The 72089-nt window shown below is 36.6% G+C and overlaps 1 protein-coding gene across 1 annotated transcript; it reads left to right on the forward strand.

Annotated features, from left to right (window-relative positions):
- The first annotated feature begins 32624 nt into the window (after positions 1–32624).
- Positions 32625–36666, forward strand: LOC145010266 (ubiquitin-like domain-containing protein CIP73). Its single transcript, XM_078968830.1, has 16 exons — positions 32625–32914; positions 33020–33137; positions 33214–33324; positions 33488–33549; positions 33679–33753; positions 33903–33989; positions 34095–34164; positions 34238–34371; positions 34468–34635; positions 34755–34826; positions 34916–35039; positions 35191–35255; positions 35377–35538; positions 35646–36092; positions 36246–36398; positions 36494–36666. Exons 1-16 carry the CDS (start codon positions 32675–32677, stop codon positions 36551–36553), a joined length of 2148 nt encoding a protein of 715 aa, XP_078824956.1. The 5' UTR covers positions 32625–32674; the 3' UTR covers positions 36554–36666.
- The last annotated feature ends 35423 nt before the right edge of the window (positions 36667–72089 follow it).

Raw genomic sequence — 72089 nt, forward strand, 5'->3', positions numbered from 1 at the left:
CAGTGGTATCAGAGCCTAGATTGGTTTTCTACAAATTGTTGCTTGAATAACTGAAACAAACCTGCAAAATTCGATTTTTTGGTTTTTGAGTCACTGACTCGTCGAGTTCCATGGTGGACTCGTCGAGTAGGCCTGACTCGTCGAGTCCAAGCGTCAGGAAGGGCCAGATTCGGGATTTCTTTGTGTTTATCTTATCCAAACTTTCCATAAACTAATTAGATCAATATGAATCCGATTTCTTGATAAATATAAGTGTTATCTTGATCTAGTTAAAGGTAATTATCAACTAATTAAATATTTAGTTTCTTTATATGATAATTAATTAATTGTTTTGATTATTTTTGGTAATTATCCTCAAAGAAATCAAAGATAAATCAAATAAAGATAATTAAGATATTAATTGTTAATTGAAATTATTTGTTATTTGATCCTCCATGTTTTTAAATGTTTAAAACCTACCCTATAGTTTTGAAATTTAAATTTGTGATTAAAAGCTTTAATTTAGACAACTTAAATTTCAAACCCTAGATTTTGAAAAGTTTAAAATACAACCCTATATTTATATGATATTATTAGAATAATATATATATGTATAACTAAATGCTAGTCTTACCGCTAGTAGGCCTCATTCACGAATCCGATCTATAAGGTGGGTATAAGGTTGCGGCCTATAAAATGGCGCTTAATGGGTGTACACTCACACCCACCGCTTGCTTGATTGGTGGAGGGTCGTTAGCCGAACGGGTAGGATAGGGCAACCTCATCCTCTCATTAAAAGTATAATAAGAAATACGAAGTAACTAAACTTTTTTTAAAAATTTCCCAATCTTAGTTACTTTAGGAAAAGTGAATTGATGCAATCCCATGAAATTACACTTTGCACCTTGCTAAGATGTTAGTGGAGCGTGTGTGGTTTACCGGCACACTAATTGGTTCTAAGCGAAGGTGGCAAAGGGTGATTCATTGTTTATCATAGTTCGATGGAGCGTGTGTGGTTTACCGGCACATCGAATAGGTGATCGTAACAATGAAGGCACCATGTAAATTTGCATGGTAATTCACACCCGCTTTGTGATCCTCGGCATCCCAGTCACAAACAAGAGGGGCATATCGAGATTTAAACATGCCATTGAATAGTTCAATGAATCTCATCCGAACCTAGGAATTCTCAAAAACACTTAGGACTAAAAGTTTAAGTTTTGTGATGGAGAATTAGTGAATCGTCATTCACTTACCTTCAATTTATTTGCATGTTGGATTACAGCATCCCTTTTCTAGTATGTAAATGTTATTGTTGGATCCTAGCCCTAATTTTTCTTATTGGGTGATAATTAGGGATTCTTGTTCTAATCTATCTTTGTCCTTTCTATAGATGTCAAACGCAAACAACGCTGCTGCTAGTTCTTTCACGTTGATGAGCCTTTGCCAAAAGGTCACCTTCGATGGAACGAACTTTGGCAAATGGATAAGATACATTCGCACCATTGCTCGCTATGAGGATAAAGAGTATGTCCTCGACGAGAAGCTCGAGAAAATCAACCCCGAAATTGCTACTCCCGCCGAAATCACCGCCTTTGAAACCCATGAGCGAGATGCGACGAAAGTACATTGCATCATGATCGCCACCATGAACTCCGAGTTCCAAAAGTCCTACGAGGACATGTATCCATACGAGATGCATCAAGACTTGTTGGAGAGGTACCACCAAAACGCGAGACAAGAGCGTTACGAGATCTTCACTAACATGATTTCCGCTAAGATGGGTCATGGAGAATCTCTTACCGTGCACTTGCAAAAGATGCAAAGGTATGTCGACCGCCTTCGCAAGTTAAATGTTGACTTCGGCGAAGACTTGGCGATCGACATGGTGCTTCACTCTTTGCCTCCGATGTATAATCAATTTAGGATGACCTACCACATGAACAAAGAGGATGTCACTCTAAGTAAGCTCCAAGGTCTCTTGAGGGTTGCTGAGAGCAATTTCAAGGACAAGTCTGTTGCACCAACTCCCAATCCGTCTGCTGCTCCTGTCTTGGCTATTGGTCAAGGGAAGGGAAAGAAGAGGAAAGCTTCTTCGAATAACTATCGAAAGGTGAAAGCCCGAGATGGTTCCTCTTCTAGTGGGACCAAAGTTGATCCCTCTAAGCCCTTCTCTAACCCGAAGGAGGCAGAGTGCCACCACTGCCACAAGATAGGACATTGGAAGAGAAGCTGCCCGGATTACCTGCAAGCCATCAAGGAAGGAAAGATCAAGCCATCTTTCGCAGGTATATATGCAATAAAATCTAACAATTCTAATCATGCTATTTCTTGGGTTCTTGACACCGGTTGTGGTTATCACATTTGTTCTAATGTGCAGGGACTAAAAGGAAGTAGGGATGTGGAGCAAGGAAGGATCAATCTAATCATGGGGAACAGAAGATCGTCGCCTGTGACCAAGATTGGAGTGTATTCTTTGGTGCTTAAGAATAGTTTAGTTTTAGATTTGAACAATTGTTGCTATTCGCCAGAAATGGCTAGAAACATCATTTCATTTCATGGTTTATATAGACAAGGTTTTAGATTTTCTTTTAATAATGAGAATGGTTCTATTTTGGCTTATCTAAATGGTGTCTTTTATTTTGAAGCTATACCATGTAATGGAATATATGAAACTGTTATGATTGTAGATAACTTAGGAAATGATGTTTTGAATATTGATTCTTCCACTAGTATGGATAAAGCATCCTTGTGGCATTGTCGTCTTGGACATGTCAACAAGAAACGCATAGCCCAACTCCAAAAGGATGGAGTGTTGGAGTCATTCGACCTTAGGGAAGATGACACATGCGAATCTTGTTTACTTGGAAAGATGACTAAGTCACCCTTCACGAGTACTTGTGAAAGGGGTGAGGGACTATTAGACCTAATACATACCGATGTATGTGGACCTTTTAGATCAACCACGAAGGATGGGAACCGCTTCTATGTGACCTTTACCGATGATTATAGTAGATATGGGTATATCTATTTAATCAAGCAAAAGTTAGAAACCTTTGAAAAGTTCAAAGAGTTCAAGAATGAAGTGGAGAATCAATTGGGCAGGAAAATCAAGATGCTTCGATCTGATCGAGGAGGAGAGTACCTAAGTCTTGAATTCCACGATTATCTCAAGGAGTGTGGAATAGTTTCGCAATTGACGCCTCCTAGGACACCACAATTGAATGGTGTGGCAGAAAGGCGTAATCGAACCTTATTGGATATGGTTCGCTCTATGATGAGTCGTGCTTCACTACCTATCTTCTTTTGGGGGTTTGCCTTAGAGACTGCCGCCCATATCCTTAACCGAGTCCCTACCAAGAAGGTTGCCAAAACACCTCACGAGATGTGGACGGGGAAAGTTCCCTCGTTGGCACATATCAAGGTTTGCGGTTGCGAGGCTTTCGTAAGACGAGATACTCACGACAAGCTTGAACCTCGAAGTGAGCGATGTATTTTCATCGGCTACCCGCAAACTTCCTTTGGATATCTCTTCTATAGACCGAAAGATAATGTTATCTTTGTTGCAAGGAGAGGAGTTTTCCGAGAGCGAGAACTCATAAGCCAAGGAGACAGTGGGAGGCAAATCGAACTTGAAGAGATTCAAGAATCGATAGATGAAGGAACCTCTACCGCTGGCGTTCAACCCGAGGAGGAAACTCCGGTTGAACCGATTGACGAATCCTTACCTCTTAGACGTTCCGATAGATTTAGAGTTCAACCCCAGTTTTATGGTTTTCATATTACTACCGAATGGGACACGTATATTAGTGATGGTACACTAGTAAATCTTGATGAACCTAATAGCTATAAGGAAGCCATGGCAGGCCTGGAGTCTGCGAAATGGAAAGAGGCGATGGATAGCGAGATCCAATCCATGTACGATAACCAAGTTTGGAATTTGGTTGATTACGTGCCCGAACGTAAGACCGTAGGGTGCAAGTGGATCTTCAAGAAGAAGACCAACGTGGATGGGAACGTACACACATACAAAGCGCGATTGGTTGCGAAGGGCTTTACTCAAACTCCCGGAGTTGACTATGATGAGACCTTCTCACCAGTTGCGAAGATTAAATCTATTAGAGTGATGCTAGCAATTGCCGCATTTCATGATTATGAGATTTGGCAAATGGATGTCAAGACCGCTTTCCTTAACGGAAAGTTGGCTGAGGATGTTTACATGGCTCAGCCAGAGGGGTTTGTGGATCCGAAGCATCCGAATAGAGTGTGTAAGCTTGAGAAGTCCATTTATGGACTTAAGCAAGCGTCTCGCAGATGGAATCTTTGCTTCGATGAGAAAGTCAAAGAGTTTGGATTTGTACGAAGCGAAGACGAATCTTGTGTATATGTCAAAGCCAGTGGGAGTGTAGTAAGCTTCCTCGTTCTATATGTCGATGACATATTACTCATAGGAAACGACATCCCGACTCTGCAGGAGGTTAAGTCCTGGCTCGGGAAGTGCTTCGCTATGAAGGACCTTGGAGAGGCTTCTTACATTTTGGGAATAAGGATAGTAAGAGAAAGAAGTAAGAGACTAATTGGACTTAGTCAGAATACTTACTTGGAGAAGGTACTAAAACGTTTTAGTATGGAAAACTCAAAGAAGGGAGAACTACCGATACAAGGAAATGCCAAGTTGAGTAAGACTCAAAGTCCGAGTACCGAAGCCGAGATAGCAGAAATGAGCCGAGTACCATACGCTTCCGCAGTTGGCTCAATCATGTACGCTATGACTTGTACTCGCCCTGATGTAGCCTTCGCTTTGAGCATGGTTAGCAGATATCAAGGGAACCCTGGCAAAGCACATTGGATTGCGGTGAAGAACATCCTTAAGTACCTTCGGAGGACGAAAGAATGGTTCTTAGTCCTTGGAGGGAGTGATGACTTGAAGGTGCGAGGGTATAGTGACGCCAGCTTTCAAACCGACAGGGACAACTACCGTTCGCAGTCGGGCTGGTTCTTTACCCTAAATGGAGGAGCAGTGACATGGAAAAGTTCCAAGCAGGAAACCGTAGCTGATTCAACGTGCGAATCAGAGTACATCGCAGCGAGCGAAGCATCGAAGGAGGCAATATGGCTGAAGAACTTCATCGGTGATCTTGGAGTTGTGCCGGCCATAAAGGAGCCCATGGAGATTTTCTGTGATAACGAAGGTGCGGTTGCCTTGACCAAGGAACCGAGGGATCATGGTAGATCTCGACATATCGACAGAAAATACCACTTCATTAGACATCGTGTAGAAGAAGGACAACTCGTAGTGAAGAGGATATCATCAGAAGATAACCCAGCAGATCCGCTTACGAAGGGACTGAGTAGGGTTAAGCACTTACAGCATGCTAGGAGTATTGGGCTGAAGGATGATATTAGCATAGATTTGATAGTATTAGAAACGTATAATAGATAAATGTAATTAACATTTGATGATTAAATAAAGAAGTTTTATTTATGAGTAAAGTTACTATCACATGTTAGTTGTTTAACTATTGTTTCACTTTGCATGTTTTGACATCCAGAATAATTGAGTTTATTAGGAATAATCGAATTATTCAAATGGTCCACAATCGTTCATATGTTGGGAGTAGATATGAATGAAGATTGTCGTGAATTGGTGTGTAGAGTGTCTAAATGGTGTTAGACATAGCAAGAGTTGCTGCAACGTTCATGAGGGCTTATGAACTGGTTTTGAGCATTGGAATAAACCCGCGCTTGCTGGAATCACCTTATGGAATGCGATATAAAAGGTGATCGCAAGACGATAATATCATATGGTCTTAAAACCTAGATATATGGTTTATTATTTGTTAATTGATTGTGCATTGATAATGCGAAAACGCATCAGTAACTTGATGTTATAAAACGCATTGTTGTGTATAGTTTGTTAATGAATAAGTAAATGCATATAAGTCGAAGTTTATCTGTAAATTTTATCCTAAGAGGGTAGAAGAGATATCTTGGCCACTCGATGATTTGATTTGACTTATGTGCCGGGCCCGGTCAGAACTGAATTGATGTGTTCGATTAAGTTCTATGTCAAATAAATTGAAGATCGAGAAATCTAAATGCTAGACTAACCATTCCATAGGATTGTCAGCATGATATCTAACAGAGGACTGTACGATCCTTTATCTAAAGGACAAGATTGATTAGATCAGAGTTGACAGCGTCCTTGAGAGCTACGATTGCAAACCGTATTATACTTGTATAGTTACTAGACTTATCCAAGTGGGAGACTGTTGGAATAGTGTCTAAGGCTATAACTATATTCGGTGGTGCATGGTCCTTTTGGGTTGCCTTCACCATAGCAACTTGAAGGATGATTTGTTAAGAGAGAGTAAATATTATAAGGAATAATATTTAGCTATTTGATTAATATAAGTCATAAATTAATTGGTATTAATTTGGTGACTTAAAGAGATTAATTAAATAAGAGGGTATAAACTGTCAATTGTTTGATAGTTAGACTTTAGACTATAAATCCATTAGGATGGACTTTGGACGGTTTCTAAGAGCTTTAGGATAGCTCAAAATAGTCCATAAGGATATCTATGGAATGGATTTGGATAGCCTTAAGTGAAGATTATCCAATTAGGGTTTAGGGTGAAACCCTTAAGGAGTCTAAAGGTATAAATAGGCCCTTGGGGTGTGGAATTCGTGTACAACCTTTTAGAACCTAAAGCAAGGAACCTCTGGCCGAATTCCATCCCCTCTCATCTCTCCTAAATCATCTTGCTTGCTATTGGTGTTTGTAAACCATTAGAGGAGTGACAATTGTGACTCTAGAAGCTCCAAGACAAGAAGATCAACAAGGAACTCAAAGGTATGATTCTAGATCTGTTTTAATGTTGTTGTTTAACCTTATTAGCCATTAGAAGTCTTGGATTCACAAGCATGTTTATTAGAAAGCCTAGATCCAAGCATTAGGGTTTTGCATGCGCACATAGGAAAGTTCTTATGGCTAAAACCCAACAGTATTTTCATCGGCTATCCACATAAATCTTTTGGATATCTTTTCTACATACCTAGTGACCTTGTGGTCTTCGTAGCAAGGAGAGGGGTTTTCTGCGAAAGAGAAATCATATGCCAAGTGGATAGTAGGAGGAAAATTGATCTTCAAGAGCTTCAAGAGTCAAGCGATAAAGGAACATCTAACATTAGTGCTTAACCTGAGGAAGAGATTCCTATTGAATCGATTGACGAGTCATTACCTCTAAGACGTTCCTCTCGAGTTAGGATGGCACTTGAGTTTTATGGTTTTCATATTACTACGGAAGGTGATACGTCTATCAGTGATAGTACACTAGTAAATTTGGATGAGCCTACTAACTACAAGGAAGCCATGGCAGGCCTGGAGTCTGCAAAATGGAAAGAGGCAATGAACAACGAGATCCAATCCATATACGACAATCATTTTTGGAGCTTGGTTGACAATGTACTAGGTCGGAAGACAATGTACTTGGTTGACAAATGGATTCAAGAAGAAGACTGACATGGATGGAAATGTGCATACGTTCAAGGCACAACTGGTTGCGAAGAGATTTACTTAAACCCCAGGAGACCTTCTCACTAGTGGTAAAGATCAAGTCTATTAGGGTTATGTTAGCTATCATTGCGTTTCATGATTATGAAATTTGGCAAATGGATGTCAAAACTAGCTTCGTTAACGGGAAGTTGGCTGAAGATGTTTACATGTGTCAGCCAGAGGGTTTTATGGATGCTAAATATCCTGATAGGGTATGCAAGCTTGAGAAATCCATTTATGGATTAAAGCAAGCATCTCACAGATGGAATCTTTGTTTCGATGAGAAAGTCAAAGAGTTTGGATTTTCGAGAAGTGAGGATGAGTCTTGTGTGTATTTCAAGGCTAGTAGGAGTATAGTTAGCTTTATAGTTTTGTATGTTGATGAAATATTTCTCATTGGAAATGACATCCCAACATTGCAGGAGGTTAAGTTCTTTAGGAAGTGTTTCACTGTGAAAGATCTAGGAGAAGCTGCTTATATTCTGGGGATAAGGATTTTGAGAAATAGATGTATCAAACTAATAGGACTTAGTCAATGTACTTACTTGGACAAGGCGTTGAAACGTTTTAGCATGGAGAATTCCAAGAAAGGGGAACTGCCAATCCAAAGCAATACCAAGTTGAGTAAGACTCAAAGTCCGAGTACCGATGATGAGATAACGGAAATGAGTCGAGTGCTGTATGTTTCCATGGTTGGCTCGATGATGTACACTATGACATGTACTTGCCCTGATATGGCTTTTGCGTTGAGCATGGTTAGCCGATACCAAGGGAACCCGGGTAGAGCTTATTGGACATCAGTTAAGAACATTCTTAAGTACCTGCGAAGGACTAAGGACTGGGTCCTTAAGCTTGGTGGGAGTTATGACTTGAGAGTGATATTGTATAGTGACGCCAACTTTGAGAACAATAGGGATAACTTCCGCTCTTAGTGGGGCTGGGTATTTACCTTACATGCAGGAGCGGCTACACGGAAAAGTTCCAAGCAGGAGAGCGTGGCTGATTCAACATGTGAATCAGAGTACATAGCAGCGAGCAAAGCATTGAAGGAGGCAATATGGTTGAAGAACTTCATTGGAGACCTTGGAGTTGTACCAGCCATAAAGGAGCCTATGGAGATTTTCTGTGATAACGAATGAGCGGTTGCCTTAACCAAGGAACCAAGGGATCATGGTAGATCCAGAAACATCGAAAGAAAATACCACTTCATCGAACATCGGGTAGAAGTGGGACTCCTCATGGTCAAGAGGGTATCGCCAGAGGAGAATCCAGCAGATCCCCTCACAAAAGGTCTGAGCAGGGTTAAGCACTTACGACATGCGAGGAGCATTGGTCTGAAGGACGATATTAGTTTTAGTGATTAGATAGTTAGAAACTTGTAACAATTTATGAGTAAAGTTTACTATCTTTTGTCAATTGTTTATTTTGTGTTTCATTTTTCATGTTTTACTTCCTAAATAATAGAATTATTCAAATTATCCACAGTCGATCATACTTTGGAAGTAAGTAATGAGGGAAGACTATCATGAATTGGTTTGTAGATTGTCTAAGTGCTTAGACATAACAAAGTTTTGCGTTGACGTTTATGAGTACTTCTGAAATAAGATTTGAGTATTGGATTAAACCCACGGTCATGTTAATCACCTCATGGAACTTATCACAAGTGATTATCAGACGATAATATGTTAATAGTCTTTAAATAGAGATATATTAGTTGTTGTTTACGAGTTGGTTATGCATTGATAGTGCGTAAACTCATCAGTAACTTGATGTTATAAAACGTATTGTTGTGTATGATTTGATGAGTAAATACTACAATCATATAATTCAAAGTTTATCTGTTCCTTTTATCCTAAGAGGGTAAAACAAATATCATGGGCCACTCTATGATTTTGTGTTGCCTTATGTGTCGAGCTCGATCAGAACTAAATTGATATGTTCAATTAAATTCTATTTCAAACAAATCAGAAGTTGGGAAACAAATTGTTGGACATTGAGAATGATTATGTTCCATTTCTTTGTCCACACGATATGTTGCAGAACGGAGGATTATATGATCCCTTATCTAAGGGATGCGTCATTGACTAGGTCAGAGTTTGACAACGGCTTTTGAGAGCTACGGTTGCTAATCGGTTTTGAAGTCATATTTGCAGTTATAGTTATTAGACTTATCCAAGTGGGAGACTAGTGAATTAGGTGTCTAAGCCCATAACTATAATTGGTATATACTTGATCTGATAGTAGAATGGTCCTTTGGGTTGCCTTCACCATAACAATTTGATAGGATGAATTATGGAGAAAGAGGTTGATAAATGATCTATTAATATATTATAAGAATAATATATTAATTGAGAAATTATATTATTTAATTAGTATTGATCAGAAATTAATTTGGAATTAATTTAGTGATCAAAAGAGACTGAATGAAAGTAAGGGGACTGATATTGCAAATCATTGATAGTTGCAAGTTGGGCTGATGGACTCCCAAGGAAGGAGTGGACGAAATCCATGGGAAGCCCATAGAGAATTCATCCAAGGGGATTTCTAGAAGGATCCCATGGATTACTTAAGGCTTAAGCAGAGAATTAGGGTTTCCACCTAAAACCCTAGCAACTCAATTATATAGGGAACCCTTGGCTTAAGGTTTTCAGCCCTATGAATTCTTAGAGAACCCTAGCCGAATTCAAGAAGCCTACATCACCTCTCTTTTGGTCATCCTTTGATAAGTGGTGTTTGTGACTCCATTAGAGGTGCAACACTTGAGGCACTAAGCTCTTGAAGGTCAAGATCAAGCAATCAACAAGAAAGGTATTCCTCTAACCCTAATATGATTAGATGCTAGATTAGGTTTTTGCTTTGGAAAATTAATTTGCATGCATAACTTAAGAAAAACCTAGATCCAAAGAAAATAGGGTTGCATGTGCACATATGAATGTTGTAATGCTCAAAACCCATCAAGACCAGTAAGCCATAACAACATATCGATATACACATTACCGAGTTAGTTGTCTGGAAGCATAAAGCAGTACAGTCTCAACCCACCCACACCACGATGTCATATACACAACTAAACATATAACCAGTCGACAAACAGTCAGAAAGATCTTACAAATCACTAAGCATAGCATCATCCAAACTACTAGGATATCGTTCTAACAGATCATAACAACATAGCAACATCCTATCTACTAGGATACTGATCTAACATATCATAACAGCATAGCAACATCCTATCTACTAGGATACCGATCTAACAGATCATAAAAACATAAAACATGCGTAACAGGATATCAATCCAATGAGCCGGAATTGGTGCCTTCGACCCCCAAGTACAAAGAGGAAAAATCACCTTGAATACTAAAGTTCACTGCAAGAATTCTTAGTTGCTGCCCCGACAACACCTCCGATCTATCAGGTCAAAATAACACCCAATTAGCAATTGGGATCCATTCTAAGGCTCACCATCCATACATGGGGTAAACTGACTATTTTACCCCTAACCCAACATGAGCCAAAACTAAAGCCCAATTCCATTAACCAAAATATCCAAAACCAAAAGATCCACAAAGGCCCACTTGTGGCCCAATTTTCCAAATTAGGCCTAACCTTATATGTATCCTAAGCCCATAATTTCATTTAATACAATTCAGGTTACCTCAAGTACCCCATTAGGACAACTTGGTCATAGACAAAAGTCAAAAAGCCAAGGTCAACTACCCGAGTTGACACAATTCGTCGAGTTGTTCCTTCAACTCGCCATGTTTTTCCATTTAACTGCGAAGTCGGGAAATACCGATCCAACACACCGAGTTTATCAATAAACTCGCCGAGTCCGCTCAAAAACCAAACATAATAATACAGTAAGCACTTAATCCATAAGGACATGACCCCAAAACCTAGATTTGACTTCCTTGAGCTGCAAAAGCACGTAAAGTTGCAAACTTTACGTTCATGCATGTCTAAATGAAGCTCTTAATCTTAAAATGAACTTAAGAATTGACTTACTGCATGCATGACACCAAAATCCTCATAAAGCTATCAACTTTAAGCCATATGAGGCCACAAAATGGTCATATCTAAACTGAAAACCCATGAAACACTCAAATCCTTGGACAATCCATCAAAGAATCCAATAATCAAGATAAAACCCCAAAAGAAGATTCCTAATCAATTAAGAAGCAAGGTACAAGCTTTATACCTCAAAGAGAATGCAATAAGTTAGGAAGTTCTAAATCAAATGATGGGTTTTGAGCATTATATCAATCCTATCGTGCACATGCAACCCTAAAGCTTTGGATCTAGGATTTCTCTAGTTGTACATGCAATAATCATCCAAAACTATAAACCCTAATCTAGCATGCATAAATCGAAATTGATTTCTAAAAGAAAGTTAGAATCTTACCTTTCAATTGTAGCTAGCTTGATCTTCAACCTTTGAGAACTTAGTACCTCAAATGTGATGCCTCTAATAGATCACAAACACCACAAGCAATGGAAGAATATTAGAGAGAGGGGGAGGAACAAAATCGGCTAATGATCCTTCTAGGGTTTCGAGTGTCCGATTTTAAGAGTGAAATAGGGTCCTTATGTAGTTGAGCAACTAGGGTTTCAGTCAAAACCCTAATCCAGTTGTTTAGTCCTTAAGCAGCCCATATGATCCTTCCAGAAGGCCCCTTGGACGAATTATATGTGGACTCTCACATAGATTTCCTCCGTCCCTTCCTTATGGAGACTAAGCCCAACTTTGTAATTATCTTATAATTAGAGTATTAGTCCCCTTAATTTAATTAATTTCTTTTGACCACAAAATTAATTCCAAATTAATTCTTGACTAATATTAATTAAATAATATGATTTCTCTTTTAATATATTATTCTTATAGTCAAGTTGCTATGGTGAATGTGACAACCGTCAAAATTCAAGTCGGTTCTAGATTTGACTAGACATAGTTGCACATATAGGCACAACACATATTAGACTTAGTAATTAGAAGCTAAGTTATAACCTAGTAGAAACTTGGAAACAGATAGAAACAATGGATGGTGTACTTAGATTTCACATTAATATGTGAATTCTACAACTACTTAACTGTAGTGACTATCCATATTCGGGTCGCTCTTTGAATCGAACAACTTTTTATGAATCATATACACACATCATGCACTTGACCTAGTGGTATAAATTAGGTCCGAGTCTCGTAGGAACTTAAGTCAAAGTTGAAGACTAGGACTAGTATACTCGATTCCTCAATTTCGCTTGAATCTCGGAATCACTACATAGAATGCCAATAAACCGATAAAAATAAATTACAAACATTATTTATAACTATAAAAGAGTTATAATACTATAAGATAATTTAAAGTCTCAAATATTCTATTTATTTTGATATTCAAAGTTTATTAAACTCAAAAACCCTAAAAGCCCTAAAAACTCATATTTATAAACTTTAACCTTAAAAATTCTATAAAAACAATTATGAACCTTATAATATTATTTTATCATAACAATTATTATGAAATACAATTCAATGAAAAATAAAGATTTAGTTATTAACATTTACCCTTGATTTATAAGTCAAAAATCAAGAGTTTTATGCATAAAAACTAGGTTAAGGTTCACATTTTATAAAAAGTTGGATATTTTTATAAAAGATTTAAATATTTATAAAAGAAACAAGAGAGAGAGAGAGAGAGAGAGAGAGCCTCTCATCCCCTAAAATCGGATCCCTCTCTCCCCATATCTCTCTCACACTCTCATTCTCCAACACACACACACATCTCTCTTCTTTCTCTCTCTAGAAAACTCTCTCTACCTTCTCTCTACTTTTTCTCTCCAAACACCACTCCATTCTCTCATCCTCCCTCTAAGAACCATGAAATTTTCCAGAAAACAAACCCAAGAACACTCCTCAAACTCGAAATATTCATCATCTTGTGGTATTCTTGAAGGTAAAATCGATTTCTACTTCACTTTTCCTTCAAGTTTTGCTCTTTTCTTACACGTTCTCCTTCTTCATCTTCTTCAAACTTGTTTTATTTTTGTTAAAATGGTTTTTAAAACATGATGGATGTGTTTTAACACCATGCATGTATGATAAACAAGGTTTCATGTTCATGATCTTAGTGCAAAAATCGATTTTAAGGATTAAAACATCAAGCTCAAGTTAAGAGTTTTTGAGAAACAAAATTTTGTTCATAAATGCATGTATACATTTTGATAAGTTTTAATCTTTTGATCTCTGGAAACATGACTAAAATATGAGTTTATCATGATATATTTAAAATACTTGAAAAGATTTACTCAAGGAAATGATGAAAACCCACTTTTCTAACCAATCATCATGCATGCAATCTGTCAGATTTCTTTACCTGACTTTAAACTGTCATATCTCACTCATTTCTTAGCTAAAATTCATGATTATTTTTCTGAAATATAATATTTTGAGTTAGACTTTAAACCCATCTGACCTCACTGGAAAATTCTAGTATTTCGATTTTTACCAATTTTTATAAAACTGTTGCTCAAACAGCACTTTTCTTATGAACATTTGTTTTGTGTTGCATGTTCAAAGGACTTATTCATCACTAAAAATTATTCAAAAATTATTTTGAACTCTTAATATCATGTATTAATAGGAACAAAAAGATCTTGATTCAAAAGTCTTTGTAACATGTTGCAAAATTGTCAAAGTAACATCAATAATCTTTACATAAATCACAAGAACCAAGTTTCTCTATAAATTTTATTGAGCTTTTAGGCATGGTTTTCAACATCAAAAATAAGAAAAGAATTTTTCATTGTTATTAAATTGTATGAAGAGGCATTCTGGAAATTTTCAGCTCAATATATATTTTCTTTATTTTTATATGAAAATAATAAGAAAATAGAGTGTTAAATAATATAAAATACTTACACTAGTAAATAAATTCTAGGAAAAATTCTTGGATGATTATTTAAGTTAATAAACATCTCCCATGAAGTTTCAATGACTTTTGGTGCTGTTTAGTATGATTTTCCATTTTATTTTTGTTTGGGTTTAATAAATCACAAAACCACTTTAGGAAGTATGAAAATTGTATCTAGCAATTTTCGAAGCTCTTACCTGTGGTGGTAGACTCAGAAAAACAATTTCAGAACTTTTCATCATGGCTTCCTATTTTTCTCAATTTTTGGTATTTATAATGGCCTAAAAAGTAGGAAAAATGTTTCTGATCATCCAAAATTCATGAAATTTTACCAGAACATCATGTTGTAAAGTAGGAGGTTACATAAAAATTTTGATGATTTTTCTCTACTGTATACTATTTTTCTCCTATTTTCTAAGGTTAAATACACTTAAATACACATAAATACCCAAAACCAGATTATACAATATGAAAACCACTTTTGGTATTTTTCCCAGATTACTTACACTGTAAATGATGTTACAAAAATTTTTGGTAATTTATTTTAACTGTTTATTATTTATTCTTCAATTAATGATTATTTAAGGGGATAAAATAAGGAAAAATAGAAATACCTACTGAAAAATATCTTTTATATTTTTCCCAGGCTAGTTATGTATAATAACAGTTAAATAAAAAGTTTGGATAATTTTGGAAACTGTTTTCTATTTATTTCAAGTTTTATTAGAATACATGCTTAAAAATCATAAAATTGGGTTAAACAGTTTAGAAATCGATTTTTATATTTTTCCCAGCTTAATAATGTTTAATAACAGTAATAAAAAAAAGTTTGGGTAATTTTGGAAAAATTTTTCTATTTATTTCAATTTTTATTAGAATAAATGCATAAAAATCATAAAAATTGGTTAAACAGTTTAGAAACCCATTTTATATTTTTCACAGATTAAGTACGTGTAATGACATTACTATAAAGAGTTTGGGGCATTTTCTTAACTGATTTCTATTTTTCATGAATTTTTATATATTCAGAGAATTAAATATATGAAAAATGGTTATGCATATTCATAATCCATGAAAAAATATCTAGTAATCTTTCAACACATTTAGAACCAAAATCTGAAGTTTGGTAATTTTTATTAATTGTTTAGTATTTTTCATAATTTTATGGTTATTCGAGAAACTAAAGTGGTGAAAAATAGTTAGACAAAACAAAAATTCAAGAAAATTTATCTTGAGGTCTTTGACTTCAATTCAAACTAAAATGCAAATTTTGGGAAATTTTAGAACTAAATTGGTTTAGTTTTGAATATTTAATCATTGGAACACCTCTAAAATATTAAATTTTAACATTTCAATAATGGAAATTTTCCGCTTAAATTGTTATATAACAATTGATTCTTTGAAACTTAATTTTTATCAATATTTAATTGTCACCCAGTATTGGCATAATTCTATTGTACTAGTAAGTATACTAGTGTTACATTTCGATTACAGAGTCACTAGTGAATACCAATATTGTAGGAATCGGTAGTGGCACACGTGGAAACATAGGCAAGGCACCATTTGCATCATCTCAATGGATTGTGAGTATTCACGCACTCCCCTATTTTCAGTTTTTATGTTTTGGGGTGGAAAAGTATGTCCAGAAAAACTATTATTTGCATGTTGTATTTAAATTTATTTGTAACAAACATGATTGCTATTGTATTGCTATGTCTCTCTATGTATGTCTATGCAACACGGAACATGAGAACTTATGGTACTAAGGCCCTTCCCTTATCTCTAACCATTAACTCTTTGAGCCAATGGTCATTATGGATAGCGCTATTAGGAATTGACAACTCCTCACTCGCCCTATTGCTGGAGTGCATGATACCATATTCATCTATGGAACAATAAGCATAGATCTTGATAGGGCTTCAGTCATAGGTTTGGTTGAGACTCATTGTTTACTCATACACATAAAACTCGTTTCTCGTTATAGCAATAAACTTGTATTCATTAATAGCAATCAACTTTGTTTCTCATTAAACCAATGTACTTGTATTTACGCAAAGCCTTATTTCAAGCTCGATTTTATAAACTTGTGAACTCACCAACTATTTTTATAGTTGACGCTCGTTTTAGATGCTTTTTCAGGAATCATCGATTAAGTGGCACTTAGGGACACTTCACTTTTAGGAGCATTCGCATGTGTTGTATTTCAATTTACATTGTAATTTCTTTTAAAAGTTGTTCAAACCCATTGTAAAATTGTAATGATTTTTAATACTATGGTTGGTGTTGTCTTTTAAGTTTTGCTATGAAACCCTTTGTACTGCCACGCCCTGTGTTTCCGCTTTAGCGGGGTGTGATAGTGAAGGCAACCCAAAAGGACCATGCTACTATCAGGTCAAGTACATACCAAATATAGTTATGGGCTTAGACACATAATCCAACACTAAAGCCTTTCCACCAAGCTATACACCTTCACTTCAAGGCTCCTTCAAAAGAGTACCAAAAATCAACACTCAAAGCTCTCCACAAGCTCACACACTCAACTATGGAAGACGATACTTGAATTTAGTGTTTCGGGACAGAGGAGGCTGGCAAGGAGGCAAGCCAACGGACTTAAGGCATTTAAATCGGATGCAACACCCTAAAAGTTAAGGTTTCCTTCCCAGCTACCAACTCGCTGAGTTGAGGCTCCTAAACTCGCCGACTTGCTTCATTAAATCCTGCGGTGAAAACATTCCTTAACATGCCGAGTTGAGGCTACCCAACTCGCCGAGTTCAACTGGAAAATCATACAAAAGAAATTTCTTATACTTGGAAGTCGGGATGTTACAACTCTCTCCCACTTAAATTAGATTTCTTCTTCGAAATCGTTCCTTTTAAAAACTCAGATCATACCAACATCCCGAGGAACGCAATAGTAAATTCTACACATAAAACGACCTTCCCAAAACAATCAAACCAAACAGAAACTGCCAACCTGAAGAAGAACAACCCATAATCCCATGCAAAGACCCAACCTTATATATCCGAACTTGGGTATCGAATTGGTCTGACTCCCTGACAGACGTCCCAAACTGAACCAATTTCTAAAACCATGATAGTTATCCATCAAACAATCTATTCAATCCTTGATGATAAAAATTCCATAAATACATTGAGATACAAAACATAGGCTTCCTCAACTGTCAGTCCGATATACTATTGCTAAGAGCCCAAAACCTCATCACTTTTCCTTCATTCAAAAGGTGGAACCATCCTGGAGCACAGACACATAAGTTAAATTCTGAACCCTTTAACTGATGCCTTGACATATAGATTTCTTAACCCACATCTCTCTAGATACGGGCCTTGCATAGATCATTTGAACGTATGTTAGCCCCGTAAACCATTTGTATTGTTAATACCCAATGTGAGTTGTTACAACCATGCTAAAACCATAGTTGGCCTGCTGCGACGTTCTTCAGATGTCAGAATGTTAGACAATTGTCACCCAGACCTACCGGTCTAGCTGTAGCTAATAGCTTAGGTACGGGATTGCCATTCCCGTATAAATCTTTACACAAGTGTCACGCTCTCTTACCGGAATTCTGGTTGTAATTCCAGACTTTAGAGGTGTACTCTGGTAGGTATAGTGAAGACCATGTCTCACAAAATTGTATCAACATGTTTACATATAGTGTAATGAAAACCCTTTTGTAAGTGAAAATATTACGTTTCCATAGTAATTACATAGTGTAAAATAACTATACCTTTAAATAATTATTTATTCACCCCATAATGGTAAAATAGTGTTAATGACCTATAAACTACATTCATTATAGTTTATCATAAATGTTTTGTTGTGTCTCCATATATATATATATATATATATATATATATATATATATATATATATATATATATATATATATATATATATATATATATATATATATATATATATATATATAAGTTAACATGTTTAGATGTTTTAAAAGATTATATCATATCATTTACATCTAATACAAGTATAAAAATATTTAGTATGATAAAGCCAATTTTCTAGTTTTTGATTTTTTTAACGTCACTAACCAGTAAAAATTTAGGTTGTAAACCTTGTAAATTTTAGTTTTACCTTTTTGTGGATATTAAGTCAAACTAACATTATATGTTTAAAATAACATATTTTAGGTCAAATCTCACAAAAATGATATCATAACCTAGTCATGACCATTTTTGCTAGAAAAACCCTTCTTTTACATAAAAATTGTGGGTTTTTAGGTTTTCTTTTTGTAAAATCAAATCATTGGTATTTTTAACTAGTTTCATAACACATGTTCAATATAACATATTTTGATTTGTATGCCACAAAAATAATGTAATAGCTTGGTTAAAACCATTTTTCCTAGAAAAGTCATATTATGTTCATAAAACCATAATTTATATTGTTTTGTTTTTGTGACTTTTTCTCAAAAACATATAGTATGTTTATAATCATTATTCATAGATTTTTGCATTTTAAACAACATGTCACACATAAATGTTGATAATACTAGGTAATAACATTATTTCATGTAAATAATACTTTTACACAACTTGAAGACTAAAAATGCATAACAACTAGTCTTATTACACAAATATACTTATAGCCCCCCCCCCCCCCCCCCCCCAAAAAAAAAAAAAAAAAAAAAAAAAAAAACTTGGATAAAATGAAAATAAAGGGGTATGAACTCACATTGAGTGTGTTTCTTGGTGGATAAAGAGATGAGGATGAAGGTTTTCAAGCTTATAACACTTGAAGACACTTGAAGAACACTTGGAGATTGAATTATCGTATGGATATTAACACATATTAATGTGAGTAATTGCAACAAAACTAGTATATATGCATGTAGAATCACTAGATTAGTAAGGAAAAACTTACCAAAAGATGAGTAACCAACTTATGGAGAATTAACCTTGAGAGAAATAAAGTGTTCTTGAGAGAAAATGAAGGGATGAAGATGAAGTGAAAAAAAAAAGGGGGGGGGGGGGGGGGGAAGGGAAGGTGCTTTGGTAGGGGGTATGGGGGATATAGACTTGACTAGTAGTGTATTAGCTTATGCTTTATGCTTTGGTATATAAGGTGTTAGCTATGGTAGGTAACATCCTAGATTGTGGTGAATTTTATATAAAAAAAAGTCAACCGTTTATAAAAACTTGGCTTCTTTTTACAAAAATAGTGGTATTTTTATAAAGGGATATGGTATAAAGGATGTATAAATGTTTAATTTGAATTATAGAAATTCAAATTGTTATAAAAACCATTATTATCAAAAATAATAATACGTTACATGAAAGTTAGGTCGAATTTCTAAGTTCTTTTCGTTAAAAATTAGGTGTTTAGTCGGATATAGAATTCGTCGCATTTCGGTGATGAATTCATCAAAAATTTGTGTTTGTAGCGTTTGTGATGAATTTCCATGTAGTATAGGATTTATGATCTTCACTGCATTGAGTTATGAATATTATTTATACATAAATAATATGTGATTAAATTATCGAATTTTTGCTTACCAACCCAAATTGGGGTTTATTCAATAATTTTCAATAAGAGAAGTACTTTTTATTATAATTTGTCGAGAGTACATTAGAAACATTAGAGAAATTACATTTCTCCTAAAATTCTAATACAAGTTAAGTTGAGCTGGTTTGCTTTTGTTGACCAGATTTGACCCAAAATTAACTGTTGTCACACTTGTTCCACTCTTGGAACCCTTTCTCAGTCTTTTCTAGCCACATATACTCTTATTCCGGAAGGAATAATCTATGCACATTCTGTTTCTTAATATCTTTCTACCTTATTCCACTCCTGGAACCTGTTCTCAATGTTTTTTAACCACACATACTCTTATTCCCGAAGGAATCATCTATCTACATTCTCGAAGGAAACATCATATTATTCCTAAAGGAACCATCTATCCAACTCCCGTATGAATAAATTTTTTATATTCCCATAATATTTCAAGTGAATTTCATGCTCACACTATAGTCTTACACATCATGTGACATCTCCCAATTTCTCGGCCAGAAAAGACCGGTTTAGTTTATGCTTTAAAATAAATCCAGAGTAATCCCTCCAATAAAAATATGCAGAATTCATCCCAAAACAAAATATGATAAAAATTTATCAAAACATTTCTTAAAGAAATGTATTTTTCATTTCATTACAAAACTCGGGATGTCCACATCGATACAGACCAAAAGCATAAACAGTATATTATAGACATTACATCAGTTATTTACATCTACTGACCTATAATCCAAAAATCTCTCGTCGTCATCCAACTATGCTCTAGGTCCACTACCTGTAATATAAAAAGCTGAGTAGGTCAGGCTTGGGAGCCTGGTGAGCATATAGGGTTTTCAACCCACAATAAACAAATTTATTAATTTCATCAACCAATAATAAATTTAGTAATTTTATCAACCAACAATATCCCTGATTACTCATTCCTGTTATCCTCACTTTACGTCCCTAAACATCTATCATAAGGGACCTAGTCTAAGGATCTTTTTTTGGGTGATAACACTGCTTAGGGGATTCCTCAGCAATACATGTCAAATAAGGCAACTATGGGGGGGATGAAGTACATCTGGTGAACACTTAGTTCAAAAACACCTACAGGTTGCGAGCCTGCTAGCGTTCCGCTAGACCGTCTAAAATAGTATGTGGTCGTCATCTATACTCCGCTAGATGACTAGAAACATCAACAACATCGAGGCCTCTCATCATTTTAACACACATAAACTATTTCATCTACCCATGTCATACCCAACATATTTGTAGATAATACATATACAATTTAAATCATTCAAAACATGTATAAAAACTTTATTCAACATCTATCTCCAATAAACAAACAATATTTATACACATAGCACACATTTTATAGAAAATACTTCATATTTATGTATAAGATGAAAGTGAGCGCACAATCACATGATTTAACGATGATTAGACAACACTTTGTCCCTTAAAATAATCTCTTTCGATAAAATCGGGATGTTTTCTGCAAAACTGGGTTTCACGCGGACAGAGTTTTGACTCGAAAACTCTTTTTCCCGGGATTTTCAGGTGCTTCGGGACTTGATTACGACGCTAGGATGGTATTTTAGGTTTAGGGGTATTTAGTGTAACATATAGAAAAGTAGAGGGTGAGAGGATGTAAAGTTTGTAACATTTATTCGTCTGGCTTCGCTCACTATTTATAGTGGCTGATGCCTTGAGTTACGTTGGGTGTAAGTTTCCTGGTATGCGGGGCGTACTACTTTACCAACCACTACGTTGGGTGTACATCGAGTACATTGGGCGTACGGAAGTATTATCTTGGATGTGTCAAGGTTGCGAACACATGTGCACCATGAAATAGAGTAGGGGTACATGGCCAATTTTGGACCGTGAACACAATAGTACGATGGGCGTACATATCTTGTACATCGGGCGTACATATATACGCGAAGCGTACCTCTTGGTACGCTGGGCGTTCTTCCAGCTTCGAGGTTTGTGCTTGAAACTTAAAAAAATTCATATCTTTCGCATTGTTGGTCGGTTTTTGACGTTCTTTATATCCATGCGTAGGTAAATTTTGCTCTACAAATTTTGTTTAGATTCTGTCGAATAATTCTGACTTTATTTTTAAAGTTGTATTTTAATAGGCAGGGACAGGAAAAGTCCATTAAAAATTCATAACTTCTTCATCCGACGTCCGTTTCCGTCTATATTTTTACCGTTAAACTACAATCGACAAGATCTTTGATTCTTGTTTAGTTTGTGTCGGCTAAAAAATCACTCGATGTAAAATTTGAGTTTCGGGCTGCATATTGCTATACCAAGTCTTTAAAAATTCATAACATCCTCATACGAAGTCAGATTTGGACATTCTTTTTATGCACGCTCTCGGTTTAATGTGTATTACGACTTTAATTTAGATTGCTAAGTCTAAAAAGCACTTTTATCATAAAGTCACTTTTTACGTCACACAGCGTTGTGCTAGTTCTCTCCCGAAAATTCGACATGTCATAACTTCTTCGTTATAACTCGAATTTCGGTATTCTTTATATCTCCGGAATCCTTGTTTCAACCACTACAACTTTCTTCATAGATATTGGCTTTATCTGACATTTATTTTCAATGTTTATTTTTATCCTTAATTTATTAAATCATAATAATTAAGTTTAAGCGCATAATAGTCAAATAATACATCTTTATTACTTCAAAACAAGTTACAAAGTTTGACCTAGACTATTACATCATCATTAATGCCTAGCCTAGAAAAATGCACATTACAATTCTCTCCCCGTTAAGATGATTCCGTCCTCGGAATCATACATCAGCAAACAAACATGCATAGCGACTCATCATGTCACTCTTCGTTTCCCATGTGAGATTTGGCCCATTGGTATGTTTCAATCACACAAGCACTAAATCGACTATCTTGCATCACAACTTCTTAGTCTTACGGTCAACGATTGCCTCCGGTTCTTCAATTAACCTCTTACTTTCATCCAACCTTAATTCATAAATTGGAATTACGTCGGGAACTTCTCCTGTGAATTTCCTCAAATAACACATGTGGAAAGTGTTATGAATACCATCTAGTTCTTCTGGTAGTTCTAGTTGTAAGATTGCTTCCCAATCTTTTGAAGAACTTTAAACGGTCCAATAAACCTTGGACTCAACTTTCCTCTTTTACTAAATCTTATAGTCCCTTCCGCAACGAGACTTTAAGTAAAACCGAATCTCCAACTTCAAAATATTATCAGTTGTCTTTTCTTATCAGCATAGCTCTTTTGATGATCCTCAGCTGCTAACATTCTTTCCATAATCACTTTCAACTTTTCAGCAATCTGATGAACTATCTCGGGTCCCATAAACTGCTTTTCTCTAGCTTCAAGCCAACATGATGGCATTTGACACTTTTTTCAATACAAAGCTTGATAAGGTGCCATCTTGTTGCTCGAGTGGAAACTGTTATTGTAGTAAAATACTACCAGAGGTAAATGTTCATCCCAGTTACCTTGGAATTCCAGGGTACATGCTCTTAGCATACCATCCAATGTTTGAATCGTTTGTTCGCTCTAACCATCGGTTTGCGGATGGTAAGTTGTACTTAAACACAATTTCGTACCCGATTCCTCTTGTAGACTTCTCCAAAATCTTGACATGAAACAACTATCACAATCTGATACCATCGTTAAAGGAACACCGTGAAGTCTCACTATCTCCTTCATGTAAGCATTTGCAAGTTCATCCACATACCATTTTTCATTGGTTGCTATGAAGTGTGCACTTTTAGTAAACCGATCAATGACCACCCAAATCATGTCGTGACCACTTTTTGTTCTAGGCAGTTTAGTCACAAAATCCATGGTGATGTCTTCCCATTTACCCATAGGTATAGGTAAATGTTCTAAACTCCCATACGGTTTTTGATGTTGTGCCTTAATCCTCGCACATGTCACACACTCGGCCACATACTTTTCAACATCGAGCTTCATCGTCGGCCACCAGTAGTAGGGTTTCAGATCCCTATACATTTTTGTGTTGTCGGGATGAATCGAGTACATGGTCTTGTGAGCTTCCTCAATCAGAGGATCTCTTATTCCTCTCGTTTTAGGTACCCGAATCCTATCTTGGAATACCTTCAGTCCTTGACCGTTTATATCAAACACTAACATTTTGCCCAAACGTTCTTCTTTTCGGTCATTTTTCTCTAGATCTTCTATCTGAGCTTTCTTGATGCTTTCTACAATTGTTGAGACAACTTCAATTCTTAATGCTCTTGGCCTTTTCTTTTCAAGGCTCACTTTTCTGCTTAAAGCATCACCTACTACATTTGCTTTACCATGGTGGTAAAGTATTTCACAGTCATAATCTTTAAGCAACTCTAGCCAACGTCATTTTCTCATGTTCAATTGCTTCTGATTAAAGAGATACTGAAGACTCTTATGATCAGTGAAAAGTTTTCACTTTGTACCATAAAGATAATGCCTCCATATCTTTAGGGAAAATACTACCGGTGCCAACTACAGATCATGAGTGGGCTAGTTCTTTTCATGTTCTTTCAATTGTCTCGATGCATATACTATCACCTTATCTCTTTGGGTCATAACACAACCTAACCCAACTCCAGATGCATCGCTATAAACTGCAAAGTCTTTAACTCCTTTAGGTAAAGAAAGAACCGTGCTTCACATAATTTCTTCTTTAACTTCTCAAAGGCTACCTTATGCTTCTCTCTCCAAGTATAAGTAGCTCCTTTATGGGTCAAAGTTGTCAATGGAGCAGCTATCGAAGAAAAGTCTTGTATAAGTCTTCTGTAATATCCGGCTAATCCAAGAAAGCTTCGGATCTCTGTAGGACTTTTTGGTTGTTCCCACTTTATTATAGCTTCAATCTTAGGTGGGTCAATCATAATCCCTTCTTAGTTAACCACATGACCAAAAAATTGGACTTCTTGAATCCAAAAATCACATTTGGAGAACTTTGCATACAACTTCTCCTTTTTTTAGAACTTCTAACACTTCTCGCAGATGCTTATCATGCTCCTGATTGCTTTTTGAATAAATTAAAATGTCATCTATGAACACTATCACGGATTTATCGAGGAATGGTTTCCAAACCTTGTTCATCAAATCCATGAAGGCTACTGGAGCATTGGTTAGTCCAAATGACATAACAAAAAACCCATAGTGTCCATACCTTGTTCTGAATGCAGTCTACTTAATATCCTACTCTCTCACCTTTAGCTGATGATATCCTGACCTAAGATCAATCTTCGAGAAATAACTCAAACCTTGCATCTAATCGAACAGGTAATCAATCCTTGGCAACAAGTACTTGCTCTTTATTGTTTCCTTGTTCAGCTCTCTATAATCTATACACATTCTCATGCTCCCATCTTTCTTCTTTGCAAATAACACCAGAGCTCCCCAGGGTGATGAACTAGGTCTAATGAAACTGTTGTCCAAAAACTCCTAACGTTGCACCATAAGCTCCTTCATCTCTATTGGTGTTAATCGATATGGTGCTTTTTCTATTGGTGTTGTTCCTGGTAACAAGTCTATTCTAAACTCCACTTGTCTATTAGGGGGAAATCTAGAAAGATTTTTGGGAAAGACTTCCGGATAGTCACACACCACTGGTATGCTTTGCATTTCCTTCTTCTCCTTTTTGACATCGATCACGAATGCCAAGTAAGATGTGCATCCTTTAGACAAACATTTTCGGGCCTTCATCAGAGAAATGATTCCAGAATTCACTCTACGCTTGTCTCCGTACACCATAAATGACTCTTTTCCAGGCGGGTTTACCCTTACTATCTTTTTCTTACATAGTATTTCGGCATCATTGGTGCTAAATCAATCCATCCCTAGAATGTTATCGAAACCATTCAACTCAATGGGTAACAGCTCCTCATGGAATTCGTTTCCGTTCAGTTCGATGATATAATTTTTAATGCAATCGCTAACAGGTATGAATTTGCCACTAGCAACTTCTACAATTAGGGCATCATCAAGTTTTTCTATAGGAAATGCTAGTCTTCCACCAAATTTATGCGATATAAAGGAGTAATTCGCTCTAGAATCAAACAATAAGTTGGTAGGCAATCCATTTACAAGAAAGGTACCTGAAGCGACATCCGTTACATCCTTTGCGGCTTCCAATGTCATTTGGAAAGCTCTGGCTTTTGGCTTTGGTTGGAGATTGGGCCTTGTTGCCTCCTTCTTCTTCGGGAAGTCCTTAGCAATGTGCCCTTCTTCATTACATCCATAGCACACCCTTTTGTTGGATGTGTACTGATTAGCGTAGTGCCCTGGTTTTCCACATTTATAACAAGTGTCTTGTCCGTCATATTTTGCAAAGTGCTTCTTCTTGCATTTCTCACACCACTTCGCTTTGTCTCCTCCTCCAAATTTCCTCAAACTAGACTTCGAGAACTTGTTCTTCTTGTTGGAACCTGAAGTTCCTTCAAGCTTTCTATTCTCGCCAACTTCAACCTTGCTGGCGGCTCTTCCCTTGATCATATCTTCAACAGACTTGGCAACGCAGATAGCTGCCTCCAGAGTAAGTGTGTAACGCACTGGCACTGCATACTCCCATGGAAGTCCCTTTGCATACCTGTCGATTTTTGTCAGCTCATCTAGGACAATACGCAAAACAAACTCCATTTTGTATGTGAAGTTATTGGTGTATTCATCAATGGACATGCTTCCCTTTTTCAGTGTCAGAAATTGGTTTTCTAGCTCAAGTAGATTTTGGGTTGAGTAGTACTTGTCCTTGAAATGCACCAAGAACTCTGCCCAAGTTAGTTGCAGTGGATCAATAGGGCTTAGGGTCTTCCTCAGAGTATTCCACCAACGAACAACGCTACCTATGAACTGACGCACTACAAATATGGTTTGTAGCTTGCCTTTACAACCATATGTCATAAAGGATAATTCCATCTCCGAGATCCAATCCATTACTTCGATGGGATCTTCATTTCTAGTAAAAGTTGACGGTTTTCAAGTCATAAAATATTTGTACTTGCATCCATTTTTCTCAACTCTGTCCTCTTGGTTATTCCTCCTATCCATAAGCGGTTCAGTTTAACCAACCAATCTACTATAATTTCCTGCCTCTGACTGACCGTCTTTTAATTCCGGTTTTTCAACAGGCATTGAAGGTTTAGTCTTGTTGCTCAGCAACAATTGTCTCATTTCCTCCATTTGTTCAGCCATCATGGCTTAAATCATGGCTCACACTCCATTCATTGTGATTGCTTCTGGTGCAGCTTCTGCTATAGGCACCTGCTCCATCACTTGGGGTCGAGGTTGCTGATTTCTATTTGCATTTCCAGCTCTACTTCCGGTTTTCGCCATTGTGATTTATACACCAAATTAGGCGAATTTAGATCTTCATTCACGATAGATATTAAAATTCTCCTTATCACTCTGAAATGTTACATGCTAGTTCTAATATCGTAGTCATATGCTTAGAATCCTGAACACATAAGGTTTCCAGATTCGATCGACAACAGACCATAGATCTGAACAAATAATATCATATATGGCAAATATATAACATTTAGCACATAAAACCATTTTAGGCATCTTTCCTAAAATATACTAGTGCTCTAATACCCACAGTGAAATCCCCTAATTTCTCGGCCAGAAAAGACCGGTTTAGTTTATGCTTTAAAATAAATCCAGAGTAATCCCTCCAATAAAAATATGCAGAATTCATCCCAAAACAAAATATGATAAAAATTTATCAAAGCATTTCTTAAAGAAATGTATTTTTCATTTCATTACAAAACTCGGGATGTCCACATCGATACAGACCAAAAGCATAAACAGTATATTATAGACATTACATCAGTTATTTACATCTACTGACCTATAATCCAAAAATCTCTCGTCGTCATCCAACTATGCTCTAGGTCCACTACCTGTAATATAAAAAGCTGAGTAGGTCAGGCTTGGGAGCCTGGTGAGCATATAGGGTTTTCAACCCACAATAAACAAATTTATTAATTTCATCAACCAATAATAAATTTAGTAATTTTATCAACCAACAATATCCCTGATTACTCATTCCTGTTATCCTCACTTTACGTCCCTAAACACCTATCATAAGGGACCTAGTCTAAGGATTTTTTTTGGGTGATAACACTACTTAGGGGATTCCTCAGCAATACATGTCAAATAAGGCAACCATGGGGGGGATGAAGTACATCTGGTGAACACTTAGTTCAAAAACACCTACAGGTTGCGAGCCTGCTAGCGTTCCACTAGACCGTCTAAAATAGTATGTGGTCGTCATCTATACTCCGCTAGATGACTAGAAACATCAACAACATCGAGGCCTCTCATCATTTTAACACACATCAACTATTTCATCTACCCATGTCATACCCAACATATTTGTAGATAACACATATACAATTTAAATCATTCTAAACATGTATAAAAACTTTATTCAACATCTATCTCCAATAAACAAACAATATTTATACACATATCACACATTTTATAGAAAATACTTCATATCTATGTGTAAGATGAAAGTGAGCGCACAATCACATGATTTAACGATGATTAGACAACACTTCGTACCTTAAAATAATCTATTTCGATAAAATCGGGATGTTTTCTAAAAAACTGGGCTTCACGTGGATAGAGTTTCGGCTTGAAAACTCTTTTTCTTGGGATTTTCAGCTGGTTCGGGACTTGATTACGATGCTAGGATGGTATTTTAGGTTTAGGGGCATTTAGTGTAACATAAAGGAAAGTAGCGCGTGAGAGGATGTAAAGTTTGTAACATCAATTCGACTGGGTCCACTCACTATTTATAGTGGCTGATGCCTTGAGTTACGTTGGGTGTAACTTTCCTGGTATGCGGAGCGTACTACTTCACCAACCACTACAGTGGCGTACGAAGGGATTATCGACCCGTCAAGACTACGAACACGTGTGCACCACGCAATGGAGTAGGGCTACGTGGCCAATTTTGGACTGTGAACACAATAGTACGTTGGGCGTATATATCTCGTACATTGGGCGTACATATATACGCTAAGTGTACCTCTTGGTACGCTGGGCGTTCTTCCAGATTCGAAGTTTGTGTTTGAAACTTCAAAAATTCATATATTTCAGATAAATGCTCTATTTTTAATGTTTTTTATATCTACGCGTAAGTGAAATTATGCTCTACAACTTTTGTTTGGACTTCGTCGGCTAATTATGACTTTATTTTTAAAGTTATATTTTAATAGGCCGAGACAGGAAAAGTCCGTTAAAAATTCATAACTTTTTTCATCCGACGTCTGTTTCCATCTATATTTTTACCGTTAAACTACAATCGACATGATCTTCGATTCTCATTTAGGTTGTGCCGGCTAAAAATCGGTCAATCTAAAATTCGAGTTTCGAGCTGCATACTATTATTTCAAATCTTAAAAAATTCATAACTTCCTCATACGAAGTCAAATTTAAACATTCTTTTTGTGCACTCTCTCGGTTTAACATGTACTATGACTTTCATTTAGATTGCTAAGGCTAAAAATCACTTTTATCGTAAACTCACTTTTTACGTCATACAGCGTTGTGCCGGTTCTGTCGTAAAACTTCGATAGGTCATAACTTCTTTGTTATAACTTGGATTTCAGTATTATTTATATCTTCGGAATCCTTGTTTCAACCACTACAACTTTCTTCATAGATATCGGATTTATCTAACATTTATTTTTGACACTTATATTTATCCTTAATTTATTAAATCATAATAATTAAGTATAAGCACATAATACTCAAATAATACATCTTTATTACTTCAAAACAAGTTGCAAATGTTGACCTAGACTATTACATTATCATTAATGCCTAGTCTAGAAACACGGACGTTACACATCACATGTCTCATCTCAATGTATCTCATCATCTCCTCAAGAGATCTTCTACTACCACTCTAGTACTTAACTCATTAAGTACTTAATGTAAATCTTGATCTACTAACATATATGTATTTAAAAAAAATACCCTTGGCATCTAGCCATGTATCCATACTCTATCTCTATCCAATATATGATGGTTATTTGACACAATACCATCAATATCTAACCACACCCGTATACTCTATACCCAACCACACTTACATACTCTATATTCAACCACACTTACATACTCTAAACATACATACATACATACACATTTACATGATTATAAACATATAATCATAATCTATCTTCGTCTAACAACTTGTAGGTATTCAACATAATACCATCTACATCTAATCGTACCATTTACATTCTATCTATGTCTTATATATCTTGGGTATTTAAGAAAATACCACTAACATCTACTCATACACATATAATCATCCATTAGGATATAGTTCATATAATCACTCACTATCTTCATCTAACGAGTTATGGGTATTTAACAAAACACCACGAGCATATAAGCATGCATACATAATAACATAAACACATATAACATGCATAAATAATCTAGCAAGAGAGTGAATTATAACTGACCTTGTTGGTTAGTGAATACTAACTATCCTTAGCTTCCATTCTCTAACTGATGCATCTTGATCCATCTTCTTTGCTCAAGGCCTATTCATACAACATATAAAGTCCCTTAGAACTTGTCTTGGCCTATTAAGAGCTTAATCACTCTAACATTTCATCTTCTACCTCTAAATCGATTTTACCCAATGAATTAAGCATCCCATACTATCTAATTCATTACATGCTAATCCTAATGCATCAAGTCACCCCTCTCATTAGGTAAGGTTTCAAACCCTAACTTTCTGTATATGGGTTTTACCATGGAAATCACATATAAGGCTTGCTCAAAGCTTCTAAATCCTCTCAATAACATCATAATCAAAGACATAGGTTGATTAATTCAACCATTCTAGTCAATATGACATTTTCACCATTAAAGCTCAAAGTTTCATCTTAAGGTTTATGTTTTATGGCGTGAAACTCAATAAGTCAATAAGTTGTTGTTTTTTTTTTTTTTAATTATTATTATTTTTAAGTGATTGTCTTAGCTTATACATGTTTTAATGAGTATTTGACTTTTAAAATCCAAAAAATTATAAGCAATTGTGAAAAATTATAAATCTTAAGTTACAAAAATTTCAACTTAAGGGGTGTTTGGATAGGGAAAAAATAAGCTGCTTATTGCTTATTGCTTAATCACACCGTAATAAGCAAATTTAAGTGTTTGGATAGGAGTTTTTTAAAATCAGCTAATTGTAGTAGGAATAAGCCAAATAAGCTGATTTTAATAAGCAATGGGGAATGCTTATTGCTTATTATTTATTGTTTATTGGTCATTTTACTCATATAAGTTGTTTTGCTTGTCGAACACTTACAATGCTTATTGCTTATTCCCACCGCAATAATCTAATCCAAACACATTTTAAAAAAATATTTATTCTCACCGCAATAAATAAATAAGCAATAAGCTAATAAGCGAAAAACTATTTATACAAACACCTCCTTAAAAGGATCTTTCATATTGTTAAATACTTTTTTGATTTTTTAAATTACCAATAAATAAATATATTGTTTTTAAATAAAAATCTCAATCACCCTCTCCGTTTCAGCCTTTGAGACAACCAAGTTAGTTTAAAAAGGAAAAAAAAAAAAAAAAAGTTCTTGTTTTCTTAAGAGAACTTAAAACTGTGATTAGATTAATTACTCCATTTCTTGAATTTAAGCCCATGGGAAGTACGTGAGTATGGCCCATATTATCATCTTGACTTGTGTACACGTGACGTTTCAGATCCCACTAAGCATCAGGAATCGATAATCCAGAACGTTCGTCGTCCGGAATGTTTTTCCGATCAACTTCACAGGAATTTTCTTTTAGCCGATCTCCATCAACATTTTCATTTTCATTGAAATCTTGTTCATGAGGTTTGAATTCCCTCATTCTTCTTCCTCCTCTCCGACCTCGTTTCTGGTATCGAAATCTTTTTCCCCTTTCTTCACTCTCATCTTCATAATCGGTCATCACCTTCGTGAAAGCAGGATCCCAGTTCCCGATTTCCTCTGTTACCCATTTTGGATACATTTTACATTAACCCATGCAATACGATCGTAACTGATTCCTTACGCTTCAAGTCCTTGTTTCAAATTTCACATTTCGGACAACTGATTTCTTCCACTTTTGCTCACAACATCTTTAAATGATCTTTCTCCCCACATTGGTGCATAGTTTGATCATGGAATATTTGAGATGAAGTACGTCATTTCCATTTCGCCACCCTGTTGTGATTGTATTATTTTCCTAAAAATTATAACTTTATAATTTTTTGTTCAGTTTAAAATCTGATTATTTTCAACCATCAAAAGGCGTGAAGGAGACACCCTTCCATCTTCTCCAAGATACTATCAAGAAACGCAGTTGTTAAGAAATGTTCTATACCAACCTCACAAAAGGTACGTTACGTTATTTGCATAATTGCATATCACACCAAAACCCGATACGTATAAAAATTAATCCATAATCGTGATACAATTTGTAATCGATAGTATTCATTGGGTTGGGTTTATCGTATTCGAAGCGACAATGTCGAACCATTAGTTTCGTTATTTCACCTCATTTGTATTTTTTCCTCCGTTTTATCTTTCCTATCATCTCGTTTGGGGTAAACAGGTCAATTTGAAGATTGGATTATCAATTCAGTTATCCTCGTTCGACATTCTTGTTCATGGCAGATCAACATTCCGACGAACATGTGAATACATCTAGTGTTGATGTTAAAAGTTCAGAACCAAAAACTGTGGCAGATCAACGTTCTGATGAAACTTTGAAATCAAAAGCAGATAAACTTTCAGATGCTGAAGGTGCAACCACGAGTAATGTTACTGTTGAAAGTTCTGGATCAACAGTGGAGATTAATATCAAGACGCTAGATTCACAGTTACACAGCTTTCATGTCGACAGAAATGTATATCCTTCCCTTATCTATGTCTTTTTGTCAGTTTTATTACGCAATTGGTTGTTTCATTTATTTCCCTCGATTTAAATGTACAATTCTTCCGACAAAATTCAGATGCCAGTTTCATTATTCAAGGAAAAGATAGCTGGTGAAGTTGGCCTTTCAGTGGAACACCAGCGACTCATCTTTAGAGGCAAAGTGTTGAAAGATGAAGATCTTCTTTCTGAATATCGTATCCTATTATTATTTTTTCTATGTGTATGTGTGTGTGTGTGTGATTATCAAGTGAGACCCTTGACTATTTATAGACGTTGAAAGTGGACATACACTGCATCTAGTGTCTAGACAACCATCTGATATTCAAGTCTCATCTGACTTCCATGATGCAGATGACACATTTTCAACTCAAAGCAATACAGGTTTGTACGCATGCACTTCATTTTCTAATCGATTATTTCAAGAAAATCTTATGATTATGGCAAAATTGTCATACGGAATTAAAAAAGTACATCATAGTTTAAACATATAAACATCAAGTCAAAAACTAAACCAATACGATGGATTTTTTTTTCTCATGACTAGATGCTAATTCTATTGGTGGGCATGTTTCCCACAATGAAGATGGTAGTCCAGATATAACTCAGGTATGTTTCTCTTTTCTCATGGTCTTCTGTCAATGTTGTCTAAGAAGCCAATATTGATCTTTTTGCTTGTATAGTTGATGAATATTGTCAAAATCAAAGGGTAAAATGGTCATTTTCTTTCTATTCTAGGTGATTGGGGCAGTTTTGAATTCCTTTGGGGTAGGGGGTCAAACCCCTGTTGGTGTATCACAACCAAATATGCAGGTGACATTTGTTCTTTCATTTTTTTTGTTTCATTGTGTGATACTAACACCTCTTGTATTTCTATTTTTTTTTTTTTTTTTTTTTATTTTTTATTTTTTTTTTAGTTTTGATAAAAATCTTTTATAATAATTTTGTGTACTTATTTACAGTTTAGCATTCCCATGCAAGTTACCCAAGGAAATGAAAGAAACCCTAGTCCTACTCAAACCCCAGCACTCGTACCCACAATTACTACAGTAAAATATCATCTTTCAAATTTTTACTTTAATCATCAAAACCCAAAAGTTTATTTTTCTATTTTCCACACAACCTTACTTTATGCTCTTGGATTGCTTTTCTAGCCAATTCCTGATTCTTTAAACACAATTTCTGAGTTTATGAACCATATGGAACAAGCATTATCACAAAATGGTACATAATAACTCATGAATTATCTTCTTAATATCACATAAATATTCCTTGTTAATTATTTGATATTTTACAGGGAATCACACATCAGATAATCGTGCAACAGAATTGCCTTGTAATGCTAATGGCTTACCATCACCAGCAGCTTTAGCAGTTGTTATGCGACATGCACAACGTCTTCTCAGTGGACCCGCTGTTCAATCTCTATCTGTATTTATCTCTCTATTATATTTTTTTTTATATTCTTACATAAATTCTTATTATATCATATATCTTATGATTTATAAACCAAAATTGTCCTCATAGAAAACAGCAACACGACTGGAGGAAGAAGAAGGTTCTACTCATGATGTCACAGTAAGAACCCAAATCCAATCGGAAGCCATGCAGTCTGGGCTTGCCATGCAACATTTAGGTGCTCTTTTCCTAGAGCTTGGTCGTACAATGCTCACATTACATATTGGAGAATCTCCCGTATGCTTTTTTTTTTTTTTTTTTTACTTTTTCATTTTTTTTTTGGTACTACAATAGTTATATAATAAGTATTGTCATTTAGTCATGTACAATTGAACTGATTAAGGTCAACATTTCAGGCTGAATCTTATGTAAACCCTGGGCCAGCTGTTTATATATCTCCATCGGGTCCTAATCCTATAATGGTTCAGGTTTGTGGGCATACACACACTTGTAAAATTTAAAAAAAAAAAGATTTTTAAAGGGGTTAATGAATAATGAATCCACAATCTTCTTGTAGCCCTTTCCTCTACAAACCAATTCTCTATTTGATAGTCATGCAAATGCAAATGCAAATCCTGGAGCTTATACTCCTATTGGAATTGGAAGTATCCCAAGGCACATTAACATACATATTCATACTGGTGAGTTAACTCAATTTGCCTTCACATAACCTATATATATATATATATATATATATATATATATATATATATATATATATATATATATATATATATATATATATATATATATATATATATATATATGTTCTCATATTTATCGTTTTAACAGGAGTAAGGGAAACTAATGTTGAATCATCAAATCAAGCAAATGATGATCTTCCACAGGCTCCAATGGTATGCTAATATTGTTTGAGGTCAAGGCTTTGATGTCAAAGTGTCATAATCAAAATCAAATACACTTTATGTATCGTTTTTTTTTTGTTTGAATGTTGTTATGATAGTATTTTCTCAATAGGATACACAAGGTGTTGGAAATGTTGTTTCAAGTAGTACAAGAATGGAATCTTTAAGTGAAACAGAAGGTGCTTCATCATCATCATCCAGTGGGAGGAGTAGTATCCCTACAAATGCTTCTTCTATTCCTGTTGGACTTGGCTCAGGAGGTTTACAACATAAGGTGTCTACCTTTGTTCAAAATATTTTTTCTTATAATCCTTTTTTTTTTTACTTCTTTAATTCTTTTACTTAATTATTTACTAAAATTACCTTCAAATGTGATTTTAGAAGCGACATTGGCCAACAAGATCAGAGGTTGTTGGTAGTGGCCAATCAGATCCATCTGCAACAATGAATCAAGTTATGCAAGATCCTACTTTATCTGGTTTACTATCAGGACTTTCAAATCAAAACGGGAATAATTCTCAAGATTTCTTTAAGAATCTAATGAATCAAGTTTCTCAAAACCCTACAATGATGAACACCATTAATCAACTTGCTCAACAGATGGATGGTAATCAAGATCCAGGTGGCATGCGTAGTGGGCCCAGGAGTGGAAATCTTGATATATCAAGTATGGTTCAACAAATGATGCCATTTGTCTCTCAAGCTCTTAATCATGGAAGTTCAAGTTCAAATATGCTTCAACCCACTCCATCAAGGAAAGGTGCTCTTAATAGACGTTACAGCAGTGTGAAGAGTTTGAACACTAATGAAAGATCAAGTGATTTTAAGGTTTTTTTTTAACCAACTTTATCTTTTATCCATAATTGTAATGTAGTTTGATTTTACATTACCTATATTGGTTAAACGTAAATTAAAGTCTGTTGCTTTTTCATGCAATTTGCGCATTGTTATTTATTGACATTTTTGTGTTAATATTTGTAGATGAATCTAGAACATGTGGCCCAGAAAATCGTGGACCAATACCCACCTTTAGAAATCTTTTCATCATTAGTTGAAACTGCTTCTGGATTATACAACAGTGCATATGATACAGGTGCACTTGATGAGTTATGCTCAGAAGAGGAGTTGGCTCAGGTTCTTCATTTTCTTTATCTATTTTATGCTACCATTTTATTTATTTTTAATGGTTTTATACGCATATTTGATTCATTTGTATTTGGGACTTGTAGGAATTTATGGAGATGTTGAAACGTGATATTTCTAGAAGACTTCAAGGAGATAGACGATGATCATTGCTCTTTTTTTTTTTTTGGTTACTTATTTTACAATGGAAATGGTTTTTTTGGTTGCTCGTTTTTTTATTCTTTAATTTCTATTGAATTCAAGTTTTGGTTAAAGCATGTAAAGCAATCAAGAAGAGTAAAATCTCTTTTGCTTCCTCTACCATAATCTAGAACTCTTGACCTTTGACCTTTAGCTCTCTTGTTTTCTTTTCACTCACAAGTATGTTTTTCTTGACTTCACAAGTATGTTTTTCTTGACTTCAAACCCAATGTTGCTCACGTAGCCTACTTCAATAGGTGGCCCATTGGCCTTGGTTATTGTGTTTATAGGTGTAATTTTTGGATTGACAATCGTTTAGAAAATCAATAATATTATCAAATGGTGTTAGAAGTCATTCCTAATAAACTTCTTCATTTAATCGAGGAAAATCCGTACTGTTTGATCAGTTGTGTAACTTAAGCTTAATTGAAGCTCCAGTAATGTTTTGAAGCTCTAATCATGAATTAGACTTGAAATTGAGAACATTATATGAGTACTGTTTCTTTAAAAGCCTTATTTATAACATTTTATTTTTACTAGGGATTTATTAATTAATTAACAATAATATTATGATTAATTTTTCATGCTACATAACCTTTTTGAAGTAAAGGAAATAGTTTTTTTTTAAAGGGAACTTCACGAAGGTTCCGGGCCAAATTTTGCACAGCGACTAAAGAAATAGTTATGTTATTGATCTGTATATTAAGGTGAGTACTATGAGTTTAAAACACATGACCAAGGTTTTGATGAATTTTATGTTTTCTATATCTTTATGTTTTTACGTTAAAAGTGATTTGAGGAGACATTTTCATTTGTCTCATTGTCAGAATGCTCAAAAAAGTGACGGTTAAGCTTAGTTAACCCTTGCAAGGCTCACTTGTATTCGTATTATATTATTTTTCCTATTTTGTACATCTAGTATGGTACAACCGTTCTTTATGTGAATCTTTGTATTATATATTTTGAGGCAAAGCATCGCTAACCCTAACAGGTATTTTTACAATTCAACATGGCATTGAGCCACACCTTCCAAGGCCTCGATCTCTCATCTCTCTCGTTCCCTTTGGTGTGCATTTTTTTTCCGATTGATTGTCCCTGCGACTCTACCTCCATCAGTGCTTACTGTTGCCATTATTCTTGGACCAATAATTGTCAATCATTGCTTGTTGCCGTTGTGGTAACCACCGATCAAACTGCCATTAGGATTGCATCAAACTTTACCATTCCTCCCATTTTGGTTATAGTGATTTTGATCTCTACGATCCTTCTACAATATTAACGTGACATCCCCAAAATCTCGGTCAGAAAAGATCGGTTTCATTTATACTTTTTAAACATTTTCAGAGTACATCATTTTGATTTTAAAAGAGATACGGAATTTGTTTCCAAAAACAAAACATGATAAAATAGATTTTTATCAAAACATTTCATAAGGAAAATATAATTTCATTTCATAATAAAAAATCAGGATGCCATGTTCCGATACAGATCATAAAGCATAAACGATAATATTACAAGTCATTCAACAAATATATACATATATAAACTTTTAAATAAAACAACTTGATGATTCATCCATCTTATGCCCTTGCGCCACTTCCTGTAATAAAAAATCAGGATGCCATGTTCCACAGGACTATCTAGAATACTTTGTGGTCGTCATCCATACTTTGCTGAATGACTAGAATAACTCCAACAACGAGGCCTCTCATCAGTTCATTTCATTGCACACCAACTGTCTACCCATGTTCTACCCAACTTATTAGTAGATAAATATATACAAGTTTTATACATAATTTTTAAAAGAAAAATTGTATAACATGCTCTTTCAATACTCCATCCAAATAGCAAGTAACACGTAAAACACATAACAAGAAATTTCAAGGAGAATCATTTAAGTCTATGTGTTAGAAGGTAATAATAATACCCTCACACAACCCGTATTCTTAAATACGTTCAACGATTACTTGTATAATATCGTGTATTGAAAGGGACTATACACTCACTTGATCAGAAGATGATCGGGTAGCAATACGGCTTGCAGAAGTAGTATTTCTCCGTAGATCTGGAAGATCTTCACGAAAACCGGGCTCCTCGCGGGCAGGGCTTCTGCTCGGAAATCTCACTTCTCAGGATCCTTGGGGCTTCAGAACTTGCTTCGGGACTCGACAATGATACCGGGGCTTCGGGATATTATTGGCACGCAAAACGATGCAAAACTTAGAGAGAAAGGAAGAAAAATCGCAAGGAAAATGGCTGATCTCGAGTTCTATTTATAGGCTGTTGGGTCTGGGATTATGCTGGGCATAATTTCCAAGTACGCTGGGCGTAATTTGGTTATGGTGGGCGTACTTCGACGTTACTGCATGCATCATTTGGTGGCACTCGAGTATTGGTCAGGCAACTTGCACCCCTCTGAGTACGTTGGGCGTACTTAAATTACGATCGGCATAATTTGACTCGTCAAACTTCTAAATTGCGTGAATTTCTCATACGAGCTCCGTTTTCGACATTCTTTATATCCATGCGTAGGTCAGACCATACTCTACAACTTTCATTTGGAGTCTGTCGGCTAATTTTGACTTTATTTTTATTATTTATTTTTAGTAGGCCAGGACAGAAAAACTGCATTAGAAATTCATAACTTCTTCGTCTGACGTCCGTTTTCGTCTGTCTTTTCACCAATGCACTACTATCGACGAGATCTTCGATTCTCGTTTAGAAAGTTTTGGCTAAAACTGGCTCGATCTTAATTCGAACTTTTAGGCTGTGTACTGCTAAGTTGAAACTTCGAAAAATCATAACTTCCTCATACGAAGTCAGATTTAGGCGTTCTTTTTATGCACGCTCTCGGTTCAACATTATCTACGTCTTTCGTGTTGATCACAAAGGCTAAATATCACTCCTTCGTAAATTCACTATTTACGTCACGCTGTGCCACACCGGTTTTGTTGCGAAACTTCGACGGGTCATAACTTCTTCGTTATAACTCGGATTTCGTCATTCATTATATCTCCGGAATCCTTGTTTCAACCACTACATCTTAATGCAAAGATATCGGGCATATCTCACACTTTAATTTTAACGCTTATTTTATTCTTAATTCATTAAATTATAATAATTAAAAAAATAAACAAGTAATTTACATAATTCACATAATTCACAAATAATACATTCTTATTATTTGAAATTTGGGTTACAAAGGTTAACCTAGACTATTACATTGCGAAAAATGGAAAGCCAGAAACACGGGCGTTACAATTCTCCCCACCTTAGGATGATTCCGTCCTCGGAATCACACATCAACAAACAAATGTGGATAGCGACTCATCATGTCACTCTCCGTCTCCCAGGTGAGATTTGGCCCATTCTCATGTTTCCATCGGACAAGCACTAACTCAACCATCTTACATCGCAACTTCTTAGTCTTTCGGTCAACGATTGCCTCTGATTCTTCAATCAACCTTTTGTTCTCATCGATTCTTAACTCCGAAAGTGGAATCATGTCGGGAACTTCTCCCGTGAACTTCCTCAAATAACACACATGAAAAGTGTTTTGAATTCCATTCAGTTCTTCTGGTAGTTGGAGCTTGTAAGTTTAGATCCCAATTCTCTGAAGAACTTTAAACGGTCCAATAAACCTTTGACTTAATTTTCCCCTTTTTACCAAATCTTATAAGTCCCTTCCATGGCGAGACTTTAAGCAAAACCGAATCTCCAACTTCAAAAGTCATCGGTCTTCGCTTTATGTTAGCATAACTCTTTTGACGATCCTGAGCTGCTAACATTCTCTCTTTAATTATTTTCAACTTTTCAGCAGTTTGATGGACTATCTTTGGTCCCATAAACTGCTTTTCCCCAGCCTCAAGCCAACAAGACGGCGTACAACACTTCTGTCTGTATAAAGGTTGATAAGATGCCATCTTAATGCTCGAGTGGAAACTTTTATTATAGGAAAATTCTACCTATGGTAAATGTTCATCCCAGTTACCTTGGAATTCTAAGGTACATTCTCTTAGCATATCTTCAAGTGTTTGTATCGTTTGTTCGCTCTGACCATCAGTCTATGGATGGTAAGTTGTACTTAAACACAACTTGGTACCAATTTCCTCTTGTATACTTTTCCAAAACCTTGAGGTGAAACGGCTATCACGATCCAACACAATCATTACCGGTACACTGTGAAGCCTTACAATTTCCTTCACATAAGAATTCGGAAGCTTCTCCATAGACCATTTCTCGTTGGCTGCTATGAAATGCGGACTCTTAGTGAATCGATCAACGACCACCCAAATCATGTCGTGACCATTCTTTGTCCTGGGTAGTTTAGTGAAAAAATCCATCATGATGTCCTCCCAATTGCCCATAAGCACATGCAAAGGTTCTAAACTCCCATATGGTTTCTGATGTTGTGCCTTGACTCTCGCACAGGTCACACATTCCGCCACATACTTCGTAATGTCGAGCTTCATCGTCGGCCACAAGTAATAGGGTTTCAGGTCCCTATACATCTTTGTGCTACCGGGATGAATGGAGTACATGGTTTTGTGAGCTTCTTCTATCAGAAGATCTCTTATTCCTCCTGACTTAGGTATCCAAATATGATCTTGGAATACCTTCAGTCCATGACCGTTTATACCGAACACCAACGTTTTACCCAAACGTTCTTCCTTTCGATCATTCTTCTCCGAAGCTTCCTCTTGAGATTTCTTTATACTTTCCAAAATATTCGAGATAACTTCTATTCTCCACGCTCTTGGCCTTCTCTTTTCAAGATTGACTTTCCGACTGAGAGCATCAGCAACAACATTAGCTTTACCGGGGTGGTAAAGTATCTCACAGTCATAGTCCTTAAGTAACTCTAGCCAGCGTCGTTGTCTCATATTCAATTCTTTCTAACTAAAGAGATATTGGAGACTCTTATGATCAGTGAAAAGTTTGCACTTCGTGCCATAGAGGTAATGCCTCCATATTTTTAGAGCGAAAACTACCACTGCCAACTCCAAATCATGAGTCGGGTAGTTCTTTTCATGCTCTTTTAGCTGTCGAGATGCATACACGATCACCTTATCTCTTTGGGTCAAAACACAACCCAATATAACTCCAGACGCATCGCTATAAACAATGAAGTCTTTAACTCCATTGGGCAGAGAAAGAATTGGTGCCTCACATAGCTTCTTCTTTAGCAACTCGAAAGCTTCTCTGTGCTTATCATTCCAAGCATAAGTGGCTCCTTTGTGGGTCAGAGATGTTAATGGACTAGCGATCGAAGAAAATCCCTGGATAAACCTTCGGTAATATCCGGCTAATCCTAAAAATCTTCAGATCTCCGTGGGATTCTTCGGTTGCTCCCACTTTGTCATAGCTTCAATCTTCGCCGGATCAACCATTATACCCTCTCGGTTGACCACGTGACCCAAGAATTGGACTTCTCTAATCCAAAAATCACATTTGGAGAACTTAGCTTATAGCTTCTCCTTCTTCAAGACTTCTAACACTTCTCGCAAGTGTCTGCCATGCTCCTTTTGGCTTTTTGAATAAATCAAAATGTCATCTACGAACACTATAACATATTTGTCAAGGAACGGGTTACAAACTATGTTCATTAAATCCATGAATGCTACTGGAGCATTGGTCAGTCCAAACGACATAACCAAGAACTCATAGTGTCCAAATCGCATTCTGAATGGAGTCTTCTCGATATCCTGCTCTTTTACCTTTAGCTGATGATATCCTGACCTTAGGTAGATCTTTGAAAAATAACTTGAACCTTGTAGTTGATCGAACATATCATCAATCCTCAACAACGGATATCTATTCTTTATTGTTGCCTTGTTCAGCTCTCTGTAATCGATGCATATTCTCATACTTCCATCTTTCTTCTTCACGAATAACACCGGAGCTCCCCAGGGTGATGACCTAGGTCTTATGAAACCTTTGTCCAATAACTCCTGAAGTTGCATCATTAACTCCTTCATCTTCGCCGGTGCTAGTCGGTAAGGTGCTTTCGCTATTGGCGTTGTTCCTGGTAACAAGTCGATACGAAATTCTACTTTCTGATCGGGCGGTAATCGAGGAAGATCTTCGGGAAATACTTCCGGATAATCACACATGACAGGAATGCTCTACATCTCTTTTTTCCCCTTCTTAGCATCGATCACAAATGCCAAATATGATGTGCATCCTTTGGCCAAACATTTTCTGGCTTTCATTAGAGAAATTATCCCAGAACTTACTCTGCGCTTGTCCCCATACACCATAAATGACTCTTTCCCTAGCGGGTTTACTTTGACTATTTTCTTTCTGCACAATATCTCGGTGTCATTGGCGCTAAGCCAATCCATTCACAACAAGATTTCGAAACCGTTAAGTTCTATAGGCAATAATTCCTCGTGGAACTTATTCCCCTTCAAGTCAATTAAGATGTTTTTCATACGGTGGCTAATAGGTACAAACTTGCCACTAGCAACTTCGACTAATAAAGCATTATCTAGTCTATCAACAGGCAAAGCTAGTTTTCTACCAAATTTATGCGAAATAAAGGAGTAGTTGGCTCCAGAATCAAATAAAATTTGGGCAGGTAATTTGTTTACAAGAAAGGTACCTGAAGCGACATCAGCTTCATCTTTAGCAGCTTCTAGTGTCATCTGGAATGCTCTCGCCTTTGGCGGGATGTTGGGTTTTGCCGCCTCCTTCTTCTTGGGACAATCTCTTGAGATGTGCCCTTCCTCGCCATAACCATAACAAACTTTCTTGGTGAGGGTGCATTCATTGGCATAATGCCTTGGCTTTCCATATTTGAAGCACGTGACCACTTTCCCGTCACATTTCCCATGATGCTTCTTCTTACACTTGTCGCACCATTTCACCTCTACCTTTCCTCCACTTCCTCTCGAACCAGATTTCGAGAATTTACTTTTCTTGCTGGACCCTGAAGATCCATCGATTTTCCTCTTTTCACCCACCTCTGACCTTTCCAGACCTTTCTCCCTGATCTGGGTCTTAATATTTCTAGCAGCCCAGATGGCAGCTTTCAATGTGGTTGCTTGCTTAACCATTGGACCATAGTCTGCTGGTAGTCCGTGGGCAAACTTGTTGACCTTAGAGAGTTCTGTTGGTACCAAATATGGGATAAACTTCATCTTTTCTGTGAAACTAGCAGCGTATTCAGTAACGCTCAATTTCCCCTTCTTCAAATTCTGAAACTCATTACTGATTTCCAGAAGGTCCTGCTCGGAGCAGTATTGCAGTTTTAGTTGTTCCACAAAGTCTTCCCAAGACATTTTGCTTGCTTCTCCCTTGGGCATAGAGTCAGCTAACAACTTCCACCAACTTAACACACAAGATTTTAGCAGAGGGATTGCAAGAGCGGTCTTCTTCCTGTTGCTGCACTCGCAACTTTCAAACATAGTCTCTATTTCGTAGATCCAATTAATCACTTCCACTGGCGTCGGGCTTCCATATAGACATGGTGGTTTGGATGCCATGAAATCCTTGTACTTGCACCCAAGACCATCATTACCTCCATTTAGGTTGTTCTGCCTAACTATTGGTGGGTCGGCTTGACCAATAACCCCACTGTAACCCCTCCTGCTGATGGTCCTCCATTTACTTTGGGCTCTTCCACGTGAATTGACAGTTCTTCACGATTCTATTGAAGTAGATGCCTTGTTTCTTCCATTTGGCGATCCAACATAGTTTGAATCATCAATTGTACCCGAGCCATTGTTATTGGCTCTGGTGTTGCTGCTATTATAGGTACTCGCTCATTCGTTGGTGGTTAATTCCTGTTCTCATTAGCATTTCCGATGCCACTCCTTGTTCTCACCATTTTTGATCTATACACCGAATAAGGTGAAATTAGATCCTCTTTCACAATAAGATTTCAATTCATCCTTATTACTCCAAACGATTACATGTTAGTTCTAATACTATATACATATGCTTAGAATCCTAATCACATAAACCTTCAGATCCGGTTGGCAACAAACCGTAGATCCGAACAAATAATATCATATATGGCAACATATAACATTTAGCACATAAAAGCATTTTAGACAACTTCCTAAAATATACTAATGCTCGTGTCTAAAATTCAACAGACACTTAACTCAAATTTCCACTTAGCATTCAAAGTTTAAGTCTACAAATCCTACAAATTCCTAGTTCGCTTAAACTAATGCTCTGATATCAACTGTGACATCCCCAAAATCTCGGCCAGAAAAGACCGGTTTCATTTATGCTTTTTAAACATTTTCAGAGTAAATCATTTTGATTTTAAAAGAGATGCAGAATTTTTTCCCAAAAACAAAACATGATAAAATAGATTTTTATCAAAACATTTCATAAAGAACTATAATTTCATTTCATAATAAAAAATCGGGATGTCATGTTCCGATACAGATCTTAAAGCATAAACGATAACATTACAAGTCACTTAACAAATATATACATATATAGACTTGTAAACAAAACAACTTGATGATTCATCCATCTTACGCCCTTGCGTCACTTCCTGTAATACAAAGAAACTGAGTGGGTCAGGCTTGGGGGCCTGGTGAGCATATAGGGTTTTCAACCCATAATAAATAGTTATATTTAATTTCAACAATCAACAATAACCCGATTAGCCATTCCCGTTATCCTCACTTTACGTCCCTAAAAACAACATCTATTATAAGGAACCTAATTTAGGATTTTCATCGGGACGTACATTATTGCAGAGGGGCTTCCTCACAATAAGTGTCCTAAAGGCAACCATATGGGGGATAGAGTACATCGGTGAACACATCGTTCACAACACCTACAGGTTATGAGCCTGCTAGCATTCCACAGGACTATCTAGAATAGTTTGTGGTCGTCATCCATACTTTGCTGAATGACTAGAATAACTCCAACAACGAGGCCTCTCATCAATTCATTTCATTGCACACCAACTGTCTACCCATGTTCTACCCAACTTATTAGTAGATAAATATATACAAGTTTTATACATAATTTTTAAAAGAAAAATTGTATAACATGCTCTTTCAATACTCCATCCAAATAGCAAGTAACACGTAAAACACATAACAAGAAATTTCAAGGAGAGTCATATAAGTCTATGTGTTAGAAGGTAATAATAATACCCTCACACAACCTGTATTCTTAAATACGTTCAACGATTACTTGTATAATATCGCGTATTGAAAGGGACTATAAACTCACTTGATCAGAAGATGATCGGGTAGCACTACGGCTAGCAGAAGTAGTGTTTCTCCATAGATCTGGAAGATCTTCACAAAAACCGTGCTCCTCGTGGGCAGGGCTTCAGGATATTATTGGCACGCAAAACGATCAAAACTTAGGGAGAAAGGAAGAAAAATTGCAAGGAAAATGGTTGATCTCAAGTTCTATTTATAGGTTGTTGGGTCTGGGATTATGCTGGGCGTAATTTCCAAGTACGTTGGGCGTACTTAGTACACTGGGCGTAATTTGGTTACGCTGGGCGTACTTCGACATTACTGCATGCGTCATTTGATGGCACTCGAGTATTGATCAGGCAACTTGCACCCTTCTGAGTACGCTGGGCATACTTAAAATATGCTCGGCATAATTTGAATCTTCTTCTCATACAAGCTCCGTTTTCGACGTTCTTTATATCCATGCGTAGGTCAGACCATACTCTACAACTTTCATTTGGAGTCTGTCGGCTAGTTTTGACTTTATTTTTATTATTTATTTTTAGTAGGCCGGGACAGAAAAACTTCGTTAGAAATTCATAACTTCTTCGCCTGACGTCCGTTTTCATCTGTCTTTTCACCAATACACTACTATCGACGAGATCTTCGATTCTCGTTTAGAAAGTTTTGGCTAAAACTCGCTCGATCTTAATTCAAACTTTTGGGTTGTGTACTGCTAAGTTGAAACTTCGAAAATCATAACTTCCTCATACGAAGTCAGATTTAGGCATTCTTTTTATGCACGCTCTCGGTTCAACATTATCTACATCTTTCGTGTTGATCACAAAGGCTAAATATCACTCCTTCATAAATTCACTATTTACGTCACACTGTACCACACCGGTTTTGTCGTGAAACTTTGACGAGTCATAACTTCTTCGTTATAACTCGGATTTCGGTATTCATTATATCTCCAAAATCCTTGTTTCAACCACTACATCTTAATGCAAAGATATCAGACATATCTCACACTTTAATTTTGACGCTTATTTTATTCTTAGTTCATTAAATTATAATAATTAAGAAAATAAACACATAATTCACAAATAATACATTCTTATTATTTCAAATTTGGGTCACAAAGGTTAACCTAGAGTATTACATTGCTAAAAATGGCAAGCCAGAAGCACGGGCGTTGCAATTAAGCTCTTTTAGTATCTATTTATATTTTTGTTACTTTTTTCCTCTTCATTATCATGACCATACACCACTTATTCTACTGTTGTCATATCCTCCAAGCAAATAACTTTGTTTTAAAGTGACGATTGATGGATCAAAGTACAAGCTATGGTGAAAAATATTTTTAGATATGTGTATAGCTATAAATTTTACACGTCACATAAATTCTATATATATGTAACATCCATAAAATTCAAGAAAATTTAAAACATTTTCAAACATTCAAAAACCATTATTTATTACAAAATGTTTTCAAGATAGTATCATATCAGAGTATCTCATAAATCAAAATCATAAAATGTGAGGAGGTGCACGATCAAGCATTCGCCTTCCCGCAATCATTCAAAGTACCTGAAACAATATCCAAAACTGTAAGCCTGAAGCTTAGTGAGTTCCCCCAAAATACCAATGCCATATAAATCATAGCCATATCATAGAAAATAAACAACATGCATATAGAGTCTACAGTATGAGTGGATTTCCCTTATCAGGCCTGCAGTCTATCTAACCCACTCTCGGAACCTTCAGCATGCCTGGTCCGCTCACCCGGGCCTTCAACCTGTCTGGACCGTTCTTCGGGCCTTCGACCTAACTGATATGCCCTAACAGGTCTGCAGTCTATCTGGTCCGCCCTGGGTGTAACATCCCAAAATTCTAGACTAAAAATTTCATTTATGATATATCGATTCATAAAACAATTTATAGAAAACATCATCAAGCTATTTCATTTCATGAAAACCATAGATCATATGTCTCAAAAGCATGTCATAAGATAGTAACAATGTCAGAGTATAAATCCCAAAAATCTTATATGCGGAAAATCATGTGTCTGAAGCGTTGCTACCGTGTCAGCTCCTTTCCCTTCGGGGAAGAAGTACCTGAAACCAAAATTGAAAACCGTAAGCACAAAGCATAGTGAGTTCCCCCATCATACCACATAGCATACATAACACATATTTTCTAACATATCCGGGTATTAGCTACCCCTTCGGTCTCTTTTAACCCGTAACTTGCCTAGCATATCAGGGTCCTGGCCTACCCCTTCGGTCCTTTCGACCGGTAACTTGCCTAGCATATCATGGTGCTGGCCTACCCCTTCGGTCCTTTCGACCGATACCTCGCCTAGTATATCAGGGTGCTAGCCTATTCCTTCGGTTCTTTCGACCATAACCGGGGACTATTTCACCCCTACTTCTACCACATAGCATCCTAGTGCATAAGCATATAAGTCATATACTGCCTAGCTTATCCGGGTGCTGGCATACACCTTCGGCCCTATCGACTGGTATTGGGGTCTATCCTAATTCCTACCCCTCCTACCACCATCACATAACATCATAGCATACTAGCACATAATCATAACAGATAGTGACATACCAAATAATTATCACAAAGATAATCATCTCTACTATAGCTCTTACTACTGCGTTGGCATTGGTCCCTTCGAACCACTTCTACTAGAAGGTAACTTACCTTAATATGGTGAAGTAGTTGAACTGTCCTCGGCTCTGGGATCAACTCTCCTCAAACTCCTACACATAAAAATCTTTTTTAGTTACTCTTTCATACTCATAACCCCTTTAAGGGTCAACTATGGTCAAAGGTCAAAGTCAATGTCAACATCCTGGTTGACTCAACTCGCCGAGTTGGTCCATTAACTCGTCGAGTTCCTTGATCCATGAAAATCTAGAAATCTCGATCCTACTCGTCGAGTTCCTCCTCACACATAGTCGGGACATTTCGCTCACAACTCACCAAGTTCCTCCTTAAACTTGTTGAGTTCTTCAATCTTCATAACATAGTCGAGACCTTTCACTCACAACTCGCCGAGTCCTTCCTTGAACTCGTTGAATTCCTCAATCTTCATAACTCAACACCATAGCCAACTCGTTGAGTCATCTCCTAGACTCAACGAGTTTACTCAGTATCAGAAAAGGTTGGGGGACCACAACCCAACTTGCTGAGTCGTATGAACAACTCGTCAAGTCCCCCATAGTCTAAATCTATACAGTCGTTTCTAGTCAGGCTTAATGCATCCAAATCATAGATCTGGTTCCCTAGGGTCGATATATCACGTAAAGTTTCTAACTTTACGTTCATGCATGGGTTATCTAGCTCAAAAAGCCCGAAAAAGGGGTTCACAAGTTGCATGGGACTCCCATAGCTATAAAGTTGGCACCTTTATGCCATGGAGTCCCTCAAAGGCTCTAGATCTAAAGCCATGACTCTAAAACATGCTTGCATCCATGAATGGTTCCAAAAATGGTAAAATACAACCCTAAATGAAGATCTAAACAATGAAAAGCCAAGGTATCAACTTTATACGTCAAATGAGTTAGAAATACAGCTTAACTTCTGGATCTACTGGCCCCCTCTTGAATCCTTAAGCTTATCCTTCCTTCTTAAGCTTCAAAATCACCAAGAACACACAACAATGGCTCAAAAAACACTCCAAGGTGGATTAGGGTTTCGTGGCTAGGGTTTAGGGTGATGGAGGTTGGAAATGAGGCCATCCTTTGGAGGTTAAGGTGCTTAAATAGGATGCAAACCCTGAAAATTAGGGTTTCACTCTGGCTATTCTACTCGTCGAGTTGAGGCTTCTCAACTCGTCGAGTAGACTTCAAGTCCCGCATCCAAAAATCCCATTCCTACTTGATGAGTTTGGGGCCTCCAACTCGTCTAGTCCCTTTGCAAAAATGAATAATTCTTATTTAAAATACAAACCAGGAACCGGTGTTACACTGGGTCTGTTGGCCTTCAACACAAAGCAAGTCCGCCTCAACCCAATCCCACATACACAATCAACACATAAACAACATAAGCTAGCTAGCATGTACAAACAGTCAAACCGATCTAACAGATCACTAATCATAGCATCATCCTATATACCAGGATACAGACTTAACAGGTCACTAACATATCATCATCGTGTATACCACGATACCGACCTAACAGGTCACTAAGCATATCATCATGCAATAACCAAGATAAAAATCCAAAAAGGGTCAGCATTGGTGCCTTCGACCCTGTTAGTATAGTAAGAACAACTCACCTCGTGAGTGGTGCTGAAATCAAGAAGATCTATCTCCAACTCTCGGCTCCAAACTCAATTTCTTGTAACCATCATATATTGATTCCATGAAAATCCCAATTTACCAAAATACCCTTAGAAGTCAAACTTGGTCAGCCCTTGGTCAAATTCAAAGTCAACGGTCAAGGTCAATAGTCCATGTTGACCCAACTCGTCGAGTGCAGCTTATAAAGTCATCGAGTTCCTTCAAAACTCAAAAACTCGCGAAAACCCCAGTGAACTCGCCTAGTTACCAAGTAACTCGTTGAATCCATGCAACATCCAAATTATCGGGAAAACCCTAACCAACTCGTCGAGTCATTTCACTAACTCGTCGAGTTCATGCAGAATACAGAAAGCAGGAAACCCTCATCGAACTCGTCGAGTTAACTATGCAACTCGTCAAGTTCCTTCATCCATTTCGCATTCATCTTATTTCAGTCGAGTTTGTAGCTCCAAGTCGTCGGGAAACCCTAGATATAGCTTTCTAAGGTGAAGTTACCACGTAAAGTTGCTAACTTTATGTGGATGCAAGGTCTTAAAAGGCTTAAAACACCAAAACTAAGTCTAAGAAGAAGTTTAAGCCATGGAGAAGGGCCAAAGCTTCATAAATCTTGAGACTTTATGTCAAAGAGGGCCTAGAGGAGTCTAGATATGAAACCATGTCCTTGTGAAAAGCTCAACCCCAAAAGTGACTCCATTCTGCACTAGAAATGACCCTTTTCTTTCACAAAGGAAGATCTAAGCAATGAGAAGTCAAGGTATTAGCTTTACACCTCAGATTGGTTGCCAATACAAAGTAGATAATGGATTTATAACCTTTTTCTTGATCCAACCTCCTAAACGTTCAAGTTTCCTTTCAAAATAGCAACCAAAATGACTTCCAACCTCACATACTCACACAATGGGGAGATTCGGGTTTTTCTCTGGTAATGGGACGATGAAAAGATGGTAAGGAGGCTGGAAGGAGGATATAAGGTCATTTAAATAGGGTGCAAACCCTAAAAATTAGGGCTTTCATGCACAGTGGAAGGTAAGTATTCTAACTCCCTCTGAAATCCAACACACACACCTGAAGCATATCCTCAAGCATCTAAATCGTCTTTTTGCTCTGGCTATCGGTCCGCGAGTGGTATGTTGTACTGAAGTGCAACTGAGATCCCAACTCCTCATGAAACTTCCTACAAAATCTAGAGTTGAAACACACATCTTGGTCCGAGACCACTAAAACGGGCACCCCCATGCCTAACTACCACCCCTGGAAATAAATATCAGCTAGCTTCTCCACGGATATGCTCTGGGAAATTGGGATAAAATACGCACTATTGGTTAGTGTAACACCTCGTTCTTGGCACGCATTTAAAACATTATTTTCTTCTTATTTTAGAAGCTACTTGACGTGTCAGTGGTCCTAACTCGTTGAGTAGCAGCTGGCCAGCATGTGAAGTTGGCGTGGCGACTCAACGAGTCCATATTCCTAACTCGGCGAGTCCGCCAGTCTGGATGAAGCCCTAATTTTTAGGGTGTGTACCCTATTTAAACATCATTATAGCCCCAAACCAACCTCCTTCACCTCTCAGAGACTCATTCCCGAAACCCTAGCCTCCTTGAAGTGTATGTGAGTGATCTTTACCTTGTGAAGGAATTTTTGGTGCATTGTTGATCAAGAAGAAGAAGGAGAAGGTAGAAGAACTCAAGGAAGAAGAAGTAGATCCAAATTATACTCCTCTTTGGCCATGCTTTCTGGTAATAAAGCTTTCATCTTGATCATTGTACTACTAGATCTAGTTTGTCACCAAATTGATGGTTTTGAGCTCAAAAACCCCAAATCCCTAGTGATGAAGCTTTGTAATCGAGCCATATCTGGGATTTAGCCTCTCTTGAACTCCAGGAGCTCAAGAAGGCCACCTTTCGGCAGCCATGATCTTATTTTAGTCAAATAACCCCCATAATAGCCAGGTTTGAGTGCTATTGCTTCATTGCATCATAGATACACGTAAAGTTAGCAACTTTACGTGTTCAGATAGTCCCAGAAACCCAGATCTATGTATTGGATGCACTAAATCTAATTAGAATTGATTGAATATAAACTACATGCAAGGACTCATCAATTCGTTCTTCTGACTTGGTGAGTCAGGTCGCGAGTCACAGACTGGATGTATTCTTATGTTGAAGGTGAGCTCGATGAGTTGATCATACAACTCAGCGAGTCAGATAAAGGTTGACACGATGTCAATAAGGAAGGGGAACTCGTTGAGTTATGACTAAACTCGGCGAGTAGAGTCGGGTAAAGAAACAAAAGGAAAGATAGGGACTCGACGAGTTGACGGCCTAACTCGGCAAGTCAGGTCAACAGATTGTTGACTTTGACCAGGGGTAAAATAGTCATCTTACCCTAAGATTAGTTATCGGTGTTTGATTAAGTGTCTTTTGGGAATTGTAGCCGGGGAGTTATCGAAGCAGCAGTCAGACAGTTCCTGATTAGCTTTTCAGCAGACAACCTTACTAGGTGAGTTTTCCTTCCCGTAGGAACAGGTCTACGGCCATAATGTCGGCCCAATTAGTTAGCAGTAGTTCCGGACTATGGTCCGATGCAGTAGTTCAATATGCTTGATGTCTTTATGATACAGACATGTTATGTGTTGTGTATTTCGGACTATGGTCCAATGCAGTATGTAGTATATATGTTTATGTTATATGCCTTGATTATGTTATGCTATGATCAGTCAGTTCCGGACTTTGGTCCGATGCAGTGGGCGAGGCCCTAGTTAGTTCCGAACTTCGGTTTAATGCAGTTCCGGACTTCGGTCCGATGAAGTGGGCAAGACCCTAGTTAGTTCCGAACTTCGGTCCGATGCAGTGGGCGAGGCCCTAATTAGTTCCAGAATTCAGTCCGATGCAATTCCGAACTTTAGTCTGATGCAATGGGCAAGGCCCTAGTTAGTTCCGGACTTCGGTCTGATGCAGCGGGCAAGGCCTAGTATGTGCTTATATGTTATTGTATGGTATGTCGTAGTATAGGGGAGCTCAGTAAACTTCATGCTTATAGTTTCAGTTTTGGTTTCAGGTACTTCCGCTAGCAAAGGGAAGGGCTTGGGATGATGGCATGGCATACACCGCAGTTTAGCCTGGGAGTTAGACTTTGATATTTTGATATGACGTTGATACTAGTTTCGATTTGATAAATTTACTATGACATTTTGAGATATGCGATTCATGGTTTTTATCTTTTGATATTTGATATTATGGTTTAGTAATGTTTTCAGTCAAAAAATTTTGGGTTGTATTTTTACGATGTTACATTTAGCCTGTCCACGATGAACCCGATGGAATCAACACCTCGTTCCATTCTAGGTAATTTAGTGATGAAATCCATAGTGATCTCTTCCCACTTCCACATAGGAATGGGTAATAGATGCACCTTATCACAGGGTCTCTGATGCTTGACATTGACCTTTCTATAAGTCAACCACCGCTCAACAAACCAAGAAACTTCCATTTTCATGCAAGACCACCAGTAACTCAACCTTAAATCTCAGTACATCTTCGTGGCCCCCGGATGGATAGAAAAGTTTTATTTATGTGCCTCCTCCGAAATCATCTGCTTCACCCCACCTGTTATCGGAACTCAAACCCTACCACACCGCATCAACAATCCCCCAATTGTCTCTAACAAATAAAGGAATATGCCCTCTAATATGCTCGATCTTCCAATTTTCCTTTATCAATCCTTCCACCTGAGCCTTCTTGATCAAATCCATCAGAGGCAAAGTGTCAGTCATCCTCAAACAGATGTCTCGGATAGATGAGCTTGTTTCCTTGCGACTTAAAGCATCAGCCACCACATTGGCCTTCCTAGGGAGATACAGGATCTCATAATCATAATATTTCACCACATCCAACCACCTCTGCTTCCATATATTTAGATTCGGCGGATCCATCAAATACTTTAAACTATTGTAGTTGGTGTAGATAGTAAACTGAACCCCATATACGTAGTGCCTCCAGATCTTGAGCGCAAACACCACAACCCCCAATTCTAAATCATGTGTGGGGTAATTCTCCTCATGAGGCTTCAGCTTCCTTAAAGCGTAAGCAATCATGTGACCCTTTTGCATAAGAACAAGTCCCAAAACCGAAATAGAAGCATCACAGTAAACCACAAAATCATCCAAACCGTCAGGTAGCATGAGAATCGGGGCCTCGCACAACCTCTGCCTTAGAGTCTCGAAGGCTAACTGCTGATCAGGCCCTACCGGAAGGTGACATTCTTATTTTTCAGGCAGGTCAGAGGCACAACAAATCTTTGAGAAGTCATGAATAAATCTCTGATAATACCCCTCAAGATCCAAGAAACTATGAATCTCCGATGCAATTCTCGGGACCTCCCAACGCATCACAGCCTCAATCTTGTCCGGATCCACCAAGACTCTCTTCTGGTTGATGATGTACCCCAAAAACTGCACCTCAAGCAACCAAAACTCGCATTTGGAGAATTTGGCATAAAGCCTCTCCTTCCTCAGGGTATCCAACACCTCTCACAAATGTTGCTCATGCTGCTCCTTGGTCTTGTAATATACCAGAATATCATCAGTGAAAATAATCATAGACCGATCCAACATCGGCCTGCAGACCCGGTTCATGAAATCCATGAACACTGTCGGTGCATTCGTGAGCCTGAAAGGCATCACCACAAACTCATAATGACCATAATGAGTTCTAAAGGCCGTCTTCTACACATCTTCATCCCTAACTCTCATCCGATATTATCATGACTGCAGATCAATCTTGGAAATCCAAGATGCACTCTGAAGCTGGTTAAACAAATCGTCAATCCTCGAAAGTGGGTAACGGTTCTTCACCATTAATTTGTTCAACTCCCGATAGTCGACACACATCATGTGCGACCCATCCTTCTTCTTCACAAACACGATCGATGCTCCCAATGGAGAACTGTTCAGACGGATAAAACCCTTGTCTAGTAGCTCCTGCAGCTGCGTAGACAACTTCTTCATCTCAGGCAGTGTCAAGCGATACGGTGCCTTGGCTATTGGAGCCGAACCAGGCATTAGATCAATCCGAAACTCGACCTGCCTCTTGGGAGGCACTCTCGGAAACTCCTCGGGAAAACATCAGGAAAATCCCACATAATGGGCATCCTGCTCAACTCTATTGTGGCCTCAACCCGCGTATCAGAAACATAAGTCAGAAACCCACAACAACCTTGCTATAGAAATCTCCAGGCACTCGCAACTAAACAGAGAGCTGACCTATGTGAAGATCTATCACCAGTAATAACCAGTTATCCCCCACTTGGGTTCGAACTCTCACAAAATACCGCTCGCAATCCATCACGACCCTACTGGTGCCCAACCAGTATATCCCAATGATTACCTTCGATCCCCTCAATGGAATCGGTACCAATTCAATAGGAAACCTCTCACCAAACATATACAAAACACACCCTTGAAAAACCTTGAAGTACTCATGGTATAGTAATCCACAATCTCCACCTCTAGAGGGGAACCTAAAGTTCCTGAAGCATCTTGAAACTTCTTGTTAATCGCAAGAGACATGAAGGATCTGGTAGCCCCCGAATCAAACAGAACATGAGCAGACAAACCATTGACCAAAAAGGTCCCTATAAAAGATCATAATAAACATAAGCATAAATAAAGGAAAGAAATAAAAGATAGGGCTAGAACACATACCAACCACTACATCTGGCGCTGCACGGGCCTCATCAGTAGTCAACTAAATAGCCCTTCTCTTCACCATAGGGGCCTCCGCCTTGCCCTGGCGGCCATCGATAATCCTCAAGGTAGTTGGCATGGGCGCCACCACTGCTCCCCTAAAAAATCTCAGACAATCAACCTTTTTATTACCAGTCTAATTGCAATGGAAACAAATCAAACCCATTTAAGGAAATTCCTACTCATGTGACCCGAAATAGCCATAACTGAAACATACTGAGCCTGCTGCTCGATAAGCTCCACTATGCGGCTTTATGCAACAACCTCGACCTTGCTGGCCTTCTCGATCATGTCATTTAGGGTCTTACACCCCGAGAAACTCACGAACTCCCTAATATTATCCCTCAACATAGCATGATATCTCGTCATCCTCATCTCCTTATCTAGCAACATACTGTGAAAGAAATAATACCCTCTCCCTAAATTTGGCGATGATCTCCGCCATAGTCTCAGTAGTCTAGCGAAGGTCCTAGAACTCCTTAGCCAGCTGTTGCACCTCTATAGTTGGTGCAAACTCCCTCTCGAATCTCCGAATAAAGTCTTCCCATTTCATCTCTACCACCCTTGCTGTCTCCATGGGTCGGGTATCCTCCTTGTACATGTATGATGCTCTGTCCCTTAGCAAGCAGGATGTGAATCCCACCTTTTCCCCCTCAGGGCAAGAGCTCGTTCGTTGAACATTCTCCATGTGAACGATCCAACGTCGGCTAACAATGGACTCCTTATCCCAAAAGAACTCATGTGCTCCACACACCTTGAACTCCCTGAATGAGGGAGCTCAATCCCTAATCTGACCTGCAACAATCTCAACTCAAAATGACCTGATCCGCTCCTCCATGAGCACTGGAATCCCCTCCTTGATGGTACCAAAAATCATAGGGGTAGCGTCAAGTATCTCGCAAGTAACCTCGGCTACAATAAGCTCACATAACCTCTCATCAATCGCTTCAACACCTGAACCTAAACCCAAACTAGATCCCGGACCTGAATATGAACCTCCTCGAGTAGTCATCACCATCCTTGAACTAAAAATACAACATAAAAGCAATTAATCAAAGCGATTTGAGGGGAATCCTCAACACCGGACCCCTTAGAGTTTCTAGATCTGCACTTGCCTCAGGTACATGTCCTATGCTTCCAGTAGTACGGGCCTAATACTACCTTCCACACATACATGTACCATCCCCAAGGTCAGTCTGATTCCTCTAAGTTACCACACTACAACCATAACAACCTATGTTACACAACATACACATCATAGACCCTTCCATGAACTCTCAACCCTTAGCACTAACAGTACCAAGAACCTTAATCAACATTGTTGGTTGCCCTATGCATGCAAGTTGTACACAAAATAGGATCACATAGACTGTCGAATGAAGATTCTACCCTAGGTCCACAACCAAACAAGGAAAAAGAAATGAGGCTGAACCAATCATTTTAGGGCTATACAATACTAAGCATATACAACTTCGAAAGCATACAAATAGCAAATAAACGAGTCGATATCAATTCCAAGTAATACATGGCATCAAATTCTATTGAGCTATAAGACGTCACACAATTCAGGCAGTTCTATCATATGATTCTTAAACATGTTGTTACCGTATCAAGCATACTAATCACAATACATAAGTAAGGATGACTTGGGAAACACTTAATTGAGCTCGGTTGATTGCACACATTGCACTCCTCTCTTTCTTAAAGAATCTTTTTCAAATTTCAAGTACTTTTTCTTTTTGAAAAGATTATCATTTCCTTAGTTTAAGTTCTAACATACTTGAAAGTGTGCTCGAATCCCTCAAACCAAGGTTCTGATACCAACTTGTAACAACCCGAAACTAGAACAAAATTTGTCATTTAGTTTATTTTTCTTTTAAAAGAAAACAATAATTAAAACTATCACATTGTTCCAAAAAAAACCATCACATAATAATAGTGTCAAACCATTAGAGTACAATATCAAAAATGTAGAAAATAGTGAGGACTGAATGTTGTGCCATCAAGTTGGACCCTTCCCTTTAGTACCTGAAATCACAAATACAAATTGTAAGCAAAAGCTTAGTGAGTTTCCTCAATGTACCACATACACAAAACATACAGGTGCCATGAGCTACCTCATGGTCTTTTATCGCAATGACGAGGGCCAAATCGTAGTCTTACATACAGGTGCCATGGGCTACCCCATGGTCTTTCCTTGTGATGTCGAGGGCCAAATCATGGTCTTACATACAAATACCATAAGCTACCCCCATGGTCTTTCATATAATTATCACAAAGACAACAAGCATTCCACTTAAGAAGAAATGGGCCGACATTAGTGCCTTCGACCCATGGATATGGTGAGAAAACACTCCTTAAATGTTGAAAACCCTAGATAAACTCTTGAGCTGCTAGACTGGAGAAATCCTTGTGCTAACTAAACAACAAAGTCCTAATAAATAGTTGGGTCATAATCCGGACTAAGACTTACAAGACTTGCCTAATTTCAAAGGTGGGACTGGCCAAACTAGACTTCAAAGCCCAAGAAAATCCTAGGACCAAATCCAAGGATCATCCAAGATCCAATATGAGTCCATTAACTGATATAGCCCAACAGTAAGGAAGTCCAAGGCCTAACCCCAACCAGCAAGCCCATCGATTTAGGCCTGAAACACACTTTGGACTGAATTAGACCATACGCCCGACGTATCCACCGGCACGCACAACGTCCCCAACTAAAGTGTGAGGGTCGCGACTAGGGAGGCAGTACGCGTGGCATACAAGAAACTATGCATGGTGTATGTACCCCCATACAATCCATGCAAATGTATCTTAAAACCTTAAGACCCAACGACCAAAAATCAGGTCTGAAACCATTATGACCTTTATGGTCATAAAGTTGCAAACTTTATGCCTTTGGGTGGCTACAAGGAGTCCAACTCTAAAACCTAGCTTATTTCACCCATTCCTACACTCTAACTCTTGAACTAGGAATAAACAAGGTCCAAGCTTGCACCTTTATGATTTAAGATGTCTAGAAACGTCTGGAAATACAACTTGAAAGCTTAGGAGTAACTCATACTCACAAAGATCTAAACTTTGGGGACAAAAAGTAAGAAAGTAGCCTCAACTAGAACTTAATGAAACACAAACCAAGTTGGGAGCTTTATACATCCTAGTGATACAAAATGAAGAAAAGATGTTGGATCCAAAGTCTTAACGGAAAATCCTTCTTATTGAATAACCTTCTTCACAACCAAAAAGCACTCACAATCACTCTAAAAAGCTCAAAATGCTCTAATGAACTAGGGCTTGCTAAGAAGGTAAAGAAAGGGATTGGACGTTGAGGTAGGGGAAGGTCTTGGGCAATAATGAGGTTTAAATAGTGCATAAACCCTAATTATTAGGGTTTTGGACTGAGCCACATACGTCCTGCATACTGGAGTACGCACAGTGTACTCGTATGGAGCCTAATATGCTAAGCGTACCAAGACGTATGCCCCACATACACGAGCAACATAAAAAATTCTAGATTTTGAAATCGGGGACCCTTTTTGCAACAAAATCAAAACTTAAGGGTTAGTTTGTATTAAGTATAGATTTTTATTCATTTATTAGCTAAATTATTGCATTTCATGGACAAAAGGTACTTAAAAGTGTTTAAATTGCATTTTCAGTCCAAAAATGAAGCTCGGAAGCAAAAGGAAGCAGGAGAAGCGGTTAGGAGCTCGAGAATGGAATAAAGAAGAAAAACACTAAAAATGGCACCTACTCGGCGAGTCAGATTGACTACTCGGCGAGTCCAATCGAAGAATCGAGAAGATAATGACTCAGGATTCCAGAGAGTTATCGCAATACGGGGAATGTGAGAGGGACTCGACGAGTCACAACTTGACTCGACGAGTCGATTCATATATTTAAAGATAATTCCACAGATCGATGGAGAGAGTTCTGGGACGATTCAGAAGTACTTTGCTATGATTGAGAAGCCAGAAAAACCCTAGAAGACGACGAAGGAAGCTAGAATTCAATTCCGGAGAGTAATTAAGGCAAAATTTCATCATTCCACTTATTCTTTTGTTTTATCATTATGATTAAGCAACTTGACTTTGTTTGTTTGCTGTTATTTACTTTAATTATGAACTAAAACCTTTAAACTTCTGTTTAGGGATACAAAGTTGACAATATGGTTTGATTGACTGGTAGGATTAATTCCAAGTTAGTGAATTTTTGTTATTTTAGCTTGCTAAAGAACCTTGTGTGTGAATAATAATTAATTTTCTGTTAATAGGAAGATAATTGATTAGCATGAACATCTATTGATTATTGACCTCATATGCTATGTGATCACTATAATATATGTCTAGGATTAATGAATATGAAACTAGAATTAATAAGAAAATTAAGTAAATTCATGTGCAAGCTTGTAAGATGACCATCAAACAAGAAGTTAATTAAAATAATAAATTAGTTAACTATTGCAAGTCTAACTTAACCCGAATAATTAATCTAGTGAATATAATTAAATTAGACAATTGGCCACTGTTTAAGTTAGTTTATTTGCTAAGGATTAGGGTAGTGAACACAAATCTAATTACTTGAATCTGTAACCAACGAAAGAATTAATCCATTGCACTATTACCTTGAAATCAACCATAGAGTTAACCAAGTTGAACTAAACAGAAGTTCCTTTCCAATTATTGAATCTAGTTAAGTCATTATTTTCTAGTCTCAAATTAGTAATAGTTAGTAGGTTTCTAGTCTTGTAAAACTAGGAAAAACCCTTACTTCTTAATTAACTTAGATAGAATTAGTTTTTTTTTTTAATTTGCCATTCCCTGTGTTCGATACCCTACTTGCCTAAACTATTCCACAATTGATAGGTACACTGCCTTTGTGTGTTTATTTTACAACTAAAAGTAGGATTAAAACTAAGTGAGTTTCACATACATCAAGGGTTCAAAAGCAAACCTAACTAGTGTAGATGTTCCATCTGTCATCTACTTTGTTTCTCACACTCTTCTCTTAGCGTCTTCTCAGGCTTTTCTCATACTCATACTATATCTCTATTCTGTCTCTTACTATGTTCTTTGTTCTATCTCTTCTCCGTTCAATCTCTTCTCTACTTTTTTCCTTTCTCTATTCTTATCTCTAATGCCTCAACATTTTGTTCACATCTAGATCTAATGATCACATATCATACTCTAATCTTCACTATCTTCTAAGGGAACATTTCTCTATATTCTCTAACCATACCCAATCTGGATTCTCGCATGAGCCATCAATCTACATTCCCAAAGGGAATCATCATCTCTTTCTATTGGATTAGTGTCTAAGTCCATAACTATTTTGGTATGTACTTGACCCGATGGTGCATGGTCCTTTTGGGTTGCCTTCACCAAAGCAACTTGATAGGATGAATTATGAAGAGTAAGGATTAAATATGATTTATTAATGTATTATGAGAATAATATATTAAAGGAGATATCATATTGTTTAATTAATATTAGTCAATAATTAATTGGTAATTAGTTTTGTGACTAAAAGAGATTAATTAAACTTAAGGGACTGGAATTGTAATTATAGGATAATTGCAATTTGGGCCATGGATTGCCTTGTATCAAGGGTTGGACGAATTCTATGGGGAAGCTCATAAGGAAATCGTCCAAGGGCTTGATAAAAGGAGTCTATGGGTTGCTTAGGGCTTAAGCATCCAAATTAGGGTTTCCTTGTTAGATAACCCTAATAGCCCAACTATATAAAGACCCCTTAAGGCTCAAAAACATGGCTAATGTTCTTGTAAGGGTTTACACATGTTTTTCGCAGCCTCCAACCTCTCTCCGATTCATCCTCTTGCTATGGTGTTTGTGAACCATTAGAGGAGTGACACTTGTGACTCTAAGCCTTCCAAAGTCAATTCAAGGAGGAATTAAGATTGTTATTGCTACATAACAATCAAGGTATGATCTTAAACCTAATTACATGTTAATATGATTACTTGCATGCTAGAATTAGGGTTTATAGTCTTGGATTCAAAGCATGTACAATAGAGAAACCTAGATCCAAGCATTAGGGTTTGTATGAGCACATAGGATGTCTTATGACCAAAACCCATCAGTGGTATCAGAGCCTAGCTTGGTTTCAATTGTATTGATGCATTGTATAACTGAAAATTTCGATTTTTTGGATTGTGGAGGCTGGACTCGCCGAGTCCATGGCTGAACTCGCCGAGTCCATGCAGACTCGACGAGTCCATGCCTGACTCGACAAGTCAACTCGTCAGATAATGCTTATCTCGGGATTTCTTGCTGTTTTTGCATATGGATAGTTACCTTATCATGTTAGATCAATATAAATCCGATTTTATGATATATATGACTATATTCTTGATCTAATTAAAGATAATTATCAATTAGCAAGATAATTGTTTCCTTATAAGATAATTGATTAATTATTTTGAGTAAATTGATAAATTGTTTTGCAAGAAATCATTAAACAAATCAAATATGGATAATTATGTGATTAAATGTTAATTTAAAATTATTTGTTATTTGATCCTTGTTGTTATGAAAGGTTTCATATTTTCCCCTTTAGGTTTTATAGTTTAAATTTGAACCCAAAAGTTTTGGAGTTTTGAAATTTAAATAGTTAAAACCCTAATGTTTTGAAAAAAAAGGTTTCAAAACTTGCCCTCAAGTTTTGGAATTTAAAAGTTGATTAAAGGTTTAATTAAGAATGTTAAATTCTAAAACCCTAGTAAAGTTTTGAAAAGTTCAAATCACACCCTTATGGTTTTATTAATTAATTAAGGAGGATAATTAAAAGAGATTTAATAAATCCATAAAGGTTTAGGTTAACCTTTTAATTGAATTAAAAGTGTAATTGTTAAAGTTAACCATATAGTATTTTAAAAGTATAAAATACACCTTATACTATATATAACATTAAAAGTCTAATATTATATATATATATATATATATATATATATATATATATATATATATATATATGTATGAGTAAAAGTCAGTCTTACCGTTAGTAGGCCTCATTCACGAAGCTGGTCTATAAGGGGTGTTTAAGGAAATTGCCTATAAAATGGCGATTGAATGGGTATCCACTCTTACCCACTGCACTCTTGACTAGTGGAGGGTCGTTAGCCGAACGGGTAGGATAGGACGAAACCTTCCATTATAAGTATAATGAAATACAAAGTAACTAAATGTTTTTCTAATTCCCAATCTTAGTTACTTAGGCAAAAGTGAATTGATGCAATTCCATGAAATTACACTTTGTGCCCTTGCGAAGACGTTAGTGGAGCGTGTGTGGTTTACCGGCACACTAAATGGTTCTAAGCAAAGGTAGCAAAGGGTGACTCAATGTTTGTCATAGTTCGGTGGAGCGTGTGTTGTTTACCGGCACATCGAATAGGTGATTGTAACATGTGAGGGCACCATGTAGTTTGCATGGTTATTCACACCCGCTTTGTGATCCTCGGCATCCCAGTCACAAACAAGAGGGGCATATCTGGATTTAAACATGCCATTGAAATGTTCAATGAATCTCAAAGGATCTAGGAGTTTTCATAGATTTAAAACTTAAATTTCTTTTTCATTTTTCATGGTGGAAATTAGTGAATCGTCATTCACTTACCTTCAAATGTTCTGCAATTTGGGTTACGGCATCCCTCTCCCGAGTTGTAGAATATTGTGTTGGGTCCTAGCCTTGGAATTTCATTTGGGTGATTTACCAAGGACTCAATCAATCAACTAACTTGAATTCGTTTTTCTCCCGATGTCAAAGTTCGACAACTATGGTCTTCTCAAATCCCGTGGAATAAGTATTCCACATGAAGATGATATTCCACGATTCGATTGAGGAACAAGAAATCATGCTTCACTTCCTCCTCCTCCTCCAATTATTCTCCCTAACCCACAAGATTGTAAAATTGAAAGGTTCAATATCACTCAAGCCCTTTTGGCAAGTAAACGTAAAAAGGGAAAGTCCGTGTGTGCACACGTCCTAGGGATGAAGTCACACATTGATAGGTTAAGAATGTTGGGATCCGTTGTCTGTGAGGAAATGACTGTTGATTGGGTTCTTTAGTCACTTCCCAACTCATATAGTAAATTCGTAAGAGAGTACTATATGATGAGCTACGACGTGACCCTTATAGATCTCACCTATATGCTTGTTGCTGCTGAATCAGAAATGGTTTGGCGCAATAGAAAAGCAAAGTTGATTGGTGAATCTGCCTTCAAGACCTCTATGGATATAGACAATGGAAATGAAAGACATGCAATGATCGAAAAGTTTGATCATAAGAGAAAGGCGATGTCTAAGGTAGTTCCATGTGTTGTTCCAAAAGAGTCAATTTGCTTTTATTGCCAAAAGAAGGGGCATTGGAGACGAAGTTGCCCTATTTACCTAAGAGATCTAAGAGATGGGAGAGTAAAAAGTATGACTACGATTTAGGTAAGAATCCACTATCTAACTCCATTAAGTTCCTATTCATTGATTCTTAATACATGATGTGATAAGATTGCATTTGAATGTTTTGAAGGATCTGTGAAAAGAAAGGAAGCTTGATAAGAGAGCAAGATGAATCTAATCACAAGTGATGGATCTTGATCGCATGGACTTGAAGATTGGATTTTGAGCTTAGATAGTTATGATAGAGTTGTTAGAAAATTTTCCTTTTACATAGTTTTCAATAGATTTTGCATTGTAAGGACAAATGTTTTTCCGCTGTTTTTATAAATAAAACAAATTTTGTTTGACTTATTTATTTGTTTACTTTCTTGCAATGAAATTGTTATGAAAATTGATGTTTGCATATTTCTACAATGAATGGATATGATTCTTAGTTATGTTATTTATGGAAATGTCAAGAATTTACCAAATAGGGAGAGTTTCTCATCGCCCAAGTTTCAATTGGACAGAAACTTGGAATCATGCAACGTGGATGCACGATGAATGAGAAATTACGTATTTGGAAATTAGACTAACTCATTGACAAAGTGTCAAGTGAAGGACTAGGAGATCGAGTACACAAAGTTGTGTGTTGATCAAGTTCACCATACGAGTAACAAAGATATTCGTCATGATTTACTAAAGGCTTAGTAAATATGATTATACTTACAAGATCAAGTGTAATTCTGAATTGATTAAAGAGTTTAGATCAATAGTAGAACGAATAAGAAGAATCAAGTAGGCAGAAAGATAAAAGTCTCCCCATTCTAAGAAGAAGGGAGAGTAGCTTTTATGCTTTATGATAGGTCTTAATGATTAAGAACCATATCTCAATTGATCCTCTAAGTGAGTCTTGGTACAATTGTATGTCCAAGAAGAGGAATCAAAGATTGAAGAAATGGTCAAATCAAGAAGTCAATCATACTACGTTCCAAAACAAGTCTTGAAGTCAAGATTGTGACATTGAGTGAATAGTATTAAGAAGGTTTATAACATTCATCAATTGTGGAAAGTTATGATGTCTTGGATAAGACAAAGACCAACTAAGACCAAAATTATGAAGTGTTTTGTTTTGATAAAAGCTACACTAACTCTTGAATATTTGTTTGTCAATAAATGTTTTGATAAGAGAATCGTATATGTCAAGGAGTCAGTGAGAGTCTTAATAGTCTTGAAAAGTTTCAAGAACAAATCAAATAAACCTTATCAATCATCATTAGCACACGAGTTGAGGTTTACAACCTATCGTGTTGACGTTATCTTGTTTCTGTGCTGTTTCCAATTGAGTTAATTATGCATGTGAGTTCTATGAGTTCTCATTTTGAACGCATAAAAGGCAAGGCACCTTGATCAATGAAAGGTACATTGATAGGAAAAAGGTGAGATGCTTAACTACTTGGAAGACGTGGTGGGCAGCTGTGCTACCATAAGGCAAGAAATCAAGATTAAGAAAGTTCGATCCATATGAGTTTGAATTTGTCGTAAACTTTGTTTTTTAACAAATTCACATGGATAGGAACAAATACACCATTTAAATCTAAGTGTCCTAAGATTTTCTCTTTCATGAAAATGATTGTGAGGAAATGCTTTCACTAAGAAAGATTTTAAAAGATAGTGATTGTAAAATTGCATTCTCGAATTCGATCATGGTTACGGCATCCCTTTCCATAATTTGAATTGTGAGGTTTGACAATTAGTCTTAATTGTTAAGACACACATATGAACTATCTAAGGCAAAAGCGTATAAGTTCAAAAAGCCTTGATAAAAGATTATCAAAGCAGTAAGTATTAGAAACATGAACTTAAGAAATTCAATAAGTATTGTTTTTCTGAAAGTTAAGATGTTTATGAATACATATCGAAGCTAGTGGGAGCATAAGTGTTATGTTTTATAATAATCATCGTGATAGTGGGAGCATAAATGTTATGATTGTATGATTATTAAGGCACGTATTGCATAGTTGGCAATATTAATTATAGAAAACAAGAGTCATACTTTGCAAAGTTGTAAGAGTTGAAAGGTTGTTTTGCTATAATTAAGGGAGAGAATATTATGCTTCATTTCAAATCTAAAGGATTAGGTTGTGAAATGTTGATAAATTTAGTGAAAGGTACATAGTGTGTTCTTAAAGTTTCGATTATGATTACGGCATTCCTCTTCACAATTCGAATTTTGAGAACATAGAAAATAAAACATTGTGCGTCGTGTCCCATACGCTTCGGGTATAGGATCGATTGCAAATGCTTCAATGTTTGACAATTCTAAAATTTTCCAAATGTCTAGCGCATTTAGAGGGAAAAGGGACTAGAATTGGTTTTGACTAAAATAATTAAACAACTATCAAAGGACAATCCAAAGTTCGACGAGGATTGGTCGCTTGTGAGTAGTTGGAAGTATAGTATTGGAAATTATGGAAATGTTTCCATATTGGATGGACAATATCGACATAATTACGAATAGATAAGATTCTATTAAGAATGAGTTTTCATATGGAAAATATGGAAGCGTGTCCATATTGGGAAGTAAATATTGAAAATCTATGTCTAGATTAGAAACTTTTATGCAAAAGGATGTTTAAAGGAATGTACTTTGAGAGAGAGAGACATCATATCTAAGGAATTGTCTTATAACAATCTCTGTTAGAGGAATTTGTAATATCATTGGCAATAGTCTTTGAGACTTTGGTGCAGTGACATTACAAAAGGATCGTTGCATAAAGTGTTAGAATCTAGTATATTCTATAAGTAACAAGAATTTGATATTCTTACACTTAAGAAAATGGATTTGGAGTTGTGAAATGAGAATGATTGGAAATGTGTTCAATTTGTCTATTTCCCAAAAGTAAGAACCATAGGTAAACATTGTGTGCATGCTAGGAGCATGGTACAAGTGTAATAATTCAAGTAAAAAGTTGATTACCCGAAACGACAAATAATGAGTAATCGATATGGTGATAAATAAAACGTGTTTTGTTTATACTCAAAAGTCTGAGGCCATATGGGATTAGTATTATTCTTGTGTTTCACCTTGCATGTTTTGACTTCCAGAATAATTGAGTTTATTAAGAATAATCGAATTATTCAAACGGGCCACAGTCGTTCATATGTTGGAAGTAGATATGAATGAAGACTGTCATGAATTGGTGTGTGGATTGTCTAAAAGAGTATTAGACATAAGCAAATGTTTGCTGCAACGTTCATGAGTGCTTATGAATATGATTTGAGCATTGGATTAAACCCACGCTCACTTGGATCACTATCTCGAGTGATTAGTGAGACGATAACATCTTATATTCTTCAAACTGAGATGTGTGAGTTGTATCTTGCTAATCGGTTGTACATTGATAATGTGTAAACGCACTAGTAACTTGGTGTTATAAAACATATTGTTGTGTGCGATTTGGTTAGTGAGTGCAAGAAAGCATTGTATCAAAGTTTATCCGTTCCTTTTATCCAAAGAAAGATAAAAGCGATATCTTTGGGCCCCTCGATGGTTTAGTGACGACATACGTAAATGCTCGGCCGGGCTAGGGCTAATTTGATTTGTTCAATTAGTCTGTCTCATGAATCGGAAATCGAGATATAGTACAAAGAGAATGATTTGAAATCATATCTCATACGATATCTAGAATGGAGGAATATATGATCCCTTATCTAAAGACACGCGTATCTGATAGGATCAGAGTTGACAGCGGCTTTGGAAAGCTACGATTGCAGATCGGGATCCGAAGTCATACGCAAAATAGTTGTTAGACTTATCCAAGTGGGAGACTGTTGGATTAGTGTCTAAGTCCATAACTATTTTGGTATGTACTTGACCCGATGGTGCATGGTCCTTTTAGGTTGCCTTCACCAAAGCAACTTGATAGGATGAATTATGGAGAGTAAGGATTAAATATGATTTATTAATGTATTATGAGAATAATATATTAAAGGAGAAATAATATTGTTTAATTAATATTAGTCAATAATTAATTGGTAATTAGTTTTGTGACTAAAAGAGATTAATTAAACTTAAGGGACTGGAATTGTACTTATAGGATAATTGCAATTTGGGCCATGGATTGCCTTGTATCAAGGGTTGGACGAATTTTATGGGGAAGCTCATAAGGAAATCGTCCAAGGGCTTGATAAAAGGAGTCTATGGGTTGCTTAGGGCTTAAGCATCCAAATTAGGGTTTCCTTGTTAGATAACCCTAATAGCCCAACTATATAAAGACCCCTTAAGGCTAAAAAACGTGGCTAATGTTCTTGTAAGGGTTTACACACATTTTTGGTAGCCTCCAACCTCTCTCCTCTTCATCCTCTTTCTATGGTGTTTGTGAACCATTAGAGGAGTGACACTTGTGACTCTAAGCCTTCCAAAGTCAATTCAAGGAGGAATTAGGATTGTTATTGCTACATAACAATCAAGGTATGATCTTAAACCTAATTACATGTTAATATGATTACTTGCATGCTAGAATTAGGGTTTATAGTCTTGGATTCAAAGCATGTACAATAGAGAAACCTAGATCCAAGCATTAGGGTTTGTATGAGCACATAGGATGTCTTATGACCAAAACCCATCACTTTCCCCATAGGGATATAATCTCATTCCTGAAGTTATCATACTCTTGTCGCCGAAGGAACCTCTATCTCTTATTATCGAAAGAATCATACTCTTGTCCCCGTAGGAATAATACTCTTATTCCCAAATGAATCATACTCTTTATTCTCGAAGGAATCTCTATCACTTGTCCCCGAAGAAACCATACTCAAATTCCCGGAGGAATCATACTCTTGTCCCCGTAGGAACCTCTATCTCTTGTCCTCGGAGGAACCATCTATCTCTACATCTTTATATTTGTTATATGACTCATCACATAACACTAGTCTAATGAACGATCCATTCTCTTTATCTTATCAATATATCTTTTAATCTTTCTCTTCAAATACTTAATTCATCAAGGTGTGTTTGTTTTTTTTTTTTAAAAACATCTTCAAACCACTTTCTTCTGCGTGACGCAACACTTTCCCTATCACAACAATTTGTTTTTTGGAAGGCTAAAGACTATAAAACCTCTACGCGTGTGTTGTGTGGTGCAACACTTGACTTGCCTCTTAAAACCCCTTTGACTTTCATTTTTTCCAAGTGTTTTTTTTAGAATTTTGGTATTACTTTTTTTTTAAAAACTTTTTTTTACTGATTTGATACAATTTCTTTTTATAGTTTCCACAAATTTTTTAACATGATTTTTTATAAAAAAATACTTTGATTTTTTTTTTTTAACTTTTTTACCGTTTCTGTTAATAATATTATCAGTTTCAGTTGCATATTTTTGAACGTGTGTAATTTTTTACGAACTTTGTAAACATCCTTTGCAATACTTTCATAATTTTTTTTATTATTTTCTTTTTTTATGTTTTTAAAAATTAGTTTTTTTCTAGAATAAAACTGTTAGCCTCATTTATATTTTTAAGTTTTTTTATAAAGTTAATTTTTTTGTTTTTTTACATGTTTTTTTTATTACTTTTTTTCAATGTTTTAAGACTAAAATTGTTAAAATTTTGGTGTTAAGAACTATTTTCAGTTTATAAAATTAGTGTATTTAAATTTCAATTTACTACAGCAGTCTGCAGATATTAAAAAACAAATATGCTTATTATTATAGGCTGCAACAATTTGTTCCACCTCTTCTGCTACAGAGAATTGCAGAGGTGATCCGCAGACTTTATAAATTTTTGCTTCGAAAAAACAGTTATCTATTTCTAATAAAATACCGGCAATCTACACAATACCAATAATGTCTAGCGTACACTTTTGAAGGATTGACCATTATGCATAAAAAGTAAAGTAAATGGATTAATGTTGAACACTTGGTGAACTGTTTGAAGTTCTTAATATAATATTGTGAATTAAAAATGTTTATATTACTTAGTGGGCTTATATTTTCCTAGTGTACTACTTCCATGTTATGTCGCAGGTAAGGATTAATCATCACGAAAGAGACATAATGATATGTTGTTGATAATTTGGTTAAACTTAGACTTTGACCATTTTAACTTGAGGAGGACCAAAAAGTTTAGTTGATAATATGGTTAAACTTCGACTTTGACCCTTTTAATATTCTCGCATATCATTTAAGGTATGCTTTTATTAAATTAAAGATGATTGAAATTTGAATGTCGTGAATGGTTTAGGACACTATTAATATTATGAAGTTAAAAGATATTTTTCAAAAATATATTGTTATTTTAAAACTACTCATACGATGAGTGTTGCAAAGACTGATAAATTCCAGATGGTTTGTTGCCTCACGAGACCGCCAATCGCACTCTGAAAGATTGGCGGTCTCGTGAGGCAACAGATCCGGTCGGCAACAGACCACAGATCCGAACAAATAATAGCATATAAGGCATCTTTATAGCTATAACATAAAACATTTAGCACATAAAACATTTTAGGCATCTTTCCTAAAATAAACTAGTGCTCACACCTCACAATCGTCGCTTAGCATTCTAAGTTTAAGTCTAGAAATCCTACAAATTTCTAGTTCGCTTAAACTAATGCTCTGATACCAACTATGACATCCCCATTTTTCACGGCCAGAAAAGACCAATTTTGTTTTTGCTTTGTAAAAATCAGAGTACTTTCTTTCATAAAAACGTTGCGGAATTTGTTCCTATAAAAACATGATAATTTCATTATCAAAGTATTTCCGAAGAAATGTATTTTTATTCATTTTAAAACATTTGGGATGTCATTGTCAATACAAAAACATAAGCATAAACAAAACTTACATTACACTAGTGATATATATCTCCTTAATCTGTCAGTGTAATGTAACTTCACATCGTAACTTGTGATACAAGTAAACTGAGTGGGTCAAGTTGGGAAACCTGGTGAGTACATAGGGTTTTCAACCCACAATAATATAATTATTATGTTTAATCATCAAACAATTAACTCAATTACCCATCCCCATTATCTTCTTTATTCCTAAGTACCTTCCCTAAGGATTTATCTTAAGGGTCGTCTCCTACATCGTATTTACCTCTCATCTCTTTACATCGCATTTCCTTATATGTTTGTTCCTAAGGTCTTTTCCTAAGGATCATCACCTACATCACACAAACAATAATGGTTCGGGGATTATTCCCTTAATACGCTCCTAGTAAGGATTGGAGTATTATCGCATGAATACGTAGTTACAACATCGTATGAGCTCGTAATTCATAGTAAGGAGTTAGAGTATCATCGCATGAATACGTAGTTACAACATCACCTGAACTCGTAATTCATAGTAAGGCGTTAGAGTATCATCGCATGAATACATAGTTACAACATCGCCTGAACTCGTAATTCATAGTAAGGGGTTAGAGTATCATCGCATGAATACGTAGTTACAACTTCGCCTGAACTCATAATTCATCACCTATAGGTTGCTGGTGTTTCCACATGACTGTCTAGAATAGTCAGTGGTCGCCATCTATACTCTTGGTAGATGACTACATCGCCACATCGTCGGTCAAGGTTATGGTATCTCCTCTCATCTCATATCACCTATTTATCATCACCTATCTATCATCACTTAATTATCATCACCTATCTCTCATCACCTAATTATCATCACCTTTCTATCATCACATATCTCTCATCACCTAATTATCATCACATATCTCTCATCACATAATTATCATCACCTTTCTATCATCACATATCTTTCATCACCTAATTATCATCACCTATTTCTCATCATTTTATCTCATCACACACCAACTATTTCATCTACCCATGCTTTATCCCAACATAGTTGTAGATATAAAAGAAATATACAGTTTAAAT

This window comes from Lactuca saligna, chromosome 8, assembly GCF_052625555.1.
Source record: "Lactuca saligna cultivar CGN05327 chromosome 8, ASM5262555v1, whole genome shotgun sequence".
In the NCBI taxonomy this organism is placed as follows: domain Eukaryota; kingdom Viridiplantae; phylum Streptophyta; class Magnoliopsida; order Asterales; family Asteraceae; genus Lactuca; species Lactuca saligna.

Coding starts and splice junctions, on each gene's coding strand:
- LOC145010266 (XM_078968830.1), top strand. CDS start 32,675: ATGGCAGATCAACATTCCGACGAACATGTGAATACATCTAGTGTTGAT. Junction 33,550..33,678: donor GTAGTCCAGATATAACTCAG/GTATGTTTCTCT, acceptor TTTCTATTCTAG/GTGATTGGGGCAGTTTTGAA. Junction 34,372..34,467: donor CCGCTGTTCAATCTCTATCT/GTATTTATCTCT, acceptor TTGTCCTCATAG/AAAACAGCAACACGACTGGA.